Genomic DNA, 72,089 nt, shown 5'->3' with positions numbered 1-72,089 from the left:
TGAGCGAATTATTGACAGTCACTTTTTAACCATCACACATTCTCTTTGGCCAGAGGTTGAAAATACAGCTACAGTTGTAAAGTTCTTTTATTATCACACGACGGGTTTCGGCCTAAGCCCATCTTCAGGTGTCGTAACTTGGTGCTGTGACCCCCGAGCGCCACGGTTGACGTGTACAAGGCGCAGTGGGCTACCTACAGGCTTAAACATACCCGTAAGTTGTTGACAGTATACCATATAATTACTCATAAAGCAGCCTTGTCCATTCCCCCATTTTTGATCTGTAAAGTAGGAACATATGGCAACGGCCATGCAGCAATAGTAACACCGGTTCCCGTCAGTACAGCGGAGTTAAGCGTTGTCAGGCTTGTTTAACATTTGGATGGGTGACCGTCGGGTCTGCTGAGCAGTGTTCTCAAGCGTGGTGCACTCAGTCCTTGTGGGGAAAATTGATGAGCTACTTGACAGAGAAGTAGAGGCTCCTGTCACGAAAACTGACTACCGCCTAACGAGCGGTGTGCTGACCTCACTCCGCTCCATATCCACATCCAGTGACGCCTGTAGGCTGAGGATGACACAATGGTGGGCCAGTAACGTTGGGTAAGCCGAGACCTGTTCGGGCGGAGTTCAGTTCAAAGTAGGAAAATATCTTCTAACGTAACGCTGTGGCAAATTATAGCGATAGCACCTTTGGAGGTTCCTAGCTTCAAGTGCATTGCATTATCGTTGAGTAAAATTGATACTTGTAAATTTAAACATTACTGTGATTATGTAATTTCGCTCAACTGTTAATCATCATAAAAGAGCCACACAGAGCAAGTTTTCTTTCGGAAGGCTCCTGTATTCGATAAATTCACCAAAGCATAAAATCGTGAATATCATTTATGTGTTAAGAAACAGTTTTTGTTGGACACAGTCATCATCGGACACCTTGCAGCGAATCGCTGTTTCGTATGAACAGACTTGAATCGATTTGCAGACCGCGTTCTAACGAGCGGCGAAATGGATCCGTTTTGGGAGCGACGAGAACATGCACGAAACGCTCTCGTTCATGGAAATGCAATGTAGCGAGACGTAACCATAAAATCGTCTCTCTCAGAAATTGATTGAATGTAAATACGTGATACTTCACATTTTAGTACCCGGTGGCCATTAACAAACAGTTCTGGATTACTGACGGACAGCAACGAAATCGTTTCGCCAACATTTAAAACTACGCATTTGCAGAAAGAGAGTTGTTTTTTGCTCGAAGCTGCAGAAACAGTCTAAGGATTGACGGCGTTTGCCAATGAGGAAAGCTGACAGCCTAAACGTTCTCTCGAACAGCTGTAATAAATACATCGTCGTTTCAAGAAGACTGGCTGTAACTAAGAGGGGAAAAATTAGCGAACCAATTTTACGTTGTACGTTCTTCGGCTTTAAAGACTTATTTTACACAGCATTAAAGCACTTGCAAGGGAACACCTGAAAGGTATCGACTGCAAGACGGCGGAAAGTAAGGGTTCCTTTGTTATAAGGATTTCGCTCGGGGCTCTTTTCTTCCGATTTCAGAGGAAATTCAGTGGCTAGCTGGAACGAATATTTAAGTTTCATCTGACTAGTGACGTGCAAAAAGGTACCACTGAAGAGCGGATGATGCTTCTAGCAGACAGATTCGTGTACAAAGGACTGTGAACGATATGCAGTTACATTATTTGACTTAATACAAGGCATGGATGTGTGTGATGTCCTTAGGTTAGATAGGTTTAAGTGGCTCTAAGTTCTAAGGGACTGATGACCTCAGATGTTAAGTCCCATAGTGCTCAGAGCCATTTGAATTTAATATAAAATATCCATAGAAAGCCATTGTCGTAGCTGGGAAGAATGAAAATGTGCCATACAGATAAAATCGAGATAGAAAGGATGAAGATTACTGTACAACAGTAGGAAATTAGTCATGAGTGAGAATTTCAGTTCATAAAAAAGGGTGAATTAGTAGTGACTGAGATAAAAGCAGAGAAACTAATGTATTCCTTAAAACTGTACGACGAGTTGTACTGCCTGAAAAAAATCCGATTTACACACAGGACATGGTCGGATGTCAACGTAACTTCGCACGCATACAAACTGTAGGCCTGTATGTAAATGATTAGGTTTCCGGTTCTCCGTGGCAGACAGAACGGACAAATTTGTTGCTTAGTATTATCTGTGCTCAGTACTGTTACCCGGTGTGGTAGGGTCCTGAATAACATCAGAGGGGTCACTGAGGGGGACACAGACTGTATTATCAAGTACTGTCAGAGTTGAAAGGAGTCTCATTGCGGGTCTCCATACCGCCTGCTAGTAGATTCGTACCATATCCAGATTTTTGGGGTATTTGGATGTGGCATGAGCCGAGTGTTGGACAGCATGCGAACCTGATTGCAGGTGTCCAGAGATGTATTACCACTGATGACTATAGTCGACGAGATGCCGATCGGGAGGCACATTGGTGTCACTCGTCGGGTAATGGTGTGGGTGTGTCATCGATAAAGATTTCGGACAGAGAGGTATTTGATGGCACAATGGTACGTCACAGCTTCCTGCGTCATCGTAAGTCATGTGACAGTACTGTGGTATCATTTTTCAACAGGACAGTACTCGTCTATAAATGAAACCCGCCTACGTGAACTGTCCTAGTGATAATGAGGTACTCCCATGGTCAGGAAACTTCCCAGATCCGTCCCTGACAGAACACGTAAAGGACCAGCTCGGACGCCAATTCCTTGCTAGTAGGAGTATCAGGATATCAAATCCATTTACAACAGTTGTGGGACTACTTGAATCAAGAGCAGTTACAACGGCTTTAGACACCTCTCCCGACAAAATCAGAGCACTGATCTAAATCAGAGGGGGATGCAACGTCATACTGATAAGCTGGCTCATACAACCAAGTTCTTTGTTAGTTTGAATCGATTTTTTTTATCACTGAATCAACACCATAATTATTTTTCTGAGGCATCAGTTAACCTACGTCCTAAGTTATTTGTAGCATATATCCCAATCTCTGTCTTCCTCTACAGCTTTTGCCCTCCAGAGCTCCCTCTAGTACCATGAATGTTATTCCCTGATGTCCCAGAGTTGTGTCAGTGTTTTTCATATATTCTCGTCCTCGCCGATTCTGGGGCCACCTCCTCATTCCTCGCCTCATCAGTCCACCTAATTTTCAACATTCTCTTGTAGCGTCACATCTCAAACGCTTAGAGTCCCTTCTTTTCCGTTAAAACTCATGATGAAAAGTTCATCTGTCATTAATTTTGCACAGTTCGCTACTAGTTTCGGTCTACGACCATTATAAAGGTTAGTCTAATCGAATAATTCAAACCGTTAGAGATTCCGCAGTTTACAGGAAAATATGAAGTTAAATAGTATTTCACTCACTGGCATAATAGGCGGGAAAGTTATACCACAATTAGAAAAAAAGTAATTTGTTCTTCTAAGCCCACCATAGTACGTAACAAATTTCTCACAATAATAACTGTGTACGATAATTTTCGTCAGGAACGAAGTCCACATCGACGGTTAGTAACACACCAACAGATGTAACTGGGCGAAACAGTCAAGGATACAGTAAAAGACAATGCCATTTCAGAGACAAAACGGTAGTATATAGAAGCAATTCCAGTATCAGTTTACTAGGAAGTACTTTATAATCTTTGGTTCCAAGTAAACACTGTGCATTAGTGAGCTAGACTGCGAAATTCCATACTTGCAATCGTAATATATCAAGAAACGCCATACCTGCGACCTTTGCAATCTAAAATACGGTACATAGAAACTGCCGAAAATATATCAGTTTAAACCACAGAAAACAATTTAATGACATAAAGACACCAGATAAAGCCAAAATGGGGAAATATTGTATATTACAAACCATCGTAATTGCCGAAAAGTAATTCCGGTAGGACATATTCCTGGGATAGAATGTAAACAGAGACAAACCACCCAATAGCATATACTAGCAAGTAATCATCAGCTCAAAAAACAGCGCATTGAGAAAAAAGAAGCCAGTCTCACACAGTATCCTATACCAAAACATAACAGAAAAATGCATTTCTCTTGAACAGAGATTGAAACCTTATTATTTTATTACGCTTTTAAGTCCACAAACCCAATGGAAAATGTTGGGGGTAGGACTGTTTGAAAGGGGGGGGGGGTGAATTTTCTAAACAACCGACGGGGATGAACAGTCGAGTAAATCTACAGCTTAAATGTTGAAGACAATTATACCGACCCTCAACAGGAGTGAATAGAGGTGGATAGGCAATTCTTTTTATCAATATTACAGACAACCTCTAGGATCAGCCGGCTAAGACGTAACCAAATAAAACAATACAAGGCATGGGGACCCAGGGTGGTGTGCTCGGTCGGGAATGGATTTGAGAGCTCATGCCTAACCAAGAGGAAACCTGCATGTCAAGTAGAAAACAAAATCACACAGCCTAGTAGTGAATTGTGTAAAATATATGGCAGCTGAATGTTTCACCATGAATTTTAACAATTATTTGGCGGCTGAATATCGGCACCTGGAAACATACATAAATCTTATTTTCCGGTTTTCACAAGGTTCATGTCACAATGACATACAATGCTGCGTTCCAAAGGTACATTTTCAGATACTTCTTCATCAAATTAAGGCCTACATTTGATACCAGTAGACTTCCCTTAGCCAAAAATGACCTTCTTGCCAGTGCTAGTCTTCTCTGTATATCCTCCTTGCTTCATTCGTCATGGGTTATTTTGCTGCCTATTTAGCAGATTCCTTCACTTCATCTACGTCTTGATCACCAGTTATGATGTTAAGTTTGTCGCTTATCTCATTTCTGCCACTTCTTCAAATTTTCATCTTTCTTCGACTTACGCTTGATCCAAAATCTGTACTCAATTAAACAGATCCTCTAATTCTTCTTCACTTTCACTGAGGACAGCAATGTCATGAGCGATTCTCGACATTGATATCTTTCCAACCCCGAATTTTAATCCCACTCTTGAACCTTTCTTTTTTCCACCATTGCTTCTTCAACGCATAGTTTGAACAACAGGGGCGAAGAACTACATCCCTGTCTTACACCCATTTTAATCCGCGCACTTCGTTCTTACTCTTCCACTCTTTTTATTACCTCTTCGTTCTTGTACATAGTGTATATTACCCGTCTTTCCCAATTGCCGAGCTCTATTTTCCAATGGATTTCATACATCTTCAACCATTTTACATTATCGAAGGTTTTCTTCATGTCGAAAAATTCTATGAAAGTGTCTCGATTTTTCCGCACTCTTGTTTCCATTATCTGACACAACGTCAGAAAACCGTCTCTCGTGCCTTTCTCTTTCCTAAAGCCAGTCGTTTTCTAACAGATCCTCAGTTTACTTTTCCATTCTTCTGCGTATTGCCCCTGTCAGACTCTTGGATGCAAGATGATTGTGCTGTAATTCTCTCACTTGTCCATTCTTGAAACCTCTGGAATTCTATGGATGACGTTTTTCGGAAAGTCTGATGGTTAACCAGTCGTTTTGTGGCCCCTTACCCCAGTAATTTTAGAAGTTAAGTTGGAATCTTATGAAAAACTTAAGTCTTATTTGATTTAAAGTCTTCTAAAGCTCTTCTAAATTCCGATTCTAGTAACGAATGTCTTACCTCTTCCGCCTCAAATGGCTCAAATGGCTCTGAGCGCTATTGGACTTAACTTCTAAGGTCATCAGTCCCCTAGAAATTAGAACTACTTAAACCTAACTAACCTAAGGATATGACACACATCCATGCCCGAGGCAGGATTCGAACCTGCGACCGTAGCCGTCACGTGGTTCCAGACTGTAGCGCCTTTAACCGCTTGGCCACACCGGCCGGCTCTTCCGCCTCACAGAGGCCCTTGGTGTACTTTTCCCATGTATCCGTTTTCTCCTCTGATTTCAGCAGTGCGATACCCATTGAATTCTTAATGTTAACACCCTTGCTTTTGATTTCACCGAAGGTTGTTTTCACTTTTCTACGTGCTAATCAGTCCTTCCGACTATCATTTCTTTTACGATTTCTTGGCATTTTTCATGCAGTTATTTCGCCTCACTTCATATTTATTTCATTTCTAAGTAACTTGAGCTTCTGTCTTCCTTTCCTTTTCAACTTCTGATTGCCCTTTTTAGACATGTCCACTCCTCTTCAACGGAACTGTCGACTCAGCAATTGATTATCGCAATATATGTATCCTGAGATATCTTCAAACGTATCTCTTCATTCGTTAGTACGTCCATATCCCACTTTTTTGCGCATACATTCTTCAGTTTGTTGTTCATCATTACCAAATAGTGATCTGAATATATATCTACCCCTTACAGTCCAATATCTTATTTCGGAATTTCTGCCTGACCATTATATAATCTAGCTTAAATATTCCTCCCTCTCTCATCCATTTCCAGGTGTATCTGCTCTTCTTATGAGTCCGCAGCTCGTGGTCTCGCGGTCGCGTTCTCGCTTTCTGAGCACGGGGTCCCGGGTTCGATTCCCGGCGGCGTCAGGGATTTTCACCTGCCTCGAGATGACTGGGTATTTGTGTTGTCCTCATAATTTCATCATCATTCATGAAAATGGCGGGTTTGAACTGAGCAAAGGTTGGGAATTTGAATGGGCACTGATAACCGCGCAGTTGAACGCCCCACAAACCAAACATCATCGTCATCCTCTTTCGATTCTTGAACAGAGTATTGCTATTAAAAGCTGAAATTTATTACAGAACTCAATTAGCCTTTCTCCTTTCTGATTCTTACAACAAAGCTCATCTTCTCCAGTAACGCTTTCTTCTGCTCCTTCTGATTCAACCGCGTTCTAATCTCCCATGACTATTAGATTTATATCTCCTATTTTCGTTCTGAATTGCCCATTCAGTATCCTCGTATTCTTTCTCTGTCTCTTCATTTCTGCATGCCCCGTCGCCATGTGTATCTTTGTCGTCGGTGGTGGTTTGCTGTCGATTCTGATGAGACCAATTCTATCATCGAACTGTTCACTGTAAATCACGCTATGTCCTACCTTATATTCATAACGAACACTACTCTGGTTCGAGTGATGTTGCTCTATATTAGTATGGCCAGAATTCCCAGTCTTCTTTCCATTAACATAGTGTAACCTCTCAGTCCGTGAAGTTTCATGTCGTTTTCTCCTCTTGTTCTGCGTGCTTCACTTTTCTTTTTGTCAAGATTTTTATAATAGAGTGGTAATAGAACGAAGAATACATTTAGTATTTTTAAAACGATATACTCAAAATGTCTGTTTAAAATTAACTTCTGACTCTGGATTTATGGTATTGCAACGTTATTACCGATGCCCCGTAAATCATGTTGGTCCACATTGGAATGCTGTTATAGTTCGTTTATACGATATCACCAATCCTCATTGCTAAAAAAAATGCGGTGTACTACTGTAAACGCGTATTAGTAACGTGTGTGAAACTTCGCGACGTTGACACATCATGCGAAAAATTACTTCTGGAAAAGTGCGTTTTACTGTACTTCAGTCGTCTGGAAGATTCCCACACTGGAATCTAGTTACCGATGTCAGATTTATTATGACACAGTTTCTCCTTTAACTCTGAAAACAATTTTTCCATTCCATATTACACTTATCCTTAGTTCATCTGTTTTAACAGCACGAAGCTTTTGTAAACATTGCGTCCTTGTATGTGTTACTACGAAGAGAATCAAGTATATTATAAAAGTGATAGGGCTATTCCGAAGAGAAACATTTCTTGGAAGTATTACCAAGACGCAAGGTTTACATTACGATCACATGATGGCACTAGAGGAAAATCAGCAAATCCGGACGGCGAAGGGGAAAGGATTCGGCCGCGATCTTACCGAAGGAACAATTCCATAACTAACCTAAAGTGGTTTCTTACATTTACTGGACTGGTATTTGACCCCATCCCCTCAACAGTAGCAAAAGGAGTCGTAGTACTTAAGTGTAATGTTTACGTATCGTAAATAAAATTTCGAATGCTAAGAAGTGTAATTCCAATTTACACCTTCACTTCGTGTAAAATGTGACGTGTTATTTATTAAAAGATCTATCCGTGCCATTCATTCAGTGAGAAGCACGAGAAGAAACGATCAGAGCCCTTTTACTTTATAAGACATAGGAACAGTTCACAAGGGTGTTGCTAGATACGTTACCGCTCATTTAGTTGCGTACTAAAATTCTACGAGAGGAATCCGTGGAGAGAATAACTACCATTTGCGACAGACTGCACAGCGATTTTACTGTATGCAACGTCCGTTTCGCATTACAGCGGTTAGGGCAAAATATCGGAGAATAGGTCATAGCCAAGGCTCTGACGCAATAATTTTCGTCTCACCCAATTTGCTAGTGGAACATGAAGGGAATATCTAGCAATTATACAAAGTACTCCTTTCCATATAGTGTACAGTTGCTCGAACGTACATATTTAGGTCCAAAATATATGCTTTTGCACTCATTGTTTCGATTTTTGCTATGAATATGTGGTATCTATCTAAAGACACAGTGATGAAACAATTCTCTCCAGAGATAGCCAGTTTCCATATAAACTGCTTAAACAAACAACTGGCATGGTGCTATCCGATTCCTCAAAAAAAAAAAAAAAAAAAAAAAAAAAAAAAAAAAAAAAAAGGTTCAAATGGCTCTGAGCACTATGGGACTTAACTGCTGAGGTCATCAGTCCCCTAGAACTTAGAACTACTTAAACCTAACTAACCTAAGGACATCACACACATCCATGCCCGAGGCAGGATTCGAACCTGCGACCGTAGCGGTCGCGCGGTTCCAGAATGCAGCGCCTAGAACCACTCGGCCACGCCGACCGCCTCCGATTCCCCGTAATACGTTTTAATCTAGCTCTGTATTCTCACCCAGTAAAAGAAACAGATCGCAATTACAGTACGTCGCTGTTTTACTTCAAGAAAATTGTCATGTTAATTGAGTCTGGCAGCGGAGAGCTACGCAATTGTAGACCGCCGGATGATACGTTGCAATGCACAATGGTCATGTGACAAGTACCTAATGTCTTCTAGGAAAACATGCAAGGTGAACACAAGAAATTAATTTATTTCCTGAAGTCAACGAGTATGTTTGTTTTCGCAGTCGTCAGATTTTTTACTGGTTTCTTGATACTCTGCGCTAGTACCCGTCCTGTGCCAACTGTATTCTTTCTGTGGTTCACATTAATCCATATTCTGTGATCTTTAGCCTGTTCATTTCATTACTCGAGCGCTGTAGTTCGTCCTCACTTCAACAGAAGGTAAGATCGCCATTTATCATTGGTATCCTGTCCACCTTGAATTTTAATTCACCTTTTGTATCCTTTAATGCTTCTACCATTTGTAAACTGATCGGTATAGGAGTACGATGGAATCGCATTAAGCCTCTTTTAAGAGAGGAACTTCTCCTTCTTTAGTGAGTTGTTATTGTTGTCTCTTACTTTTTGTACTTTTGTATGTCACAGTAACAACTTATACCATCTTTTCTGAAAAGCTCAAATATATTGAACCATTTTACGCTGTCGAAAGGTTTTTATAGGTCCAAACAAATGTATGACGACGTCTTCTGTCGATAGGAGTCCACATTGTGGCGTTTTCGTGTCACGGGCGTCGGGAAGGAGGACGAAAAATGTGAGCCGGTCAGTGTGGCAGAGGCAGAATTACATAAAGCAGCCAAGGATACTGAGGAAATGGAAGTGCACTGTAGCCCAGAAAGGGTCAGTCCCAAGGGTAAAAAAATAAATAAATTGAAAACTCTTCTGCGTGAGAGGGTACGTTAGCGAAGTCGGCAATGTCTAAAGGGTGGTCAAAGAAGTAGCCCTGCAGGGCTGGATTCACAGCGAAGGACACAAACTTGTGGAAAAAGCCAGTAGAGCCTTTTGATATTTGCTCACTAAGAAAACTAGCTCTCAAGGGGAGTAGCTTGTGACGACGCATTTGAAAGCATACGGTGTCGGACTATCATGTTACATCTCTCTTTTAGCAGACTGGTGATTGAGAAAGGGTGACCTATTACTTTCAAACGGATTAACTCGTCTTTGTCTGTGCTGCCCATGTTCTTTTTCTAATACTCACTGACGAATTTTATTAGAATTGTAATGAAAAAATTGTGGTACTTAGTAGACGAAGCTGATAAAATACGCTCTGAAGACTCTCACACCAGCAGGCTAAGTCTTGGGTTCACACATAGTTTTTGTAAAAGCTCGGTTAGTAAAAGGTACACTACTGGCCATTAAAATTGCTACACCAAGAAGAAATGCAGATGATAAACGGGTATTCATTGGACAAATATATTATACTAGAACTGACATGTGATTACATTTTCACGCAATTTGGGTGCATAGATCCTGAAATCAGTACCCAGAACAACCACCTCTGGCCGTAATAACGGCCCAGATACGCTTGGAAATTGAGTCAAACAGAGCTTGGATGGCGTGTACAGGTACAGCTGCCCATGCAGCTTCAATACGATACCACAGTTCATCAAGAGTAGTGACTGGCGTATTGTGACGAGCCAGTGGCTCGGCCACCATTGACCAGACGTTTTCAATCGGTGAGAGATCCTGAGAATGTGCTGGCCAGGGAAGCAGTCGAACATTTTCTGTATCCAGAAAGGCCTGTACAAGACGTTCAACATGCGGTCGTGCATTATCCTGCTGAAATGTTGGGTTTCGCAGGGATCGAATGAAGGGTAGAGTCACAGGTCGTAGCACATCTCGTATGTAACTCCACTATTCAAAGTGCAGTCAGTGCGAACTAGAGGTCACCGAGACGTGTAACCAATTGCACCCCATACCATCACGCCTGGTCATACGCCAGTATGGCGATGACGAATACACGCGTTCACCGCGATGTCGCCAAACACGGATGCGACCATCATAATGCTGTAAACAGAACCTGGATTCATCCGAGAAAATTACGTTTTGCCATTCGTGCACCCATGTTCGTCGTTGAGTTTACCATCGCTGGCGCTCCTGTCTGTGATGCAGCGTCAAGGGTAACCGCAGCCATGGTCTCCGAGCTGATAGTCCATGCTACTGCAAACGTCGTCGAACTGTTCGTGCAGATGATTGTTGTCTTGTAAACGTCCCAATCTGCTGACTCAGGGATCGAGACGTGGCTGCGCGAACCGTTACAGCCATGCGGATAACATGCCTGTCATCTCGACTGCTAGTGATACGAGGCCGTTGGGATCCAGCACCGGCGTTCCGTATTACCCTCCTGAACCCACCGATTCCATATTCTGCTAACAGTCATTGGATCTCGACCAATGTGAGCAGCAATATCGAGATACGACAAACCGCAGTCGCGATAGGCCACAATCCGACCTTTATCAAAGTCGGAAACGTGATGGTACGCATTTCTCCTCCTTACACGAGGCATCAGAACAACATTTCACCAGCAACGTCGGTCAACAGCTGTTTGTGTATGAGCCAACATTGTGTGAATGCTCTGAAAAGCTAATCATTTGCATATCACATCATCCTCTTCCTGTCGGTTAAATTTCGCGCCTATAGCACGTCATCTTCGTGGTGTAGCAATTTTAATGGACAGTAGTGTGGCATCTTTTGAAGGTATTCGTATGGGTATAGCTCGGGAGAAGAGGCTCCTCCGTTGTTCCCCTAACCGTTCATGAATAGTAGCAGTGAAACTGCCGTCAAGAATAGTGCACTTTTGTGCAGGGTACCGTTTCGAAGAATTACGAATTGCAAATGGAGGAGTCGAAGCGATAACTGGAGAACACAATACTGTGTGTGCTCTCAGGCATACAAGCGTGTTATTCAATCATGAAGGGACGGAGGAATCAGTTACACTGGGCACAACAGATATGAAACAAACGTATCACAGTGACCTCGCTTGCCAAGAGCGAGTAATTTAGATTTTTTAAGTTACCGTTGTGGGATAACTGAATGTGCTCGGAGGAATCGATGTCTCCTTTAGCCCGATCTTATCAGATGCGTCCGTATTCCATGGAACCTTATCAGCATCACAGTGTTATTTCGGATAAAGGTTTTGTAGCTTCCATATTAAATAACGAAGGTAGTCTTTTTTACTTGCTTCAACAGTATTCAATCAGCAGACACACGCACGTGCACAGAGGGAATTTAAATGTTGGGCCATTGATGCAAATGGTACGTTCAGTTCCTGTGCCACTTGTATTATACGATGCTGGTACTACCTTGCTGAACGTTCTAAGCACACAGAACCTAGTGAGAATATTCTATGAATTATATGCTAAGGGTTGCAACGGCACAAATGCGCAATAAGTTATATGAAAGATAAATTTGTGATAGTGCAATAGAATCAACGAAACAGGTATCTTTGATGAATTCCACATACCACCAACTCATCGCAGCGCGCTGCGACACCCTACTAGCCGCAGCGGAATCCGATGCGTCGGCAGCGGCCACCAGCTGCCCCGCGCCCCACCGACGACATCAGCAGTAGCGGCCACCAGCTGTGCTCCCTGCTGTTGATAAACAACCGCCTGCCTACGCTCGGCCCTGGATTTCAGCCGACGAAGCAGCGACACCACCACCCCAGAGGCCGACGGAAGAAGAAGGAAAGCGTGGGGTAAGATGCTAGCTCGAGCCATCATCGTCATACCCGGAATGGAACACACGGAGGAAGAACTTGGGCCTATGTCCTCCAGTCAAAAGATAGCAGCCATAGACAAAATATTGAGAGAAATAGGAGTAGAGTTAAATGCTAAGCATGCTTCATCTGCCCTCTTAACCGTCATTAGAGACATGGTGTTTCCCTTAGCTTTCCAAATAACTAGCCTTGAAGCTAAATTACCCTGCCTAAACATTGAAAATAGCCGATTAAGACTTTAACTACAGAGTGCATCGAATCCAGTCAAAGACTTACAAATACAAACTTTCCAAGAGAAGGCTGAAAAATCACTGGACGAAAACAGGGAACTCAGTGTAGCGAACCAAGACTTGCAACAACAAATTATAGAATTAACTAATAAAGTCACACAACAAGCGCAAACACGAGCACAGACACTGACATATGCTGCCGCATTAACAATCACAAAACCGAAGAGTCTCGAAAAACAGAACAGGCTAAACCAAAACAGGCCACAACCCTATATATCAAATCGACAACAAATCAAGACGCCAAAGCTGTGCAACAGACAATCACCAAGAACATAAATCCCAGGAAAGAGAATATACATATCGAGTCAATCAGAGTCACACAGACTGCAGTTATAGTAGAAACGGAAACACAGGAGGATTGTCGAAAAACAATGAAAAAGACTGAAGACCTGCACACCATTGTCTGTGAAGGACCGCGAAAACGCAAGCCACTCGTGGCAGTATATCACGTGCCAGATACACTTACCGACGAGGATTGTCTAGAAAACCTCTACGAGCTGAATCTAAGCGGTGACACCAAGAAAAAAGACTTTGACAGAGAAGTCAAAAGAAGGTTTAAAACAGGCTCTAAGGTAAGGAGTTTCAGTCACCAGGTACTGGAGGTCAGCCCACACCTCTACACAGTACTTACACGAAGACAGAGAGTCTACATAGACGTCGAATCACTCTCTGTGAAAGACTATACAGTAGTAAACCACTGTTTTAAGTGTTGTGACTTAGCACACACGACTAATGATACAGAAAGTTTAAGTGTGCCAAGTGCGATAACTAAGGACACAAGCGTATTGAGTGCACGTCCGCGGTTTGCGTCTGCATCCCCTGCAAATACAGAGGCCGCGTCTACAATAAAACAAAAGGAGATGATTGTCAGACCTATAAACAATTTCAAGACCGGCTCCTGGACAGTATAGACTATGGAAGCTAAGACCAGCATACATACAAGGAACACGAACACACAAAGCCAATCACCCAAAACACATAAATACAAATCACCGTCATCATTACAGAGAAGCTAACCAAAGAGCAATTTCCTGGCGAAGACAAATGAATGATCTGCCGGAGAATTACGACGATAATGAACCCATCCCGCCCCTAATACACTCAACGGCGTTACAGGATAGCTGCATCAATACGATAGAATATATAATGACATGATAATCGATGGCTCCATCCACTACGAGGTGGCAAAGCAAATTAAAAGACAATTACAACACTGGATAAACTTCCAAACAAAATTATCGCCGAGGACAGATGAGTAGGAATATGAACTTACATACATTTTGCACAAGTAAATGTTAAAACGAAACCGACACATTCCTTCACAATTTCTCCCAAGCGATGTACATTACATTACACATACACAAGATGAACACAAACCAAAATCATCATCACATGGAAAACCCAAAGCCACACGTAAATGTGAACAATAAATCAAACCAGTCAGATTTGTCTCGGGGGGGGGGGGGGGGGGTCACTCTTCACCCCGGGCCAAAGGAGCAAGGAACAGACAGATACGTAGAACCTGAATCAATACACATCGAAACAATCAAGCCACAAACCAATACAAAACTCAGAACTACGGGACCCACACTTATAAAAGTAGACAAATTAGATGAGGACAAAACTGAGGGAGACACATGTGACATTTGCAACGATGTCAATGTGCATCTAGAAACAACCTTCACTCCAAACATCAACAAAGACAACATACCACATACAGTCAGTCCCACACAAACCATCACCAGCGCCGACACCACACCAGGGAGCACCACCAACATCAGTGAAAAACGTGTGAAGGCAGAAAGAAGAAGCGTCTGACAAAACGAAAAGTAACCGTGTGACATCCCAAACAGATCTTTAAATGTCTCCCAATGAGCATCCATCATCAAGCCTCAGAAACCGCAACATAAACCATCACCAACAGCAAGCCAGCTACAGTTAATTATGATATTTTAGAATTTAACTTACTTTTAAGTAGGCTAGAGAAAAAAAAAGATACTGCAGACAGCACAGCGGATGCTACTTAGATTGTATCATCCAAAGGGAGATTCTCTCTGTTTTCCAGTAACTGAGCAGACAGACAGAATTATCCTAAGGACAGAAATTATTCGTACGTCAAGCAGAGCCGCTGCTCGACCTCACGCTCCAGGTCTGCCTGCGCAGATCAGAATCATTCGACTTGGGCAAAGTACATACAGATCACGTAAGAGCACACGGACGAACATATTTCGATTACCCACAGACTGGCAGTATTTTTTTTTTTTTTGTACGCGTAAGGCACCCATAACACATACACAAAAAATGGATATCTGGCGACGTAATACATAAAACAGTACCACAGTCAGCGCGGAAATCCCTAAAGTAGCACAAGACTTGCAGGAAGACATCGCGTGCTTACAAGAACGTTATAATAGAAAAGAGCAACTGATATGTATACGAAAACATGCTACCACAAGAACAGGCAGCAATGACTGTAAGCTGCAATAGTAATTTTAAATAGAACTTATAACATAATTAAGGTAACACAGTTAAGCAGTCAACACTTAGTTACCGTAGAGATAACTAATGGGAACGTCACATGGGTTGTTCCATCCAAGTACGCCCTACAGCCATCAAATAGAGCTGTACGTAGACTACATCAGAGACTTAGTAATGTATGCCAGAGGAAAAAAAATTGTGATAAGTGTTGACACTAATTCCTGATCGACCCTCTGGAACTCAGACAGAACACATGACAGAGGACGCATAATCACCGACCTAATACAAGAAACACAATTACATATAATGAATACGGAACGACCTATAGCAATACATGCAGGGTTCCATGTTACGAGCAGTAATATCGACTTCACGCTAGCGAATAATGCAGCATTGGCATACGTAACAAAGCGGACTGTACACGACAACATAACCAGTAATGATCACAAAGTCATAACATACAGACTAACTCACACTCAGAACACAACGACCAAATCACACATCAGACACTTATTGTGACACAAAGTAGACTAGAACTAATTAACGGAAATCATCCAAGAACACGATCAAGGAAACATCAATGGAAGTACCGATTACAAAGCACACAAGTTAACACAGGTAATACAACATACACAAAACACATAAATATCGACAGCATAGAACTCAAAAAGCTCACTAGTACCAAGGACCAACGAACTCCCGAGACTTAAATATGATGCAAGACGCAAACGAAAATTATATATATATATAGCAGATAGGGACAGACGAATAAGACTTGAAACATATAGGCACGGACGAGGCTTATACAGACAGATCCTATGCAACACGTATAGACAACAATGGGAGCTATTTGTAACAACACACGCAGAGAAAAATGTATAGGTAGAACCATACAAAATACAGACGAAGAAGATAAAAACTCCACTAGATCTGGGAACGCTAAGGCAGGATGACGGCACGATGACGAGGGGATGGAGTAATACAGCGAAGATCCTGCTGTATAAACTGCTCCCTGACGACGTTATCGATACGGACACACAATATCATGCAACACTACGAGAAAACTTACACACACCATACAACACTGCAACTCTCGCCTGTTCTTTAGCGCAAGAAGAGGTTGCGCTAGCAATCTCAGAGCTCAAAAACTAGAAAGCACCTGGACCAGATGGTATCCACTTTGAAATACTGAAAAAACTAGCACTGCTGATCACCTTGTTCGTAACAACGTTACTGAACGATTGGATACGGCTGGGCAGGGTACCTACAGTATGGAAAACCTCCAAAGCAGTCATTATTAAGAAATCAGCGGACAGGGATCCTTCAGATCCAAAGACTTACAGGCCAATATGCCTAATAAACACCCTAGCAAAGATTCAGGAGAAGCTACTGTGTAAGCGCCTGCAAACACACAGAGCTTTCAGGGGTATGGGCCAACACCAATTTGGCTTCAGAACTGGCAGATGAATAGATGATGCGATCAACCACGCTCTACACATAATTAATACTACGAAACAGAAATACGCCATGGTAATAATGATTGACATTGCCAGGGCATTCGATAAACTCTGGTGGCCTGCACGGTTTCAAAGGTTAAAACGTCTGGAGGTACCACAGTCACTGTACAACAGCTTCCTAGACTACTGTAAGGACCGAGTAGTCGAATGGCAGATGGGCAGCCGGAAAGTAATTAAAAGAACTATCAAAGGCCGTCCTCAAGGGACGATCTGCGATCCCATCATGTGGGACATAACAATCGAACCCCTCATATAACTTCTGGACGGGGATGACTGGTCAGTCGGAATTGTCGCCTACGCAGATGACCTATTAGTTGTAGTCACTGCAAACAACAGAGCCCAGTTACAAGAGAAAGTCAGTGGAATACCACAAACAATTACACAATGGTGTCACGACAATAAACTCAGGATAGCCGAAAACAAAACAACACACACATAACTGAAAGCATCACTCCAAAGGAATCCTTCTGTTAAAATTGGGGGCACAAACATGAAACGAGCACACGTCACGCGCTATCTAGTGGTACACATAGATGCAAAACTGAATTTTCACGAACACATAAGGCTAACAACAGGCAAAGCAGAAAAAATGCTTCACAAACTGGTGAGGCTAAATTCAAAACAGTACAGATTACCTCTACCAGTCATACGGACATCCCACTGTGCGCTCTTCGAATCAGTACTCAACTTCGCAGCCAGCACTTGGGCACATAGACTGAACGTGCTCACCAACAAAGCATCGGTCAGAACAGGGCAGAATGTGTCCTACTTAAGCACTCTGGAGCCTTCGGCACCACCTTAGCGGATGCGCTGTGTGTGGGGCTCGGAATATGCCCCATAGATATCACGATCAAATACAGAACTGCAAAGTACTGGTTAAAGATGGAGAGACTAGATAAGGCACACGCAGTAACTGGTGTGCCGATAGAGACGATACGTCACCTTAAAAGTTGGCGTTTGGATACGTGGCGAGGTGGCTGGGATGTAAGTGATAAGGGACGTGGACTGCACGATTTCCTCCTTTACGTAAGGGAGCGGCCGATGATGAAACATCTCCATCCCAGCCGCGGTATTCCATCACTGCATCACCAGGAAAATTTAGATGAAAAACTTTTAATTACAAAGGGGTAAGGACAGTTAGCACTCCCAGTATTCTATTCTTTAACGAAACTAATCCTGTCAAATGATTTGAAAAACTCTTGCTTTAATATGAAACCAGAAAGCATTCTCAGACATTCTCCAAGTATTATTTGTGTACTCATAGCCTTGCTTTCTGCATATTAGGCAATTATTAGGTGAGAATTGAATGTCGTAACTTACTAATGTGAGTGTTGGAAACATACATCGCGTAATCTTTGCGACTGAAACTTATCTAAAGCAGAATTGCTTCGTGTTTCAGGCTAAAGACCATCTGGTAGCGTATCTGTGGGTTCCCTTCTTAGTTCTGTAGCACATAAAATCTGCACTGACTATTTCGAACAATTTCTTGCAGCCATTGATCCACCGAATTAAATCAAGTGAATGGTTTCCAGCAAAGAGGTACACTCGAAATGTATACACTTAAAAAAAAAAAAAAAAACTTTGAATACACAGCGAAGAGCCAAAGAAACTTGTACATCTGTCTAACATTGTGTAGACTCCCGTGACCACGCAAAAGTGCCGTGACACGACGTGACATGGACTCAATTAATGTCTGAAGCAGTGCTGGAGGTATTTGACACCATGAATCCTGCAGGGCTGTCAATAAATCCGTAAGTGTACGACAGGTGGAGATCTCTTCTGAGTAGCACATTGCAAGGCATCCCAGATATGATCAATAATGTTCATCTCTGGAGAATTTGGTGGCGACCGGGAGTGTTTAAACTCATAAGAGTGTTCCTGGAGCCACTCTGTAGTGTGGTGTCACACTGTCCTGCTGTAATTGACCAAGTCCGTCGGAATGTGCAATGGACGTGAGTGGGTGCTGGTGATAGGACAGGATGCTTACGTACGTGTCACCTGTCAGAGTCATATCTAGATGGTTCAGGGGTCCCGCATCACAACAACTGTACACGCCCCACGCCATTGCATTGCCTCCACCAGCTTGAGAGGTTGTCTCCACACCCGTACACATCCATCCGCTCGATCTATCAGGCATCAGGTTTTCAGTCATCAACAGTCCAATGTCGGTGCTAGCGGGCCGAGGCGAAGCTAAAGCTTCGTGTCGTGCAGTAATCAAGGGTACAGGAGTGGGCCTTCAGCTTCGAAAACCCATGTCGATGACGCTTCGTTGAAGGGTCGCACGCTGACACTTACTGATGTCGCAGCTTTGAAATCTGTAGCAACGCACGGAAGGGTTGCACTTGTGTCACGTTGAAAGATTCTCTTCAGTCGTCGTTGGTCCCGTCTTGCAGAACCTTTTTCTGGCCGCAGGAATATCGGAGATTTGACATTTCACTGGATTCCCGATATTCACGGTATACTCACGAAATGGTCGTACAAGATAATCCCCACTTAATCGCTACCTCAGCGATGCTGTGTTCCATCGCTCTTGCGCCGATTGTAACACCACGTTCAAACGAACTTAAATCTAGATAACCTGCCATTGCAACAGCAGTAACCGATCTAACAACTGCTCCAGATACTTGTCATATTTACGTGTTGCCAACCGCAGCGCCATATTCTGCCTGTTTACACATCTTTGTACACTCCTGGAAATGGAAAAAAGAACACATTGACACCGGTGTGTCAGACCCACCATACTTGCTCCGGACACTGCGAGAGGGCTGTACAAGCAATGATCACACGCACGGCACAGCGGACACACCAGGAGCCGCGGTGTTGGCCGTCGAATGGCGCTAGCTGCGCAGCATTTGTGCACCGCCGCCGTCAGTGTCAGCCAGTTTGCCGTGGCATACGGAGCTCCATCGCAGTCTTTAACACTGGTAGCATGCCGCGACAGCGTGGACGTGAACCGTATGTGCAGTTGGCGGACTTTGAGCGAGGGCGTATAGTGGGCATGCGGGAGGCCGGGTGGACGTACCGCCGAATTGCTCAACACGTGGGGCGTGAGGTCTCCACAGTACATCGATGTTGTCGCCAGTGGTCGGCGGAAGGTGCACGTGCCCGTCGACCTGTGACCGGACCGCAGCGACGCATGGATGCACGCCAAGACCGTAGGATCCTATGCAGTGCCGTAGGGGACCGCACCGCCACTTCCCAGGAAATTAGGGGCACTGTTGCTCCTGGGGTATCGGCGAGGACCATTCGCAACCGTCTCCATGAAGCTGGGCTACGGTCCCGCACACCGTTAGGCCGTCTTCCGCTCACGCCCCAACATCGTGCAGCCCGCCTCCAGTGGTGTCGCGACAGGCGTGAATGGAGGGACGAATGGAGACGTGTCGTCTTCAGCGATGAGAGTCGCCTCTGCCTTGGTGCCAATGATGGTCGTATCCGTGTTTGGCGCCGTGCAGATGAGCGCCACAATCAGGACTGCATACGACCGAGGCACACAGGGCCAACACCCGGCATCATGGTGTGGGGAGCGATCTCCTACACTGGCCGTACACCACTGGTGATCGTCGAGGGGACACTGAATAGTGCACGGTACATCCAAACCGTCATGGAACCCATCGTTCTACCATTCCTAGACCGGCAAGGGAACTTGCTGTTCCAACAGGACAATGCACGTCCGCATGTATCCCGTGCCACCCAACTTGCTCTAGAAGGTGTAAGTCAACTACCCTGGCCAGCAAGATCTCCGGATCTGTCCCCCATTGAGCATGTTTGGGACTGGATGAAGCGCCGTCTCATGCGGTCTGCACGTCCAGCACGAACGCTGGTCCAACTGAGGCGCCAGGTGGAAAAGGCATGGCAAGCCGTTCCACAGGACTACATCCAGCATCTCTACGATGGTCTCCATGGGAGAATAGCAGCCTGCATTGCTGCGAAAGGTGGATATACACTGTACTAGTGCCGACATTGTGCATGCTCTGTTGCCTGTGTCTATGTGCCTGTGGTTCTGTCAGTGTGATCATGTGATGTATCTGACCCCAGGAATGGGTCAATAAAGTTTCCCCTTCCTGGGACAATGAATTCACGGTGTTCTTATTTCAATTTCCAGGAGTGTATTTGAATACGGATGCCTATACGAGTTTCTTTGTTGTTTCAGTGTACAAAGGGAGATTAAAACGTCCCAGTTTGAGGGTGTGGCTGTAGCGCATATGCAATGCAGCGTGATTTCGACTCGGGCACATAAGCCCCAATATGTAGGCAATGGATTAGTGTGGCATTCGTATCTTTCCGATGTGACTGCAGTAAACAGGGAAAAGTGAACTATAGCGACTTTCTTACCAAGTGCATCCGTACAGGAACAGCATGTAATCCAGATCACAACAGATATATGATTCAGATAACGGAATGTTATTACTTAAATGCAGAACTGAACAAACGCTATTACACTACACTGGAGATTAATGTACAAGATGCACCAAAATAAAATCACCAATCTTCAATTTTTCTTGGAGGTTGTCCAGAGGAAGAAACTGGGGTAGGTATCCACATCCGGAAAAGACGTCCGAGCAGTATTTATGATTTTTAATTTCTATTTCTAGATTAGAGTTTCTACATTTTTCAAAGCCGCATATATGTTCTTTAGATCTGAAACAAATCGTTCTACATTCTTCACATTTATAAACTACATCACAAACTTATTGGTGAATGTTTAATAATTCTTGATTATAATGGGATCTATTACATTTTAACTATGTAGCTTATTTTCTACAACTCTGTGTTCTGTACGATTGAGTAACATACATAGTTTTTTTTCTGTGTTGCATTTATGTACCTCGTTGTTGTTATATGTTATGTTACATTTATCACAGAAATATGATGATCTTGAGGTGACCCAGCGGCGTAATCTGCCTCCCCTGTCCCTTCACGCCTTTCTCAGCCATGGACAATATCATCCTCCAGTGGAACTACAGCGGATTCTTCCACCATCCTGCTGAGCTCCGGCAACTTCTCAGCCTTCACCCTTTCCTCTCCATTGCTCTTCAAGAAACTTGGTTTCCGCCAATGCGAACCCCAGCCATCCATGGCTATCGGGGTTATTATAGGAACTGGACAGCTTATGAAAGGAAATCTTGTGGTGTCTGCATATACGTTCTTCACTCCCTTCACAGCGAGTCTGTCCCTCTACAATCACCTTTAGAGGCTGTCGCTGTTCGGGTGTGGACGCCACACGCTTTACTATTTGCAGTCTTTATCGTCCACCGGATGGTGATGTCCCACAGCATGTCCTGGCTGCGCTGATAGCTCAATTGCCGCCATCGTTCCTGTTACTGGGCGACTTCAATGCCCATAACCCTCTGTGAGGTGGTTCAGTGGCAACAGGTCGAGTTGCCACCGTTGAGCAAGTATTGACACAGCTCGACTTTTCCATTTGAAATGATGGTGCCTTCACACATTTCAGTGTGGCACATGGCACGTACTGAGCCATCGGCCTTTCGATCTGCAGCTCTAGCCTCTTACGGTCTGTCCAATGGAGTGTGCATGACGACCTGTGTGGCAGTGACCACTTTCTGATCTTTCTGTCACTGCCACAGCGTCACTCTTCTGGGCGCCCTTGCAGATGGGCTATGAATAAGGCTGAGTGGGACTTGTTCTCCTCCATGGCCGTTATTGCGCCTCTCTCTAATGAAGCCATTGATGCGGTGGTTCACTCGGTCACCACTGGCATCGTTACTGCCACAGAATCTGCCATTCACCGTTCTTCTGGGTCCCCTCGGCGGAGGACTGTGCCTTGGTGGTCGCCTGAGATCGCTAAGGCGATTAAAGATCACCGGCGGGTGCTCCAGCGCCACAAGCGACATCCCTCAATAGAATACCTCATCGCCTTTAAACGGCTGCGTGCGCGGTCCCGCCGCCTTATTCGCCACCATTGGGCTCCATATCTCTCCATCGCAGGTTTGGGCCAAGTTTAGGCACCTCTATGGTTATTAGACCCTTGTCAGCGTCCCTGCACTCTCACTGAATGGAGTAGTTTGTACTGAATCCGACGGAATTCCAAACCACTTGGCAGAGCATTCTGCTCTGACTTCCGCATCTGCGAATGGCCCACTGGCCATCCACTCCATTAAACAGCGGGTGGAACGTCGAAGCCTTTCATTTCACACCCGCCTGATCCTGTCTTTTTCGACATGCGGAAGGCGTACGAAACGACATGGCGCCATCACATCCTCTCTACGCTTCATGGTTGGGTCTTCGTGGTCTGCTGCCGATTTTCATACAAAATTTTCTGTCGCATCGTACCTTCCGCGTGCCAGTCACGACCTCCCTTAGTCCCTCCCAAGTTCAGGAAAACGGGGTACCACAGGGATCTGTCTTAAGTGTCTGCTGCGGTGGGAACGTCTGTCTCAGCGTCCTTGTATGCTGACGACTTTTGCCTCTACTATAGCTCCATTGGCATTGCAGCTGCTGAACGTCAGCTGCAGGGCGCTATTCGCAAGGCGCAGTCTTGGGCTGTAGCGCATGGCTTCCAGTTTTCGGCTGCCAAGACCTGCGTTATGTGGTGGAGACACATCGGTTTTTTGGTGTGGTTTTTTATGCCCAGTTGACTTGGCTCCCACATATTCGACAGCTTAAACAGATGTGTTGGTGGCATCTTAATGCTCTGCAATGCTTGAGCCACACCAGCTGGAGGGCCGACCGATATAACCTCTTACGGCTCTACTAGGCATTAATCCAGTCCCGTCTGTATTATGGGAGCATGGCTTATGGTTCAGCATCCCCATCTGCGTTGCAGGTGCTGGAGCCAATCCTTCACAGCGGGATCCGACTTGCCACTGGAGCTTTCCGGACCAGCCCTGTGGACAGCATACTTGTGGAGGTAGGTGACCCTCCACTGCGGTTACGGCATAAACGTTTACTGGCCTCTTATGCTACACATGTTTGTAGCTTGCCCAGGCATCTTAATTATCGTCTCCTGTTCCCTCAGTTGGTCGTCCATCTCCCGGATCATCGGCCCAAGTCGGGTTGTACGATTGCGGTCCACGTCAGAGAGCTTCTCTCTGGGCTTAGGGTTTTCCCTCTTCCACCTTCTTTCCGGGCTCCTCTGCGTACACCCCCATGGTGTGTACCCCGCGCTTGCCTTTGGGTCGAATTGGCACAGGTCCCGAAGGACTCAGTCCCTCCGGAGGCATTCCGCCGCCCCTTTCTTTCCATCCTTGCCACGTATCAGGGCTCTGGCGTTGTTTACACTGACGGTTCGTTGGTTGCTGGTCGTGTCAGTTATGCTCTCACTCTAGGGGACCATTACGAACAAAATTCATTGCCGGCTGGCTGCAGCGTTTTCACTCCTGAGCTGGTCGCCATCTTTCGTGCCCTAAAGCATATCCGCTCCTGCTCAAGTGTGTCCTTCATTATCTGTAGCGACTCCCTGAGCAGTTTACGAGCTATCGACCAGTGTTTCCCTCACTGTCGTCTGGTGCTAGCTATTCAGGAGTCCCTCCATACTCTTGCCCGTTGCGGCCACTCTGTGGTCTTTGTGTGGACCCCAGGCCATGAACATGTAGACCGTGTGGCCAAACAGGCCACCAGTAAACCATCTCTGGACTTTGGCCTCCCAGAGACTGATTTGCGAGCGATCTTACGCCGCAAAGTTTTCGAACTTTGTGACACTGAATGGCGAAACGTAACTACACCAAACAAACTCTGTCCTATCAAGGAGACGACGGATGTGTGGCGGTCATCCATTCGAGCCATTCGCATGGACTCAGTAGTCCTTTGTCGGCTCCGCATTGGCCACACCTGCTAGACACACCGCCATTTACTGCGCCTTGAGGACCCGCCTCTATGTCTCTGCGGGTTGGCTTTGACAGTGGTCCACATTTTGTTGGCCTGTCCCGTTTTATCTGTGCTCAGGCAGACGTTTGCGCTGCCTGATACGCTCCCTGCCCTTTTAAAAGATGACACTGCTATGGCAGGCTTAGTTTTGCGTTTTATTCGGGCAGGGGGCTTTTAGCACTTAATCTAAGTGTCTTTTTTTTTATTGATTCTGGCCTTTGGCCTACGATTTTCGACTGAGTTTTTAGTGTGTTTCTCGGTGGTTGGCTTTTCCTTTTTTGTCTCTATGGTCGGCCATCCACTTTCACACTCTGCGTGATTTTAATTCCTTTTGTCTGGTCTCAGTCTGCGTCTTGCTTGTCGTCTATTGTCATGTCCATTGTTCTTTTTTTTATTCTTTGTGGGTGTTTGAAGGTTTTTGAATAAGGGACCGATGACCGTAGCAGTTTGGTCTTTTCAATCCCATAAACCAACCAACCATTCTCTAGAAATTGGATAAAACATTTTTGGATGTACCGCTGTTATATTCACCATATCTCCTTTTCTAAAACTAGTTCTGTCTTCCTACTTATAACGTAGAATCAAGTGTTTTCGTTATATGTTTTCTCACTAGTGGTATCGAGTTTATTAATATTAGTATCGTTAAGCACAGTTTCATAGCTAACAGACCAGGCTTTACATTTACATTTATGTTTGGATTTGGTTTCTTTAATTTCAAATAAGTCGCATTTGACAGTTTGTTCTCATTTTGTAGCTCATATAGTTTACAACTGCATTGATAAATTTGATTTAGTCTTACTGTTTTCTCTTGTCTTGGTGGTTGAGTTTTTCCAATAACCTCATTGATGAAAGTGTAAAAATAATTTATGTTAGTTACACATTTTTAACTTGTTTTTGTCTTTTGGAATTGTTCTTGATGAAATTGAAAATTTTGTAAAATAATGCAATTAATAAACTCTGATTTTTTAAGCTTACTGTATCCTCTAATACCACGATTTTAAGTTCAAATTTTGAGTGGAGGTATTCCCATATTATTGAGAGTTCTTGTAGGAATAGGTAAATTAAGTAATATAATTAAATTAATTCATTCATTTTTTCTTAATCTGCTGTAATAGGTTATATTATTTTTTCTATAATAATCACAAAGTTGGTCAATCGTGAATTCCTCCATTTTCGTCTCTTATTTAATACAAACAAATTTATTATGGAATTTTTAAAAAAGATCATCCACATTTCTTATTTCTTTTTGTATTTTTCAGTATATTTCTTAAAGCTATTTTGGAGGTCTTGTTTACATTATAGCTCTGAGTAACAATATTCGATTTCTGTAAACTCTTGACAATCAACTCATTTTCTTGTGTTATCTGTCTCAGTCTGTTGTTCATCATTTTTCATTGACAAAAATATCTTCGCATGTCCTTCACTTGGAATTTGTTGTAAATAATTTTGATGATAATATAAACAAACATTTTTTCCACATACTAAAGGAATTTGTTTACTATTGTACACTCTTTTATCATAGTCATTTCTCTCCCATGAGGCACCACCTTATCGTAGCACTGTCCGTGTGGGCGGGAGAGTTTGTGTGCTCCAAGGAAGCTGAGAGCTATATCGGCGGTAGCGTAGCTACTGGCAGGTCCAACCTAGCCGGGCAGGTCTCAGCAGAGGAGCCAGACAAAGTGTGCCTCTCCACGAACCGTCTCATATCCTATATCCCATATATCTTATTCCCTACCCTCTCCTCAGTTACCATTCCTTTTCTTTCCCTAATTACCTTAACACACCACTGCCTTGTGGTTGGTCTCAGGAGGGATGAAGGCTAAGGGAGAAAACCCTGAAAGAAAATATGGAGTGGTTCCCCAAAGGCGGTTGGAAGGCGTACTACGTCCCCTTCTGGCAGCTCCTGCAACTGAAGTGATACCAGACGTATTGGCTTCCCTTTCCTCTGGATATTATCATTTAGGTCGAGAGGGAGACCGTGATGATTGGGCAACGCACGTGTCTTCATATTTATCGCTCAGGCTTGTAGCACACTGGAGAGGACACTTCAGCGACGTCCAAGGACTTCGGCACAACACGAGAAGAGGCAGTTACCGGTTATAAGCTCTGTCTGATTGGCGTAAGACTCGAGTGCCAGGAGCCACTTTCGACGGTGGGAGAGATCATTGCATCTCATTGGACAGCTACCGCCCGCCTCAAGCTGGGCAGCCCCCAGCCAATAAAGTGCTGTCCGCCACTATCCGCCTGCTTCACGGGATGTGTGGAGCTTGGAAGTAATCTTCGACAAGCGGGTTGATATAGTAGACTTACCAACAACAAAAATGAAATAATGAAGAAATCACTATTTCGTATTGCCACCTGGAATGTTAGGACCATGGGTCCAAGGTACATTGGCGATGCCCAAGAGGTTGATTTCATCCGTATGACTGCCATAATTGACAGAGAGCTCCATTGTTTGAATGTTGGCATCGTGGGACTGCAGGAGACTGAGCTTCCAGATGCGGGCTCTTTCAGGGAGGATAATTACACATTCTTCTGGCAGGGGAAGTCTCAAGACGAGACAAGACTTCATGGCGTAGGATTTTCTGTTAAAAACACCCTCCTGGACTGTACTGTGCCACCATCTGGTGGAACAGAGCGAATTATTGCTTTGAAAATATGCTCCTCAAGTGGCGCTGTCAACATACTAAATGTGTACGCTCCCACCTTATCATCCAGAATGGAAGCGAAGGATCTGTTTTATGATTTACTCAGTGACAGAATACCCAAGGTACCTAGCACTGAGACACTGTTTATTCTAGGGGACTTTAATGCTAGAGTTGGATCAGATAATGACATATGGCCGAATTGCCTGGGACATCATGGGGTGGGAAAAATTAATGAAAATGGCCATAGACTGCTTGAAGTTTGCTGCTTTCATAGACTCTGTATTACGAACACATATTTCCAGCTTGAGGATCAGAACAAGGTGTCTTGGAGACACCCGCACTCTCATCACTGGCATCAACTTCACTTGGTCATAGCTAGGCGTACTGGTCTCAAAAATGTGCTAATGTCACGAAGTTATCATAATGCTGATTGCAACACTGACCACGACCTGGTGGCGTGCACATTGAGGCTCACTCCTAAGAAATGTCACCACGCTAAATCGAGAGGTCAACCCCGTATCAAAACAGATCATGTTCATGACACACAAAGAAATCAGGATTTTGTCAGTAATTTTGAAAGTGCTTTCCCAGGAAACGCGCATGCAGAAAGGAATGTAGATAAGAAATGGGCAAAACTCTCGGGTGCAATCTACAACTCAGCAGTATTGGCCTATGGAATAAAAGGAATAAGAAATAAGGACTGGTACGAGCAACATTTGGGAGAAATGGAACCAGTCACTGAGGCTAAACGGAAAGCCCTGCTTGCTCACAAAAGAAACCCAAATGAAAGAACTCGAGATGATCTACGAAAAGCAAAGAACAAGGCACAACAAACATCCAGGAGATGCGCAAATAACTACAGGTACACAGAAAGCGGCCGATTCTGGGGATGATAAGGCAATGTACGATGGTATTAAGAAAGCAATTGGTCCAACTGTCAGAAAAACAGCTCCTCTGAAGTCCAAGACGGGTGAAGTCATTATTGATGAAGGCAAACAAATGGAACGCTGGGTTGATCACTACCTCGAATTGTATGCAACCGAGAATGAAGTTAGCAAGAATGCATGTGACGCCATCAGACAATTGGCAGTTATGGAAGAACTTGGTGTAATGCCTACTATGGAAAAACTTAGTAGAGAAATAGATTCTCTTGCTAACGGAAAGACCCCAGGTGAAGATGGGATCCCTGCAGAGGTTATTAAGTATAACAAGTCTGTTCTTCTCAAACATTTATATTCACTTATCACAACCAGCTGGGAAGAAGGTAATGTCCCGATGAGCATGCGGAATTCGAGGATAGTTACTTTATATAAACAGAAGGGGAAAGAAGTGACTGTAACAATTACCGACGCATTTCATTACTAAGTGTACCTGGGAAAGCTTATGCAAGAGTCATCTTAATGCGATTACAAATCAGAATCTACCCAGAATCTCAGTGTGGCCTCAGGCCCGGTCGATCAACCGTAGATATGATCTTCTCCTTAAGACAGCTACAAGAGAAATGTCGTGATCAGTAGAGGCCACTTTATATTGCTTTCATTGACCTTGTTAAAGCGCTTGATTTAGTGAGCAGAAATGGAGTTTTCAACCTGTTGCAGAAGATTGGATGCCCACCTAAACTACTACAGATAATTGTCTCTTTCCACGAGAAAACATAACCAACAATCTGCTTCACCGATAAAACATCAGAAGCATTCCTTGTTAATAGCAGTGTGAAACAGGGGTGTATATTAGCTCCTACATAATTTGGGATTTTCTTTTCCCTTCTGCTCAGATTTGCATTTGAAAACTGTGAGGAGGGAGTGCATCTACATACGAGGTCTGATGGAAATCTTTTCAACATTGCTCGCCTCAAGGCCAAGACCAAAGTAAAAACAGTTGTTATCCATGAGTTGTTATATGTGGACGATGCAGCTCTAGTAGCAAACACAGAAGATGAGCTGCAGTATATAATCAACAAATTATCAAATGCCTGTGAAAAATTTGGTCTACTCATCAGCCTTAAAAAGACTAAGATCATGGCGCAGAGCACTACCAACTTTCCATCCATCAGCATTGATGGCAATCCTCTCCAGGTAGTTGATGACTTTACCAACTTTGGATCCACAATATGAAGCAACTTGTCCATGGACACTGAAATTAATAACAGATTCACAAAGGCATCATCTGTCATGGCTAGATTGAAAAACAGAGTATGGAACAACGGACTGCTTACCACAAAAACTAAATTAAAAGTCAACAATGCTTGTGTTATAAGCACCCTTCTCTATAGCTGTGAGGCATGGACAACTATTTCTAAGCATGAATCTCGACTCAACAGCTTCCATCTCTGCTGTCTCTGGAAGATCATTCAGATCTCTTGGAGAGATAGAGTACCCAAAACCGAAGTCTTCCATCGTGCAAGCACAACCAGAATCTTTGCATTCCTGAGTCATCGACGTCTAAGATGGTTGGGATATGTCAGGTGCACGGATCCTGAACGGATACCGAAACAACAGCTGTACGGAGAACTTCAGGAGGGTGTGAGGCCAGTGGGACGACCGCATCTTCGTTTCAAGGATGTCTGCAAGAGAGACCTGACCAAGACCAGAATCAATCCAAGTCACTGGGAAAGCATTGTAGATGACCGTGTCAAGTGACAAGTAACTGTGCGCAGCGGCGTCAAGCTCTCAGAGGACGAACGCACACAGGAACAAATCAGGAAGAGGACAAAGCGAAGAGACAGAGCGGCTTCTGTTCGAAGTCCCTCAAATTTCACATGACCAAACTGCAGTCGGGACAGCCGCTCTCGACTGTGACTTTTTAGCCGCAGCAGATGGTGCAGACTCTGAACCAAGCATGTTACACCATCATCCCTCAAGGATGGACGGATGCCATTATATCATAGTCATTTATACTTTGTGTGCATACTATCCTGTAACCATGACTATGCATCCTGAGAAGCCAGCTGATACTTATACTTCAGAGAGTTCTAAAATATGTATGCACTTTAGATTGAACCTGCTCCAATTATAGACAAAAAATTATTAAGAAGAAATAAAAAGCTCTAATTTTGCTGTGTATTATTAGTATATTTACTATCTCAGGGAACAAATGCTGATATCTTATTGCAATCAATACCAAATATAGATAAATCAGCTGCACCAGTTCTAACTATCTTCTCTGTGAATCCATTACTTTCATAGATTGTAATAACCTTGAAAAAAATGTAGAATTTATTCCAGTTGGCTCTCCTGGAAACTTATAGTTGTAACACCTCGTCCTTCATATTTATCTATCACCATAAGGAAACGTTCACTAACAAATAAAAACGTTCCTCCTGAATATGGTGTTGGTACACCATTTATTTTAAAATCTTGGTGTAATCTCATACTAGATATTGGCTTACAATATCCTAGGATTAATTAGTAATGTACACCAATTAACCAAATATACTTATTGTCAACAAATAAAACTATTTGTGGGTCTTGTCTTTGATACGTTCTGTCTATTTTTTATACATCTCGTGATAAAAATTTTAACCAAGTAGATCTGACATAAAGGTTCTATTTGTTCAGATGAAACAACAGGAATTCCTTTCAGTACAGGTTGGTATAATGATGCTGATATTGTTTACCATACAAACATTGAATACCATAGATATCATCTAGAGATAATTCTAAATGTGAACCATTACAGTCTGGCTAAATTATTGCTCTATGAACATCTGTGTTATAAATGTAATGTATGACCGATCTGATGAACCAACTATTCAAATAAATTTATTTTAACTTTTGGTGTATTCCCATCTATTTCGAAATGGCACAATTGTTCATCATGCACATCTATGAGTAATTAATCACTGTTGAAACCATGAAATACCTAACACGACATCATTTCTAGTTAGATTCTTGGGACATCATCGACAATATATTTCGTAAATATGTGCATGTCTTTCACTTCTAACTGAAATATCTGAAATATGGATATCTTTATAAAACTGATTGGCAATAAACGTTTGCCATAAATGAGATGCTACATTTCTCACTTGTAATACTTTTCAGTTGCATCTTTATAATACTATCATACATTTTTCTTATTCCATTACACATAGCAGTTCTATAGCCAGTATTTATATCTTTTACAGTACATCTACTGTTACTCCAAAAAATTAGAGTTTCTTCACTTAACTCACCATTTATTTCAAGACCATGTATGTCCTGAAATATCACTATTGCTTCTCTATGATCCTGAATATATAAGTAATCATAGTCATTAAAATATTAATTGCTTTACTCTGTTCATGGGGAACTACTATTTTCAGAAACAGCAACTATAGAAATAACTTTATTTATATAGAGATAAAATATTATAAAATTAAAAAATATATATCTCTAACAAAAGTTATTGTTATTAAATGGAGTCAGTCATCCACCTCATCAACAACAAATTTTTATTCAAAGAGAAGTCAGCATTTATGATTATTGATGAAAGGAATAGTCCATGGTTTAAAATTAACGATTTGGCTGAAATAATGGAATACAGAAATATTCAAGAAGCTACAATAGAAATTACATGAAGAAGGTTGGAAAACTTTTAATGAACTGAAAAATATCTCATATATAGATAAATACATACATCCTCTCAGCATGCTCGTTAAAAAAAATGGCATAACTTCATTAGAACAAAAACAATGATGCTAAAAGGAAAGCAATAAAAAACTCATTAGTGTGTTTTATTTAAAGCTAAATTTAGTTTCATGAACAAAGGAAAAGGAATGTGTTAATACCATCATCAACTGATTTAAAACTGAAAACTTTGAGACACAATTCTGTATGGGGAAGTACAGAATTGATTTATACTTTACAGAATACGGAACAACAATTGAATGTGATCGAAATGGTCTAAATGATCGAAATATAATACATAAAAGAGCAAATATCTTGTGAATTCTTTCGCTTTAATCCTGATGAGCCAAATTTTGATATTTATGCTATCATCAATTTAATGCATAAAAATATTTTAAAAGAAATGAAGAGAAATAAATATAATGGAACTGCAGGCGACATTATGAATGAAAGATGTTTATAAAATAGTATATAAATAATATCTGTAAAAAAAACTATTAATTTGAGTGAAACAGACCGCATCAACAACAAGTTTACATATAACAGTAAGCAACTGCTTGTGACTACTGATTGAATAGAATAAACCTTAGTTAAAAGCTAAAGATGTGGCTAAGCTTCTAGAATTTACAAACACAAAAAAGGAAATATCAGATCATGTTAGGGAAAAATGCAAGAAATGTGTAAGTATTTGGTTTCACTTGCATTCAGACGAATATTATATTGATGAATCTGGCAAATATTTATTAATCATGAAATCAAAAATGTGATTAGCAGAATATTGTCAAGTTTGGAGTAATGAAGAAATATTACCACCAATTCATATACATGGAGGAAATAAAATTAAAGAGTTGTATTGAGTTCAAACAACTCACTTACAAACTAAATGAAGGATGAATGTATCGAAAATTTAAATGGTATTGTTGATAATATTATGGTAACAATAAAAGAGAGAAACAAAGAAACAGATAGCCTATTACTTCATGTTGTTTCTCAAACAATTGATCAGAACTTAAGAGCAACTTTTTCATCTAAAATTATTGGATACTAATTTTGAATATAATTATTATGTCATTAAAGCACAATGAACAAAATTTATGAAGGAAGTTATATGGAATTGAAGAGGGAATCCCTAATTTTGGAGAAATGATATGACTTCACTATAACCCTAAATCAGTAAATTCATACCAAAGAGTGAAAGAGACTTTAAGAACTGCTTCTTGGCTGAATTTATTTAATATTTTGGACAACTATACATAAGAAAACTTGTCAGTGACAAAGTACTTCTTCATCAGTTATAATTTTTAACGTCATTTCTACACATTGGACAAGCAGAATGATCAGGATCTGTTAACCATTTTAATACATTCTTTACGATAGGTGTGATTACATGTAGTTTGTGAGCTAACATCCCAAATATATTTGGGCTCACATGCAGTTCCCCTTCATCGAAATATCTTTGTTCAAACTCGTGTAGGGGTTGAACTCCACATGTCACATTACAAGCTCTAAATTAGACATGTGTTACCCTTTGGTTAAATTGTCTGGCTGATGGTAAGTTTGCGAAATTGTATGAAACAAAGATAATGTAACATATAATAACAGTAATAATAATCTCAGGAACTAAATTAATGACCCATAAATGACGTAGCCCACACAGTTGTAATAATGTTTATTCAGAAAGAAAAGTAATAGTGAAAGTGGTCGTACTTAGAATTACTGTTACCTTACACTATTACCATTTGACACAGTTCGGGCATTCACAATCTCATCGCAAAATACAAGTCCACACTCCACTTCGTTATCTGCATGAGTTCACACTAGGCGTGCGGCTGCTCACTGCTCAGAGATTAAGTCACACGATACCACACAACGCAAAATTTTCTAAGTCGTTTCACTTCATAGCTGCCTAAAGACCGAGTGCCCACTTTCTCATCTCAGTCCAAACTGTACCCTTTGGTGTCTCCAGCCCAAAAGTCCGCTTTCGAATCTACACCAGCACTGTCCCTCTGTGCGTCCTGACCGCTTTTCCCACGTACTGAATGTCGTCGCTCAACTGACTAGGGCAGTTCCCTTCCCTGAAGCTGTCCATCTGATTGCTTACAGGTTTCTCTTCATTATTTTACATTTTAACATATTTAATTAATCAAAGTTTGACTACTTTCATATTCTAAATAAGGTAACAGTAATATCAATTACATAATAAACAATTAATTCTGTTACATAAAACTAATATACCTTCCTGCTTAGCTTTGAAGACCACAGCCAGTAGCCTTCCACCTATGTGCTTTCTGATAATTAAATAAAGAACAAATGTAACTGTTATACACTAAACTTTCCAACAAATATTCTATGATTCAATAAGGTGTCATGGTGTCATTGTTAAATGTGTTTTGTGTGGAGGAAATGCTGATCTGATGCTTAACTCATAATACTGATAATTTAAATTTACTATGTCTTTTAAACCAATAAAGTTACAGCATTAATATTTACAACATTTGTAACTTAAAAGATGCACTTATGTATAAAATGTCTTTCGTTAAGATCAACCAAAAGGTTCAGATTTTGGCATTCAGTCTTTTTCTTAGAAAACATGTTAATTTCACTTTAACAGTAAATCCTAAACTATTATAGATATGAACAATATTAAAGTCCTACTGGAGTCACAATGAAAATTTAAAGAAGGTGGCACATTAAAATTGCTGTTGCTTCATTCCCTGAATTACTGCAGAATTAAATAGTTTCCACAAATGTTTCCCTTTATGGCCAATCTTATATCCGCCATATTTAACACTGCTTCATATCCCTGGTACAAACGCCTTATACAGGGTTTTGCTATGACTTAGGTTCTCATCTCTCTCACTCGCATGCTACAGCACTTAGACCTCAATAGACAATAGATGACTGTGAGTTTCCCCATCTCATGGTGAATCTCTTCCCTTTGTGGCACATGCAATAGATGACATGGTTCGTTTCACAATTCCTGTAGGCTGACTCTTTTGGCCATATATTTAAATGAGATCGCAGTGCTTGTTAACTCACAAGTTTTTTTAAACTGATAATCTTGACTTTAACAGTAGAACAATCTTCTTCTGTGTTAATAATATTTCATTTGATTTTATTACTCTTTGAATGAATGATTCAGACAACTTTTCACAAATTAATTTTTCCACTGAACTTTATCTTTAAATTCCATTATAAAATCTTCAGATAATTTTCGTGTATGTGATACACAATACTCATTTTATCTTGAAATTCTGTCAGAGGATCTTGAGATATTTTTCGATTCTATGCCATTCATCCGAATCTAATTTATCTTGGAATTCTCGTGTAAAGTTTGCAGATAATTCATAATCAACTAACAAATATTTTCAATTTGATTTATCTTGGATTTCTTATGGGAAGTCTTTGGATAATTCTTGATATGTCGATATGTTATTCCCATCTACTTTACTCTCAAATTCTGCTCTAAATTTTACATATAATAATCGGTTACTGAATATATAAGACATATCTAATTTATTCGGAAAATTTCTTAAGACATTTGTAGTCAGTCTGTGATGTGATATTTTATTCCAATTCATTCTACTTCGAAATCCTCTGTTTAGAACTACAGACAATTTTTTCTTTATTTGATGTACTATCCCATTCAGTTTTATCTTGAAATTGTCTCATAACATCTGCAGGTAATTTTTTTTAATTTGGTATGATACTCCAATCTTATTTATTTTTAATTTTCCGATTAATTTTTTAAAGTTTTGACATGACATAGGAGTACCATATAATCTGTCTTTAAATTCTGTCAAAATCTTGTGATAAATTTCGTGTCTGCAATAAAGTATACCAGTTAATTTTGTCTTAAATGTTTCTAACAAAATCTTCAGAAAATTTGGCATAGTATTAATAAAAATTCCCAATCAAATATATCTTCAAATTTGTCATGAAATCTTGAGTTGATGAGAGATGCCCTGACACATATTCTATGGGTTCTACATTATTTCATAGATGAATATTTCTTATACCATCACCAATTTTATTATTATATTTTTCAGCTTTTGTTGAATACAGTTTATATAATTCCTCCGAACACAAATTTTCAAAACTACAATTAGGCAATGGAGTAAGTGTTTCCTTTCCCAGTTTACAATATTGTTTAATTCCTAGCTCTTATGTTTCAGCTTTTAGTTGCTTTATATTGGGTTTAATTGTATGGGGTGAGTCAATAATTTTGCTACCTACAAGAACACCAAAAGTATGATAGGAGCTGAAAAGTTTGTGGAGCCAGTGTTGTATGGGACAAAGTAGGCTATAATATGATGTTAGTTTTTATATTGCTAGGTGTGGTCACATCAGAGATACGTATGTAAATTTTGTTTTTTAAATGGGATGCTATAGTGTGGTACCAATGATGTGTAACAGATAGGTATTTGAAGGTCAAGAAGGGTCACAAAGGTGGCTTGAATGTATATTTACAAAAGATGTCGAAGTGATGACTATGGATGTCAGTGCAATGCTGCAATCTTATTAACATAGACTGAGTGGTATTCTTTATCACATCGGCACTTATTGAAGCACATGCTCTGACAATTCTCTCTCGTCTATCATGCAAATAGTAAATTTGCGCCGAATATGGCCTATCCATTTAACGTGCTATTGACATGTAAACACCATTCGATAGTTTCTCAATACAACGCTAATAGGAATGGGAAGCCTAGTATGGTTGAATCAAGCGAATGTGAATGATGTATTCCTTTGAAGAACAAGTCAATATGCATCTCATTTATGGAAAATGCCAACGAAATTCAATGACAGCTATAGAATTATATGCTGAAAGTATCCTCAACATAGTCACCTTACATGTCATTCATTTACATATGTGTATGATAAATTGAGAATAATTGGATCTTAACACATTGGAAACATACCTGGCATAGCAAAGTTACTAACAAGGAAAAGGAAGTTGATACTCTTGCCATTGTGCTATAGTTCGCATCAAATAGCAAGGGCATCTGGTATGAACCAGAGTACTGTTGTTTGTCTTCTGCATCGCTATAAATATCCTTAGCGTATCAGTGCCGGCCGGTGTGGCCGTGCACTTCTAGGCGCTTCAGTCTGGAACCACGTGACTGCTACGGTCGCTGGTTCGAATCCTGTCTCGGGCATGGATGTGTGTGATGTCCTTAGGTTAGTTAGGTTTAAGTAGTTCTAAGTTCTAGGGGACTGATGACCACAGATGTTAAGTCCCATAGTGCTCAGAGCCATTTGAACCATTTTTTGCACCGTATCAGTCTCCACCCAGAATTAACAGGTACTGACTGTATGCATCACATTGAATTCTACTGATGGTTCAGATTCAGAGGTATGACACATTTATTAATCTGGACATTGAATTCTACTGACGGTTCAGATTCAGAGGTATGACACATTTATTAATCTGATTTTATTTACTGACAAGGCCACTTTCACAAACCATGGAAATGTTAATCTGCATAACATGCATTACTGTGCAACTGAAAATCCATGTTGGTAGCAGCATGTTGCACACTAGAAACAATGGTTAGTGAATGTATGGTGTGGGACTCTGGAGGACAGAATTATAGACCCCTATTTCGTCGAAGGACATCTTAATGATAGGAAGTACACCACATTCCTGATAGAAACATTAGGTTTGTTATTGGAGGAAATACCTTTAGGAACAGGGAATAGAATACAGTATCAACATGATGGGTGTATGGCACATTTTTAGGTGATGGCGAAATAAGTTGCAGAAACAATTCCCAAATCGTTGGATTGGAAGCAGTGAAGATATGTCGTGGCCAGCTCGTTCGCCTGACTTAACCCCTCTAGATTTTTTTCTTGTACGGATTCGTAACAGACATAGTTTATAAAGGTGTTCCAACTACACCTAAAGATATGTGAGAGAGAATAGTCAGAGCATGTGCTTCGATACTTGTCGATGTGATAAGGAATACTACTCAATCCTTAATAAGAAGATTGCAGCACTGCATTGACACCAATGGTCATCAATTCGAACACTTTCTTTAAATGGACGTTCATGCAACCATTGTGCCCTTCATTGACCTTCAAAGACCCCACTGTTAAACATCATTGGATTCTTTTCAACAGCCACTATCAGAAAATAAGTAACATAGTATAGCATCCCATTTAAATAAACAAATTTGACCTTCATATCCCTGAAGCGACCTCACCTAGCAACAAAAAACCAATGTCATTTTATGGCTTTCGCTGTCCCACGCAATTTTTGTGTGACAAACGTTTCAGCTCCTATCATACCTTTGGAGTTATTCTTGGTTTCAATAGTTAGTGACTCATCCGGCATAATACATCTGCACGATTTGATAAATGAACACCATCAAATTTTTCATCTATATCATCTCAAATAATGGGTTTTTCAGTTAACAGAACCTTTAGTAGGTCTGTACCTCCATATTCAGTTCCATTGATAACTCATCAAATTTTACTGGTCTATTGCCAATGTACTCAAAGGTAATTGATGAATCAGAGAGAACTCTTATGTAAGGCAAGAAAGTACAATAAACATGGAATCCAGTAGAAAAAAAGAGAAGTGGTTTGCCAATACTGTTGTTGTTGTTGTGGTCTTCAGTCCTGAGACTGGTTTGATGCAGCTCTCCATGCTACTCTATCCTGTGCAAGCTTCTTCATCTCCCAGTACCTACTGCAACCTACATCCTTCTGAATCTGCTTCGTGTATTGATTTCTTGGTCTCCCTCTACGATTTTTACCCTCCACACTGCCCTCCAATGCTAAATTTGTGATCCCTTGATGCCTCAAAACATGTCCTACCAACCGATCCCTTCTTCTAGTGAAGTTGTGCCACAAACTTCTCCCCAATCTTATTCAATACCTCCTCATTAGTTACGTGATCTACCCACAACAAATATTACACAAAAAACAAAAATTATTTCTGATGGACAAACGATTAAAAGTTCTGTTTTCCAATATAGTCTGAAAAGCTAGGAAAAAATTATTCATTTGAAAAAGCCAAATATTCGAATTAAACCAGATTTATTACTGAGAGTTATGTTAATTCATACATGCATGTAAAAGACAGTGTGCTTGGACTTCGTAACAAAGTTACTGAAGTTGATAAACACTGTTGCTGATGGTGCTCCGAAATTTATTCCATTCAAATTAATGAATGTAAAAATTAATCTAGCTGATAAAATGTTTATCAAAGATACTGATCATTTTTATCTAGACTGTAATATTACTGCTTAATTCAAGTGTAATTCCTGAACCACATTATCCTGCATATATTCCAATTGTTAATACTGTACAGGAATTTGAGGTAACTGTAACCGAATAAAATAATAATTTGACTGACTTCAGCTGCTACAGTTATTTTATTAATAGTTTAATACGTTTTTATATTTAATAAATAATGAAGATAATAGAGAGATATCAGTTTTGTTCATTGCCTGTGAATAAGAAATCAAAAAATAATCTAAATATTCCTAACAAGGATACAGAAATTAACATAAATATAGGAGATGGATGGCTTCATCCTAATCATGCTCAGTTGTACATGAGCTTCAGTTTTATTGAAGCTGATGGTAGAGATTATTGAACTTATGATGCAAAATCTAATAAATAATTAACAGATAATTATGTGTCAAAGCTATTGGATTTTATAACGATAAAGAAAGGTAACAATGTTATGTCTAGAATAGAGTATTCTTTCATTTCATCATTAGTTTTCTTGTATATGACTTCATCTCTTAAAGGTAAATAAATTTAGAAGGACATATACTTAATAATGGTACAGTAAAGGGTAAGAAAAGCGAAGTGTTCTGTCCATTGACTATGCTTGATTGTATTCTTAAGGTTTATAAACAAATTTAATGGGAAAGGTATCTTACTATAATTTTCATTTAGAATTCCAGCACTAGAGATGCTCTTCTTAGATGGCGTGACTACAACAGTGCTGGAGCTGAAGTGAAAGATACACTTCCAAAAGAAGGTGAAATTTTAGTAGTCTCTATGGAAATTCCTGTATCTATTGTTAAACATGAACCAAATTATATGCTTGAACAATGAGAAAATATACCGAAAAACCATAAAATGCTAACATCTTTCTATGAGCTGCAAAGAGCTGAGGTAGCAAGATTAAGTGTGAAGAAAAATTATGAGCTAAATATCACGAATTACTATAATTCAGTAGAGTTTGTGATGCCTTATTTTATTTTTGTTGTGTTTCAAACTAACAAAAAGAATAATGACTTGATTGATTCTTCATTATATGATGAACTTCAATATTTATATTTATATTAAAATGGAAGGAATGAAATTTTTACCCAAAAATACTACGTTTATATCCACCAAATAGTTATCTGGAGGCGTATGATGCATTTCATGATTTTAAATGAGTTACATGGTTGAAGGGCAATGTACATACAAGCCCATTAGTTATGCAATGAACTGTGCTATCTATGTGATTAACATGACTTTCAAAAGGAATACTATTACAGCTCAGAGAAATGCTGTGACACAATGTACAACATTCATCAATAAAATACTGAAGGACACAATCTTCTACATAATTATGTATGTAAAGGAGAATCTCACATATGATGCACAACACAGAATATTAACTACAATTTTTTGAACTGAATAAATGTGTATCTAATATTCTCTGATTCTATTTGCTATTTTCCTGATATAATTCATTTAATTAATTTGTAAAAAGGTTTTGTATTAAAAACATGCCAATAAAGCCCAGTTAACCACTTAGTATGCAATATTTAAATGTAATTAAAAGTTCATATCTCCTTAACAACCCAATTTCTCCATTGACAAATATATACTTGAAAAATGGTATCGAGTAAATAAAGTCTTGTTTTTAAGTATAGTTTCATGGGTAGCACTAAAATATGATTTGTTAATTAATGTTAACGCTACTCATGTGTTCATATCCTGTAAACTGACACATTCTACATCATTTTTATAAAACAGTAGTTCAAATTATCAAAGAAAAATGCTGCTAATTTTCTCACTAACTAAGATGAAAGCTTCGCCTTGTGATACTCTTTGCAGAAAGGTAAAACTATCCTTCTCCACTGTTAGATGTTGACAAAATGGAGCAGCGTTTTCAGTTTCAGGAAACATTCCCTAGGCCTAAACCATGAGTTGCTCAGATGCGTGCCATATGGTCTTCCTGATAATTTCTTCGGGTAAGCAAAGTAGCCACAGTGACTCGTCTATACTCCTTCGATAAAAACAAATTCCGTTCCTAAATAAGAAATATAGCATAAAGCTCACTTGACTTCCGTCTTTCCACTTGCTCTTTATTGCTAGATACGTCAGGTCCTTATCTTGCTCCTTGGCAATGTCTTTCAAAGATGTAGTGCTGAATGTTTTAAATGCCACCTTCTTGAGACAAAACAGATTGAACTGGTTTTCCTCAATATCTTCATTTACGCCTTTTGTTAACTCAATAGGAAGTCGTGACAACGCATCTGCCACAATATCCGGCGACCCAGGCTCGTAGATGGCCGCAAAATCGAACTCCTGTGTGTATCAGACCCATATTGCCAATCGTCACTGCTTTAGTTTAGTTATGAGTAGGATCTGCCAGTGTATATCATGGCCAGTGTATATCATCGTCTTTCCCCAAACATGAAGTAACGGAATTCCGAAAAGTCCAGACTACTACCAGTCGCCTTAACTGAGTTACTGAATAGTTCCTTTCACATTTCCACAGAACTTAGCTACGGAATGCTATCGTTCTTCTCAGTCTTCCCGTTCTCCCATATTCTTGAAAAATATCCACACCCAAATCATTTTGACACCGTCTGTGACCATGCCAAATTCAAGTGTTAGATCCTGGAATTGTAACTAATGCTATCTTTAGAGCCTGGAACTCCTTCTCTGTAGCTTGATTCCATGCAAGTGGTGTATTCCATCCTGTTTTCTCAAAGAGGAGTGGTGATGCTAACATTCCTACAAACACTTATCATTTCTAGAAGTTAATGAGACCTTGTAAGCTTCTCATTTCCTGCCGCTATCTTGGGTAGTGTTAGATGAGAAATAGCCCCAATTATATCATGGCCGCGCAGTATCCAATGAGTCGTAATAACGTACTCCTAGAATTTCACACGTGACGTTGCGATAAAAGATTTCTCGATGTTAAAGTCACACCATGATTTTTAACGTGGTGAGCAGCACCTTAAACACATGCTCAGTAGCATCAGCAGGTCATTGACTACTTGTCTCTTCAACTTGTCGAGCGTCCCACCAAAACTGTGAACAAATGGCCTATCAAGATGTTCAGGATAAGCGGTAAGCATCTAAGCTGATAAGGTCTGCCGAATCAGAGAAATTCTGTGTATTTGCGGCATGATGGATGCAACCTGATCTGCCAAAAGTTCAAACTCAGGTATTCTGAGGAAAAATTAACACACAATGACGCTTTCTCAGTTGGTCTTCGAGCGTTTCCAGCCTCTCTGTCTGGGGTGCAATTATAGCATTAATCTGATGGGACTCCAGTTCAAGGGGGATTTATTCATACTTCTTTATCAAAACATGCAGGGGCTGTTGTAGGGCGACATGGTGTGATCTAGTATTCTAGAACAACATCTTATGTAATTCCTGGCAAAGCTTCAGCCTGTGTGCCAGTGAAATCAAATACGATGGTACTACAAATTTCCAAAGCAGTTTCAATTTGAAGTTAAACTGTAAGTTTTTAATAGCCTCCAGCTCTTGTGGAAATGTTGCTTCATTATTGTGTAGTATGGTGTTCCGTTCCCCATCGGTGTGGGTCTCTATGTCATGTTCTGCCGACACCTTCTCCTACATTTCGTGCCTTATTTAAAACCACAACAGCATCCCCTCTTGCTCAAATTGCCTTTTCTGGCCGCTATACGTCCCTTCTTGTTGGTGTACGTACTGTATGCTTCCTTCTCTGAACATAAATTTAAGGAACTAGCTGGAATCTGTACCCTGTCTGCTTACTCTTCAAGATGTATAAGCTCTGCCATCCCCGTCTGCAACATGACAATCCCCCATACCACACTGAGTATTTTCAGGCTTCATTCTCTCTGATGAAATACATGCCGATGATTAAGTCTGTGGTGAGATTCGGTACCACGGAGAAGTTTTCCTCTAGTGCATGTCCTTGCCACATAAACTGTAACCTCGTCTCCCTGATCACCTTTTTCGAAAAACTAAGCCTTTAATTTGCGTATTCCATAACGGCAATACTGGCCACCAATACTTTTCCTCAGCCGGCCGTTGTGGCCGTGCGGTTCTAGGCGCTTCAGTCTGGAACCGCGTGACCGCTACGGTCGCAGGTTCGAATCCTGCCTCGGGCATGGATATGTGTGATGTCCTTAGGTTAGTTAGGTTTAATTAGTTCTAAGTTCCAGGCGACTGATGACCTCAGAAGTTAAGTCGCATAGTGCTCAGAGCCATTTGAACCAACTTTTCCTCACGTCTTTTAAATGCTGTATCGTAAATCATGAAGAACTGGCTATCACTGTTCCAAATACTTTTCAGTCACGCTTTTGTGTCACTTTGATTACAGGCTACAGATCTTGTCTGGTCGACGCCTTCTTTCTCTCTAACGAGACTTCTGTCATGTCTTCATATTTAATCAAGTTCAATTGGCTTAATTCACCCTCTTCCGTCTCATGTACATCCGAAGTCTCAGTAGCTGATTCCTGACCTGCTTCTTCTACCGAGGAGTCTCTTGTGCTGCTGTGCAGGTTTGCTCTAATTTCTCGTGCAGTGCGGTGCTCAGAACACAATTCATCAGCCTCTTACGTAAGTCTAAAATAACCTAAGATGTATCCTGCCTTTTCTTCATTCTTTGCATGCAGAATGGATTCCCGGTCTCGTCCACATCTTGACCTTCTACCTCATCTTCTTGACAGTCCTCTGTCTCCTATGCTATGTGATCTAGCACGCAATTAATTAATAATCTTTCTCATATTCTCTGAACTGTTCGTCTTCCACATTATTACTATTAACATTGCGCGCCTCAGTGTTCATCTTCCTTCTCCACATATTGCAAGGTTTCCTTTTGTTTATGTAAGCTATTACGTCAGTTATTACGTCCAGTCTCTTCTGCAGGTGCTCTTGAAGCTGTGCTTGTATCCGTAACCAGTTACTGCTATGATTGATGCCCGAAGTGATTGCTATCCCTTGGATTCAGCGGTCCGATTTTTACCGTCTCCACCTTATTTCTGCTTGTCTCTTGCCAGCTGGCTACGAAAGATGATTCATTACTTAGTTGATAGTAATTCCCCACTTCCGTTTTTGCTGGGTAAAGGTTGAATGCTATGCCTCATCCAGTTGTTCTATTCCTACTGTTCCTCCTATCGCTATTCCGTGACGGCACCGCACGAAAGCTTTTGTGTCTTTAATTGTTCTCTTTCTCTCTGCTTATCTTCTTAAATTCCCATCAAATAAGAAATCTAATTCACGCAACACATTCTTGAGAAGTTCAGTTTCGTTGTCACGTCCACCCGCCAGTACATAGTGGTATCTAATAGGCAGTTCCATGTAGCAATATTTGATTATTTCACTAGTGCTACAGGGCACAATTAGGGACTGATTCTTTCCTAGCAATGTATAAAAAAATTTCTCTGTGTTTCTCTGCTCTGACGTTTCCAGATCTTTACGCATTGCTGTCTCTTGCGTAATTCGAATCTGTGTTCCATTTGATCAACAAATCACATGGAATGCCCCCATGAACACACTGTATTTCATGCAAGTTACAGCGATTGTCCTCGTCGTTTTAGCCATTTCCCTCATAAATATGCACATACGTAGATAGTCTAATTTATAATGTAGTGGCTGCAATGGTGGAAATGACAAATCAACTGAAGATACCCACGCCATAGGGTGGAGGGCACTACCACCATCTTTGTACTTCCGAAATCTGTCTCTGGAGAGCAAGTGCTTAGAATCAAATGCCCCTTCCTCCCTGTCGTATTATAGCTGCCACTAGCGACTCTCAGTTCTCTTCCTCATACTTTGCATATGCTGCACGCTCACCATTGCATCTTGCCCTTGCGTTGATCACATTCATTTCTCCCGTGTAGCTCCTCCTCAGTGGTACACAACCGTGTACTTTTCTAGTGATAGTTTCTTACACAAGCACTTGCGTTACTTGTATTCAGAGTCTATCAACACTTTGGTTTCTTCACTGTTGTGCCTTTTTGAACTGGAATAAAGATTTGACTTCTGATTCTACAGCCAAAGCTGTGTTTTAGCTGTTTGATCCCTTTCCTCCATTGCGCAATTCTCATTCCATAGTTTCTTGATTAGGAGACTCCAACTGTACTGCAACTAAGGACACTTTTGTGACGATTCTTTCTTCGCTGTTATCTGTCCGCTCTTCTGTCCTGCTTACACGTTCCTCCTGTTCTTCCTGCTTCTCCCCAATGTTTACAAGGTCTCACACTATGACTGGAAGTTGTTCTAATCGTACATTAGTTTCTTCCTGATCCTTTTTTGTCTCCATAGCCATAATTTTGACCACTTGCGTCTCTTTCCTAGCTTCTGCAGCTTCCTCTTTCGCTTCTTTCGCTACTTTTCTGACATTTCTCGGTTTGTAGTGGCTAGTACCGATTTTCCATAACTTTTATTTCTAGTCGCTTTTGCTTCATCTCTGGCTTGTTTTTTTATTCCAATAGAGCCTCTATTGTTCTCTTCATTTTTGTTTCTTTTCTCGTCCCACTAGACTTTTCCCTTGCCTTTTTTGCTACTTTCCTAGTTTCTTTCGCTTCTCTGCTGGTCTTGTCTTCTTTTGCCTTTACTTCTTCCTGTGCTAATTGTACCTGTTACTGAATATTATTCCCAAATTCTTCTGATTTTTGTGCCATCTTCGCGAAATCTTCTTTCCAAAACCTATTGTATCTGACCATTTTCCTAAAAAATTCTAATGTAGTAAAATATGTGCCTCCCAGCAAGCCTGTTCTACTTGCAGTTGGTGCCTGCAAACAACGTCTCTCGAGGAGTATTCTCCCTATCATTGTCCCCTACCTCATAGTTTCTAATTTTCACTATAGCGTCTACAAGTCGTGAAGCAACTGTAATAAATTCCTCGCTCTCATAACCCACAGTGCCAGCTAACTCCGTGTTTTATTTTGCCCGTTTCATATTTCGACGAAATGTGAGTTGCCTGTTCCTTTGGAAAAGTTATGTACTCCTTTTCCATTTCCTGACTTTGTTCCATGTTTCAAAAAATGGTTCAAATGGCTCTGAGCACTATGGGACTTAACATCTGTGGTCATCAGTCCCCTAGAACTTAGAACTACTTAAACCTAACCAACCTAAGGACATCACACACATCCATGCCCGAGGCAGGATTCGAACCTGCGACCGTAGTAGTCGCGCGGTTCCGGACTGAGCGCCTGAACCGCTAGACCACCGCGGCCGGCCGTTCCATGTTTGTCAGTTGAGTAAATTTAGCCTGAGCCCTCGCTAACATCGACTAGCTTCTTGTTCTCATTCAGACCACTAAGTGATCAAATATGTTTGGGAAAACCTACCACAACAAAGTTGTAAATTATAAAAAAATGCCTAGCACGCATACGAATATGTATAAAAGCGATCAAAAGTTACAGCGTTGTTATCGAGGCCAATATGAAACGGTATGTGGAAGAGTATCCCACAAAGCAAGAGAACGTATCTAAGACAAAATATATATATATATATATATATATATATATATATATATATATATATATATATATATATATATAATGTTTTTCCCATCACCGTAATCTTAGATTGTAATATCGAGGTTCTAATGTTTCCCAGTCAGTTTGTAATGGAAAAACAAAAATGTTCAATTGGCTACGATCAAACTATTTATCCTCGATCGAATGTTTGAAGCCATTTTGACTGTTTTTCGACCGTGACTGTCTAAAGAAATACGTAAAGGTTTTTTTAAAAAAATACCGCCACCATTGGCATGGTCCGCTCGTTAACGCAAAACTACTGCTCTGATACAAAGTTAATTACTCTATCCTGTGAAACATTGCTAATTAAACTTGAACTAATTATAGAGAAGGATGACTAACTGTGAAATAAAATTCAGAGGTATAATATTTCCCTTAGTTTGTGAAAAACAATTTATTTCCATACATCAGCGAATTCTTCTGTAGAAACTCACTCCTGATATGACAAACGTTAATAATGAAATCTGATTGTGGTAAGTATAGGGTACCGAAGTATATGATGGTTAATTCAGCTTCCTAAAACATTGAAACTGAGTAACCATACTCTGCTGCTGAACGGAAGTGATTGCTTATGATTCTCGAATGAGAAGTGAACTTATTGTGCAACTGTACCTGCCCCAGGGGTCCGGTCGAATCTAAAAGTGATTTTATGGAAGATTATTAAATTCATCGTGACTGATTCTGCCAGTGCTGCATGTCAATCTCACCATCACTGAAGAGTAATGTGATGACTGGGCATGGGACAACTTCTGAACCACTAGCCTGCTAGTGAAGTCCCCGCCCAAAGCGTCCTGATTGAAGTGTCCCAACTGAGAACAGAATCGGATGGGTGGAAGGTGTGCGCATTCCCTCATTCTATATCAGTTTTTTCGCACCTCGTGTAGCAGTTGTCAATCAAAAACATACACTTAATGTCCCGCGAATGAAACAATTAAGCTCGCACCACTGTACTTCCAAAAGAGCAGAGAAAATGAAGCTGTCCCAAACGTGCGCTCAAAAAAATTTACGCCACGAAGTTGCAGACAAGTGCTATGCCTCATTTTTTGGTGCGTTTGCGATGCTGTTCTCTAGCATGGGAACACTAAGGGAAGTAAAAAAATGTTGGTCTAGTGTGCTAAACTGGCAGCCAAATATAGTAGTCATTATTTTGAGACAATGGATGTGTCTAAAGATACTTCGGCACAGTGACTGGCACCGAGCCCAGTGGTCTGGCGCTTGGCCCAGCTCCTAAGCTCGGCGGGGGTATAGGATGGTCCCTGCAGAGGGATGCCCTGTCTACTTTCTGGCGTATACAGCAAGCCGAAGTCATCTTAAGCTGTGCCCAGTAATCTGCAATGTCTGACTACATATGAAGAAATGAAAGAAGAGGAAAGAAATCGCCTACCTTATTACTGTAATTACACTCCTGGAAATTGAAATAAGAACGTGAATTCATTGTCCCAGGAAGGGGAAACTTTATTGACACATTCCTGGGGTCAGATACATCACATGATCACACTGACAGAACCACAGGCACATAGACACAGGCAACAGAGCATGCACAATGTCGGCACTAGTACAGTGTATATCCACCTTTCGCAGCAATGCAGGCTGCTATTCTCCCATCGAGACGATCGTAGAGATGCTGGATGTAGTCCTGTGGAACGGCTTGCCATGCCATTTCCACCTGGCGCCTCAGTTGGACCAGCGTTCGTGCTGGACGTGCAGACCGCGTGAGACGACGCTTCATCCAGTCCCAAACATGCTCAATGGGGGACAGATCCGCAGATTTTGCTGGCCAGGTTAGTTGACTTACACCTTCTAGAGCACGTTGGGTGGCACGGGATACATGCGGACGTGCATTGTCCTGTTGGAACAGCAAGTTCCCTTGCCGGTCTAGGAATGGTAGAACGATGGGTTCGTTGACGGTTTGGATGTACCGTGCACTATTCAGTGTCCCCTCGACGATCACCAGTGGTGTACGGCCAGTGTAGGAGATCGCTCCCCACACCATGATGCCGGGTGTTGGCCCTGTGTGCCTCGGTCGTATGCAGTCCTGATTGTGGCGCTCACCTGCACGGCGCCAAACACGCATACGACCATCATTGGCACCAAGGCAGAAGCGACTCTCATCGCTGAAGACGACACGTCTCCATTCGTCCCTCCATTCACGCCTGTCGCGACACCACTGAGGGCGGGCTGCACGATGTTGGGGCGTGAGCGGAAGACGGCCTAACGGTGTGCGGGACCGTAGCCCAGCTTCATGGAGACGGTTGCGAATGGTCCTCGCCGATACCCCAGGAGCAACAGTGTCCCTAATTTGCTGGGAAGTGGCGGTGCGGTCCCCTACGGCACTGCGTAGGATCCTACGGTCTTGGCGTGCATCCGTGCGTCGCTGCAGTCCGGTCACAGGTCGACGGGCACGTGCACCTTCCGCCGACCACTGGCGACAACGTCGATGTACTGTGGAGACCTCACGCGCCACGTGTTGAGCAATTCGGCGGTACGTCCACCCGGTCTCCCACATGTCCACTATACGCCCTCGCTCAAAGTCCGTCAACTGCACATGCGGTTCACGTCCACGCTGTCGCGGCATGCTACCAGTGTTAAAGACTGCGATGGAGCTCCGTATGCCACGGCAAACTGGCTGACACTGACGGCGGCGGTGCACAAATGCTGCGCAGCTAGCGCCATTCGACGGCCAACACCGCGGTTCCTGGTGTGTCCGCTGTGCCGTGCGTGTGATCATTGCTTGTACAGCCCTCTCGCAGTGTCCGGAGCAAGTATGGTGGGTCTGACACACCGGTGTCAATGTGTTCTTTTTTCCATTTCCAGGAGTGTATCTTGTTAATAGAAATAAACATAGGTTTATGCAATCTCCCTTATTTCGGTTTGATGCAATTGCATTCTTAATAATTTACATATCAAACTCTCTCTAATTTGCATATCAAAAATCTTCTGAACTATCTGTCGTATTATTATATAATTCTGCAGATATATTAAATTATGTATTTTTATACTGTCTGGTCAGGTCTCATGTTGAAGTTTTATTGCATGAGCAGTGAAAATGCAATAAGCGATAAACTTTTATTTCCCTTCTTCATTTTGTGGAAGTTGTCAGCAAGAAATAGTTTCGTGAAGGATCCAAATTATGTTCAACATACGCTGGAAGTTATTAAGTGCTCTCATTCTCAAATACTGGATAAATATACGTTGCATAATTTGCTTTCTGTGAGGTACACTGCCTGAGTAATTACACGGAGTTTCTAAAAGCAATGATTGACTTATTGTGTAGAACCTTTAAGGTAACATTATACTTCTTAATGAGTAGATTATGAGAACATTTTAAATTGGCTATTATTAAAAATTAATTTTTTTTACCTCAAAAAACCGTTACGTGGGCAACCTCCAACTAGGATCCTGCCCTGCTTATTCATTTAATATCACATTCGCTTCATTGTTCACAATAATGACAGTGCACTGTTTTGTAAGAAAACAATGGAAATACATTTCAATTCGCACGCAGGAACTCTTGACAATGGGAACGTCTTCAACAAGAGCATTTGTCAGCACAGGTACCTACAGCGAATTAAGCAAAAGCAACTTAAATGGTGCTCTCACAACGACGGAAGATGAAAATGGAGTCACTTAGTTCAGCCGGGATGCAACAGACACCCAGAGTAGAAGGCAGCATACTGTGGTGAAGGAAGCGTCATTTATGTAGAACGGCAGGCTATTAAAGAACCATTACGAAGTATAAAAGACAAGTCGTGGCTGAGACCTAAGAACATCTGTGCAATGGTAGCAGCATTCAGCGTAAACGAAAGTGAAACAACAGCAAATACGACGCAGCACTTAGTTCGAAGTCACACTGAGAGCGTCATTATATTACCTGAATATCTGATAATCTTTGTCGGAGAGCGTGTTAGGAAAGACGGTTTATACACTCTACAGGGGCATAAAAAATCGGAGCAAACAAAAATGACAATCTGGAGGAAGATATCACACGTACTGTAAATGTCTGACAAATCATCGATGTGTGAGAATAAGATAATAAATGAAGCGACTATCGATGGCGAATCTTCATCGAAAGGTGTTTTGGTTTTAAACTAGAAGAATTAGTGTTTTCTCAAGGCAAAACAGAGGTTACATAATTACATAACGTCCTTATTTACGACTGGGTCGTATGGAGTGTGAAAGCTTCATTAAAATATGAGGTTTCATACGTTACAGTTTATTACATATACATTAGAAACGTTTTTGGAAAAGGTTTTGCACAGTATTACAAACGTCAGTGCCTCAGCTCGCCCCACAGTAAGCCTAGGAGTAAACATCTCACAACTGTAAGAGAAATATAAATGTGCCGTAAGTTTTACGGGGAGAAATGAGTTTCACTATCAGTGATAGTCGCTAAGAAGTGATACTGCTTCGTATAGAGAACGTATCTTCAACCTATGAAGACCATATACGAAGTGAATGCCAACAAATCTCTTCTAGATTTAGGTTCACCATGTCTCCATTGGAAAGAGAGAGAGCTTCATGGGCAGATGACCCTTTCTCTTAGACTTATCTCGTGAAAAGGTCATTAAGGTAAAATTAGAGGCCTACCAACAGTCGTTCCTTCCGCGCAACACTCGTCTAGAGCAGGAAATGAAAGAAACTTTCAGTCGTGTACAACGGATCCTAGGCCACATGCCATAAGGTTTCTTGCAGAGTACTCATGTAGATTTAGAGGTGAAGCAAGCAGTCCTACAGAGGCACCAGCCAATTACAGGGCACGCCACATTCCTTGGCTACTGTTTAGTGTTTATTCTTTTAAATTCCTTTTATCTTTGGTCAGCTAAAGTTTCTCTAAGCTACTGCGTCCAAGTGTGCTAATTTCAATTGTCGACGTATATAATTGACTATTTTCTAATATGCTGTGACGGCATTTGGTGCACAGTCTTTTACCAGCCATCTCTGGGAGGAGAGTTTGGTTTTGTTTGTGCTCCCGGAGCTCCACCTGCCCCATGTCCTGGTTGGTAATTCTTGAAAATGTGTTGTCTATTTGATCTGCAAACGATACCACGAGCTGGTCCCAGCTCCGAACCTGCCCAGGACACATCACTCAATCAGTGTGTCCAGCATCGTTGTTTTAAGTAGTATCTTCGTAATGTAAGTTACATACGGCGGGCGTGCCTTCGTCAGACCATTGCGCGACTAGAGGGGCACATTTTCACAACAGAGTATGTGTTACGTTTTCCTGCAAACACACTTCTACAGTACTACGCATAGGAGCAGTGTGGGAGTGAAATGGCGTGGCAACTGCGAACGTATTCCAAAGCACGCGGGATATATGATTCCTGTTGGCAGAACGCCTACATTACACACAGATTCACCGAGATATTCCCCCGATCTATGGATGAAATGCAGAGTGGCGTCTGGCCAAAGTCGAACAGTGCTAACAATTTGACCAAAGCCACACTTGTACTCACATCGTTATAGACCACAGAGGACTATTAAAATGAACATAAACAGTCTCGACCGTAAGAAATCATTTTTGTGGTTACCTACCAGGCTGTTGACGTTCATGGAGTTGGTAACACCGGCTCCGTTCACAGCCACCGCCCACCAACATGGTATGAAGTCTGAGGGTGGTCGGTAAATGACAGAAACCGATAACTACAAAATAATGATTTCTTGCGAACAAGGTTGTTTACGTTCATTTTAAAGGATAAAGATAAATCGCTGTTTCCCATGAGAAATGTTCTCTAAAATTACAGAGGACAACGTTCAGGCAGTCGAGGGGGAACATCTGCTGACAAAGAGATTATGTAACAATGATGACATTTACGGAGCGGTTCTCGAATGGCTCCGTGACTAAAGAGCGCATTTCTATCGCCGAGGAATTGTTATAAAAACCCGACTGTTATTTACCGAGACTTGGTGACTATGTAGAAAGATAGTGTCATGTTACTATGAAATGCAGTGAGGCATCCCATAAAAGTCATTCGTTAGCCTGTCATAATAATGTGCAACTCACCTTTCGAAATCCCCTCCTACTTTTATAGCTGCGCGGGAGGAATGCGTCGCTGCAGGGAGTGCTAGCATAAAGCATAATTTGAGATAAAATTCTGGAAGGCGAGTAGGAAGAACACCAGCATCCGTCTGCTTACCTGCTCTCCAAGCGGATTTCAGTACAAACTCAGTGGTGCACAGATGTTGAGTGTGACAACTTGACTGCACCCTCTAACGCATGTGCAGGCAAGCATTTATTTTACAGTTCGCTTCACTTTACTGTGTGATTAAATATAGGAACTGATTACTTGAGTAATACATAGTCATAAATTAATAGGAGCGTAAAAGTAGGTTTTCATCTCAATTACTTACACATTCAGAATGTAACAGGCTACAGTGTTAAACAAACAGCAGTACACGAGTTGCTAGAGAACATTCAACATCGCAAAGAAGTACGAAGAAGTACTCTGACTGCACAACGGATGGGACAACGTCACTTCCCACATGAGGCAAGAACCAACGTATTCGAATAAGGGAGAGAGCAGTGCTAGTCATTCAGACTATTATGCTGCCCGTCCATACAGCGTTCAGTATGTTGCCAGCGCCTCTGAAATAAATTTTCACTCACAATCGTTTAACACAATCTGAGAGAACTAGATTCGTGAAACCTGGTAGTCAAGGGAAGGCAGGATTCGGTTGCGATTGTGGATGGGGCCGTAATTAGTTACTATCGGTTGTCTTTTACAGTTACACACAATTAATTTTAAACCAGTAATTCCAGACTCAACAATAAATAAAAATACCACACGTTATTAATGAAGGAATAAACAACTGTGCAAATAGAAGTGTTTTCAGCGAGTTACAATTAAGCAATTCACCATTAAATACAGATAGAGCAGATAATGTTTTAAATTCAAGCCACTGTGATCTTGTTAGAAGATCTTACACGACAGGAATGGCAATAAATTAAGAATTTTCTAAGACTCACTGCAACTTACAAATTACAGCTATTGAAATATTAAAGGCAAGTCACCATAAACACAGCAGAAGGCATCAGAGGTCAGGAATGGCAGAAAATAAGGGTTTAAAGCTTACTACTAAAATTCAAATACGAAATTAGAATTTTAAAGTAAGTGATCACAATCACGGCTGAAGGCCGTACACGCCTACAACGGCAATAATATAAATAAAATATAGAATCCTGTTGTAAAACAGCAAATACAGTGGCAAAGGTTAATTAAAAAACAAGTCACTGTCCTTTTAGAATACACATGTCTTATAAGAACCAATGGACCACAGACGGTGCTCCCAGAATCGACCTTTGAGAAGGCCCGGCAACAAACACTTTCGCGAGCGATGAGACAGGCAGCCAAGAGTTGCATTCGCATCACAAGATGGTAACTCAAACTAGTGGCAGTCTAACGAATGGCTAATCTTGCTGACGCTATCCGACGTCCGATAAACCAAATGCGACGATGGAACAATACGCCAAAGCCGCACCCGGCGGTCTGCACTACGTCCCCAGAATACTGTACATAGTGCCTGGAACGAGAAAGGAAGCACTACTACGAGAGTAGAAGAATCACCAACCAGCCCCCAAAGCAGGTAACTAGAGCGTTAGCGGCAACCAGGCGAGAAAAATTAGCGTTGGTTGAACTTAGCAAATTGCAACAAGTTGAACGCAGTAAATACACTCCTGGAAATGGAAAAAAGAACACATTGACACCGGTGTGTCAGACCCACCATACTTGCTCCGGACACTGCGAGAGGGCTGTACAAGCAATGATCACACGCACTGCACAGCGGACACACCAGGAACCGCGGTGTTGGCCGTCGAATGGCGCTAGCTGCGCAGCATTTGTGCACCGCCGCCGTCAGTGTCAGCCAGTTTGCCGTGGCATACGGAGCTCCATCGCAGTCTTTAACACTGGTAGCATGCCGCGACAGCGTGGAGGTGAACCGTATGTGCAGTTGACGGACTTTGAGCGAGGGCGTATAGTGGGCATGCGGGAGGCCGGGTGGACGTACCGCCGAATTGCTCAACACGTGGGGCGTGAGGTCTCCACAGTACATCGATGTTGTCGCCAGTGGTCGGCGGAAGGTGCACGTGCCCGTCGACCTGGGACCGGACCGCAGCGACGCACGGATGCACGCCAAGACCGTAGGATCCTACACAGTGCTGTAGGGGACCGCACCGCCACTTCCCAGCAAATTAGGGACACTGTTGCTCCTGGGGTATCGGCGAGGACCATTCGCAACCGTCTCCATGACGCTGGGCTACGGTCCCGCACACCGTTAGGCCGTCTTCCGCTCACGCCCCAACATCGTGCAGCCCGCCTCCAGTGGTGTCGCGACAGGCGTGAATGAAGGGACGAATGGAGACGTGTCGTCTTCAGCGATGAGAGTCGCTTCTGCCTTGGTGCCAATGATGGTCGTATGCGTGTTTGGCGCCGTGCAGGTGAGCGCCACAATCAGGACTGCATACGACCGAGGCACACAGGGCCAACACCCGGCATCATGGTGTGGGGAGCGATCTCCTACACTGGCCGTACACCACTGGTGATCGTCGAGGGGACACTGAATAGTGCACGGTACATCCAAACCGTCATCGAACCCATCGTTCTACCATTCCTAGACCGGCAAGGGAACTTGCTGTTCCAACAGGACAATGCACGTCCGCATGTATCCCGTGCCACCCAACGTGCTCTAGAAGTTGTAAGTCAACTACCCTGGCCAGCAAGATCTCCGGATCTGTCCCCCATTGAGCATGTTTGGGACTGGATGAAGCGTCGTCTCACGCGGTCTGCACGTCCGGCACGAACGCTGGTCCAACTGAGGCGCCAGGTGGAAATGGCATGGCAAGCCGTTCCACAGGACTACATCCAGCATCTCTACGATCGTCTCGATGGGAGAATAGCAGCCTGCATTGCTGCGAAAGGTGGATATACACTGTACTAGTGCCGACATTGTGCATGCTCTGTTGCCTGTGTCTATGTGCCTGTGGTTCTGTCAGTGTGATCATGTGATGTATCTGACCCCAGGAATGTGTCAACAAAGTTTCCCCTTCCTGGGACAATGAATTCAATGTGTTCTTATTTCAATTTCCAGGAGTGTAGTAATAAGAAGTCGAAGAAAGCTAATTAGATTCGCCTTTCCCAAGCACTCCACTCGCTGTACTTCGCCTCGGCGACACTACGAGCAGCAACACGAACCCAAGTCACTGGATAATCGCGAGATATCACAATGGTGGAGGTATCTCTACTTGGATTGAAATGCACTACAACATGTCAGTCAACGATTTTTGCACGCTCCTTAATGGAAAGCGACCTAGTAGAGCGTCTATCGTTTCCAAAACAACATGCTGCTGTTCACGGTACGTCGTCTGACATGAAAGTGTTTGCCTATCGATATTACAAAAACCTCGTTGAATAGTAGTCTGGTGCCACATCTTTGGAATGGGGTCTATACTTACCATGGCAAGCAGTAGCTTCTAAATGGTCTTCCAACAGGCCCAGAGAGGGCAACCCATATACTGTCGAAATGATTTTTATTTATCTCATATGTTTAATATTTTTACATACTTCATCTGGCAACAGCTGTTGAACCCGCTAGGTTCCATATACTTTTATTTTTCATTCAAGTCATTGTTCTTTTAATTACGAAATTTTACGTTCTTATTTGAATTTTAACCCAGTGGTTGGCGATGACATCATTCTCTCAAAAGTGGGCCGAACCTGCAGTATATAAGTAAGACGTGAACTGCTCTATCTAGGAGTATTTTCCCACCAGAAGGAGGCACCTGCTCATACAGCATTTTGGTAATTCATCGTTTTATAGCTTGGTAGTTTTATATAATTTTCTTTAATGTGTGTAGCCAACTGATCAGACTTTGTATTTGACATGTAGGGCTGAAGATGACCACAGGCGTGGTCGAAACCAGTTACCAGTATAAATAAATTTGTGAAGAAGACTGGTTTTAATAGTAACCTCTAGTAATAACTTTGATCACTGTCTGCTCCCACGATGTATTCAAAAGTAATGGGAGGCACTCATCTTAAAGCTTGCTGGATCCGGTTTACGACGAGGTCGTGCACCCTCGTGACCACAGCCCTGCCGTCCGGCAGTCCATGCCTGCCACCAGCGGTCCCGACGTGTTCTGGCACTGCGCGGACCTAGCTCCTCCTGAGTCCCCAACTGAACTGGCCCAATCACACGACCCGGAAAAAAAACGACGTCGCCCCAAAGATAGGGCAACAGTTACTACATATCAACGGACAGGCGACGCTTGCGAAACCGAGTGGCGCCAGTCAACACGAGAAGAAGACAAACAACAGCAACCATGCCAACTAAACGACACCGTCTGGCCTCCAACAGACGGCAGAAACCTACAAACAGCACCAACGCGAGCCGCAGCACGGCTCAACCTCCCCCTCTCAAGGACAAAATCAACTTGCTGCCTAACCCAACTTAATTTGATTAAGTAGGACCTGGTATTGGTAACCGGGACAGTTGTCCTTAACAAGAAGATTAACTGGGACTAAAATCGGCGTAATTGTACACGGAAACAGAAAACGGAGAGTATATTTATCAAGGTAGCCAACACACACCTCCCTCCCGGGAAAATTACGGACATACATCTGATCTCCCTGTTTACCCCTGAAGGCTCGTCGATTACGGTTATAACGACCAGCTTGCCTGTTCCCTGAGAATATTGCGCCTGGCAGGATTCCAGTTTTCTTTGACCACCTGAGGGGTGATCTCCTCAGGAATTAGATATTGAATCCCCTGTTAGAACGATAGGGGGGTATTAACAGGGGAAGCAAACATCAAGAAAGCCGGAGTAGCCTTCTAAGCCTCATGGCTGGAGGTATTGAAGGCAAATCTAAGCCAAGGCAGACTAGAACCCCACTTAATTGGAGACCTCTGATGGATAATCAATGCGGATTTAAGATTACGATTGACACTTTCCGCAAAGGACCCTTGTGGATAATACGGAGTGGTAGTTACACGCTTAACACCGCTTTGAAAACAGAAGGCCTTGAAGGAAGCCGAAAGAAAGGCTGGAGCATTATCACGAACGATTTGCTTAGGAGGTCCGAAAGCACTACATACGTTTTGAAATGCGCAATGGTGGTGGCAGCAGTCACATTACGGCTTGGAAGAAGCCAGGTAAACCTCGAAAACGCGTCAATAATAACTAATACATAACAATAGCCTTTTTTGGTGCGAGGTAAGGTCCCCACATAACCGATACAGAGTTTGTCCGTGGGGAAGATTCACGCTCAGAACTAAGGAACCCTTGTTGAGGAGCGTTTTTAGGTTTGGCCACAAGACACAACTGAGACCGAGAAACCATTTCTCTAATGTCTCAGTCAATAGACGGCCAAGTCAGATGCTCCTTAATCTTCTGCAAGGTCTTACAGGATCCTAAATGCCCGCCAGTCAACGAGTTGTGAAAATTATGGAAAACAGGGCATACTTGTGTGCCTGGTAGGCAGATTTTAATCTCCTTGGTACGTCCCAACCTTCTACACAAAATGCCTTTCCTGATAATGTATTCATCCAAACGCTCCCCGGCCGAAAGCCGTTTATTAACGGGTCCCCAAGTGGGGTCCTGAGCCTGATGGTCGGCAATGTCACTAAACAAATGAGGAATAGCGCCCTACACGACACAACTAACATTCTCTTCCGAAGCTTCTTTGGCGCCCTCGCTAGATGGTTGTTCAGTAAACATACGGCTGAGGATGTCCGCGAGCACATTCTCATTGCCTCTAATGTGCTTAACCTCGAACTAAAATGCCGAAATGCATACCGCCCACCTCGCGATTCGGAAAGTTTTACGCGGCCTGGCTAGCAACCAGCTTAAGGCTTGATTCTCAGTCTCTAGCTGAAATATCCTATGTTCGAGATAAAACCGACCAATACGGCCAAAGTCACACATTCGTAAACAGAATAAACTCGGCGCTGCTAACCGACGAGACGCATATGATAATGGGTGCCTTTAGCCATTCAACTCCTGGAGGAGGACTGCCGAAATTCCCGCATTAGATGCGTCGGTTTGGACAATAAATTTCTTATTAAAATCAGGCATTCCGAGAACCGGAGGACTGGCTACAGCCGCATTAATGTGCTCAAACGCGGCCTCTTGAGCAGGTCAACACTCAAAACGCACCCCTTTTTCGGCGTAGTTCATTTAAAGGAGCCACCAGCTACCAAAATTAGGGACAAAACGCCTAAAATGATTCGCCATCCCTATGAACTTGGCAATTCCTCTCTTATCAGTGCGCAGCGGAAGGGCTCTCAAGGCCTTAGTCCACTCCCGATCAATGCGAATAGTCTCGCCTGGTACTAGGTGACCTAAGAAGGGTACTTTCTGCCTGGCTAATGTCACCTTATTGCGTTTAACAGTAAAACTGGCGCCCTACAACCTAGCAAAATCTTCCTGGATTTGTTCCAAATGCTCTTGAAACGAACGACTATAGATTACCAAATCGTCCGGGTTGAAACACCCCCTTACAAAAATTAATGAATTACTGTGCTGGTAAACCCCTTACGTTATTTGATTTTCAAACAGCTGAGCAAAACTGAACGTACTCAGACATTTCTCTCTTTACTTATTCTGATCATCACTAAACTGACACACAATATTTTTAGCGCAACGCAATCTGACTTTCAATAATCTCTACAAAAGAATGGCCCTGACTAACAACAACCTATACCTTTCATGAATCACATACCTCACAAAAATCTTCGTTACTCCAACTACTGCAATACAGCAAGTGCCAATACTGCCAGCTAAATAAAAGATTCTAACTATTGAAGGCACTAACTACTGATAGGCATAGTTGGCAAATGAAAGATTTTGATAGAGAACATGTATTTACCTTAATAGCCTTCAAAAGTCATTATATATATATATCAGTTCATGATATCCAGTCTTACAAATCTACTCTCTCTAATGGACACACGTCCAGATCATCCGCTCTCAAAACTCCGCCATCTCACTCCCCACATCCAGCACTGCTGGCGGCTCACCTCCAACTGCGCAACGCTACGCGCTGTTCATATCCAACTGCCCAACACTACAATAGCGAATATTCCAACAATGCCAACCAGACACAGACTGCACACAGTTCAACCTGTGATTTTCATACAGAGCGCTACGTGACGTTACCAACATAAAAACCTGAACAGCCTGCTTACATAGCCCCCATGCTCCCCACAAAAAATTTTACAAATTGTTTTGGGCAGTGGCCAATACAGATTCGAAGAAATTTTTCATAATTACAATAACAAAGAAATCAAATGCACACACTTATTGATAGAATGTTGGCCAAAAGCAAAAATTTTCTCGCAGTCCATTAAGACAGTCCTGATCATTCATCACAGTAAAATTGCAGTGATTTTTTTTTTCTCAAATTCTGAGCAGTAAAAGTAAATGCACACGGATGTAGTGGATTTCCATGCAGTCTTGACGAAGTAGTGTTGTTCTTCCAACAGAAAGACAATGCTGACTCTTGACATGCAGACAGGTAATGGGTCACAACAGAGCAAACCTACAGCAGAGTCAGTTGAAGTTTTGAAGAACATTGGTAGGTAGGTCATCACAGAGCAGACCACTGTAGTCCTGTTAGAGATTACCGTATTGGTGGGTGTAGCATCATAGATTAAGGTCCGACCGGCGACAACAATCGCACGACTTGCGTACGGGCCGCTAGACGCCACCGCGAGCGCTAAGAATGCATTGCGAATGCAGGCGCTCGAGTTGCGTACGGGCCGCGAGGTGCCGCCAAGAGCGCAACCGTAGGAGAAGTGCCGACGGAGTTCGGCCACCTCTCATTTTGTTGGCATCTCCTTTTTGCCTATTCTCTTATTTACTTAGTTGCTTAACTCTTATTCGTTTATGGCTCATGTTATTGTGCTCTCTTTCAGCCATTCTGTTTCGATTTACTCCCAAATGAGAAGTGCTCGTTTTGCTGTTTTACGTTTGCATATTTCTCACTTTGCTAATAATATGCTCCTTAGCTTTTTACATTTGATTAACACAGTCTGATGTACAGTTTGTTCATTTCAGCCTGTTCATATTTTGATGTTCTTTAAATACTGTAATAATTAACGGAAGCATTTCTTCCCTTAAACTTGTGTAAAGTATTCTAGATGTAGAATTGTTCTGTGACACAGGTTTAAGATTTTGAACATAAATTATATACGAAACAGTGCATTAAAAGGAATTTATTTTTTCAGTTTGTACTACATCAGAGGACAATTTTGTGATATGAGGGACAAATTTGAGGGGCGAACCCATGGAAATAGTCTTAAGTGATCCCCTTTAAAAACAAAAATTTGTGTGATACTGAAAGATGTGACACTTTAGGCACCTAAAATTTTTACGTCACATGGGCCACCAGAGGTGGAGACCCACTGCAGTCCTTGTAGAAATAATGGTATTGGTGGGCCATCAAAGATGCAGACCCACTGTATTCCTTGTAAGTAGGCTGTTTAGGTTTTTATGTTGGTAACGTCAAGTAGCGCTCTGTATGAAAATCACTGGCTGTGCTGTGTGCAGTCTGTGGCTGGTTGGCGTTGTTGGAATATTCGCTATTGTAGTGTTGGGCAGTTGGATGTGAACAGCGCGTAGCGTTGCGCAGTTGGAGGTGAGCCGCCAGCAGTGGTGGATGTGGGGAGTGAGATGGCAGAGTTTTGAGAGCGGATGATCTGGACGTGTGTCCATTAGTGAGAGTAAATTTGTAAGACTGGATATCATGAACTGATATATATATATATATATATATATATATATATATATATATATATATATATATATATATATATATATATATAATGACTTTTGAAGGCTATTAAGGTAAATACATGTTCTCTATCAAAATCTTTCATTTGCCAACTATGCCTGTCAGTAGTTAGTGCCTTCAGTAGTTTGAATCTTTTATTTAGCTGGCAGTAGTGGCGCTCGCTGTATTGCAGTAGTTGGAGTAACGAAGATTTTTGTGAGGTAAGTGATTCATGAAAGGTATAGGTTATCGTTAGTCAGGGCTATTCTTTGGTAGAGATTATTGAAAGTCAGATTGCGTTGCACTAAAAACATTGTGTGTCAGTTTAGTGATGATCAGAATAAGTAAAGAGAGAAAAGTCTGAGTACGTTCAGTTTTGCTCAGCTGTTTGAAAATCAAATAACGTTAGGGGTTTACCAGCACTGTAATTCATTAATTTTTCTAAGGGGACGTTCCATATGTCGACCCTTATTCGAGGATACCTCACTGGAATCTTCTGATTTTTTCTTGTAGTTTGTGTAATTAGTGTAGCTATTGTTTATTGTCAGCGCGTAATTGTAGAGGTAATTTCCTTTGTAGTTGTAGTTTTTAATTTTTGTGCAGTAAAACAGATGTAGCAGGCACGTAGATTTGCGCCAAGTATCTCGCAGCTGTGATTGAATTTAATTAGATATTATTTTCAATGCTGTGTTAATGTGTTTTCTTATTTTGATCTTCAAATTGTGCTTTTCTGCATTATCGTGTGAAATATTGTGACAATAATGGCGTGTGAAAAACGTAATACTAGGCTCCAAAGTAAACTGAGAAATGACAGCGAAGACGAAAACAGTGTGTTAGAGCGACCATGTAATGAATCAACTAATGTCCAACATAGTAATTTGGTAATTGTGCATAGGGGAATGTATCAGGCAATAAATAACCGTGTAGGCAGTGAAACAGCTAGTGGAGAGAGTAGTATTGTCGATCGGTTGATCGGCAACAGCTCGCTACAGGGATCCGAAACGACAGGACACAATTTTGCAAATACCGTAGATTAAGGTTTTGCGTCAATTCCCGTTTCTCAATAAAGTCAAGACACATTTTCTGCTTTTCAAAATGCAAATATTGGCTTTTCAAATGCACTGCAGAACAGCACTGAGGAACATGTTTCAGACACCAGTGCATTGTTATTACAATTAATGCAACAAATGGGACAAAAGCTTCAAAAGTTAGACACAATGGAACAAAATCTTCAAAAGTTAGACACAACAATGGAACAAAATCAGAGACAAACACAGCAACAGCTTCAAAAGTTAGACTCAATGGAACAAACACTTGAAGAAACAATGTATTTACCTTAATAGTGTTCAAAAGTCATAATATGTATATCAGTTCATGACATCCGGTCTTACAAATTTACTCTCTCTAATAGACACAACGTTCAGATCATCCGCTCTCAAAACTCCGCCATCTCACTCCCCACATCCACCACTGCTGGCGGCTCACCTCCAACTGCGCAACGCTACCCGCTGTTCACATCCAACTGCCCTACAATAGCGAATATTCCAACAATGCCAACCAGCCACAGACTGAACACAGCACAGCCAGTGATTTTCATACAGAGCGCTACGCGACGTTACCAACATAAAAACCTAAACAGCCTACTTACAAGGTAATTGTAAACACAGACTAATTTCAAGTTCCAAGAATATTATCCAGAAAACTAGTAAGGGCGGCTGTGCCAGAAGCCAAATCAAAGCAAACCCTCTTAAACACAAACAGATTCCAATCAGTACAAACTGCTGTAGGGTGTTAACATTCTTCAGCTAAGGGAATCTGACCACAGGCTCGATTCAGGTCGACCACAGTAAACCAGTTAGCCCTGGCAAACCAAGTAAAACAGTTTTGAAGATCAAGTAAAGGAACATATTTGAGGAGAACCTCTTTATTTAGGAGACGGTAGTAAACAACAGGCCGAAAGTCTCACCCCTGATCCTTAGGGATCAGGAATATAGGGGAGGTATAAGCGGATGTAGAAGACCTAATGACTCCCTGCTCAAGCATTTTGGAGATCTTTCCCCCTAGTATCTTCATCTTAGGCGGTATGGGGACTGCCTGACGGAAATATGGTCAGACTGTCGAATATGGTAGTCAGGAACTTTAGTACCCCCAGTCTATCACAGAGAAGCTCTGGGAATCACTCCAACAAACCCCTAGTTCAGAGGCCTGCTGAGAAGAAAGATGGGTGAGATCAAACTCACTAACCGTAGCATCAACAGCCAGTATTCCCGCATCTCGATGCACCTTACGTTTGTACACTGACAGAACCCAAATTTATGGCCAGAAGCGAACTTAAAGAAAATGGTGTACCCCAAATAATCCAAGAAAAGACCAGTTATACCGATAAAATAAGGTCCCAAAATCAAATCGACTGGCAACACTTTAATCAAGGCCACAGACAAAGGCCACGAGAAATCCCCAACTGAGATACTCCCTCGGACCCTACGATGCTGAGGCAACATCTGCCCGTTGGCAACCCGACATCTTTGCACTGAAGAAGGGACCGACCTAAGTCTCGCAACATGACCAAATTCGAAAAACCATTCCAAGCTCAACAATGAAAAGGAACTACCAGAATCGAAAAGGGCACAAATAGCTTCGCCACCTAATCGACAAACACATATAAGGAAGTGGCGGTGATGATCGAGCAGCGACACGGGCACACCAGGGTTTAAAGGCTCGACCCCAGGGTCGCTGCCCAGCTGAGCATCGTTTTTTGACTCTTGGTGTCCGCAGCTGAACGCAAGTGCGAACTAAATGTCCTGTTCGACCACACCTGAAACCACACCGGGATTACCCTTTAGCAGACTCAGCTGTTGTTGGTAATCCGGAGTTCCCCTCAGTAACGCCCACTAGCTGAACTTTAACTTGACGGTGCCTATAGTCCGAGAGCGGCAACACGGATACCGCTATAACGGCGGCACGAACGGCGGCGCCCTTCCCAAGTGGAGGGCGGAACACGAACAACAAAATGTGACTTATCCGCCGCTCGCATTCCCCTCAGGACAACTGAAACTAACTCCCATTCCGGCAAGTCAACTAACAAGGCCAAACAGGCCATCGTAACTCTCTCCACGTATTGACGCAACTACTCCCTATCTTGCTGCATCTGCCAAATACAGCGACACTCGAGCTGTTTACTCACTTCCGTGGTCAATCTTTCGCTTATTATAAGCTCCCTCAACTGCTGCAATGAAAACCCTTCTGCCATGTCCCCTGATACCAGAGTCCTCAATTCGCCTTTAGTTAAAAGATACAATAGAGACAAAATTGCCTGATGCGAAACACCAAACACATCAGCGTGTTGCTCAGAGTGAACGAAAAATCATAACAACCTTTCAATTTGCTCGAGTCGCTCTATAGCGAATTCTGTGATGTCTCGAAACAGATGCACCAGGGGAATAGGCAATTTAGCAAAAGCCCCGGATAACCCCCTGGAGGACATAAGGGCATTATTCCCGGGCTCGCTAGCACATCACCTGGATGATAAAAATACTCCCCCGTCCTCTTTCCATCAAGCTCTAAATATGTGACCTTAAACTGCAATTTATTAAACAAGGACCCCAATTCAGCTGTCGATTTCTTATCATGATCCTCTAATGCCCTTAAATCAGATATCCAGTTGGTTAAATGCATTAACTGTGCAACGCACCCTGTCTAACTGACTGTCGCTAGGTTTAGTGCCCCCTACAAAGCCGATGTTGTCCTCAAGATTCCTAACAGCCTCATACAAAAGCTCAATGGCTGCCTTTGTTTCACCCAAAACATCCAGCATGACGTCAACCGGCTGAAGAACAGTAGCATTCAAGCGGGCTGCTACCCTCAATAGGCTGGCTTCTTATCCCCAGCTCATAAGTGAGGTCGTCCTTCCTCAATAAGCCGATCCCGGGGCACTGCCTGACCACCATTACAGAGTCGATCACCTAAAACTGAACACAATACCAAAGGCAGGAATCATAAAACACTAATAGTGATTAACAAATCAAACCAACAGTAACTGAAATAGCGATATTACAATTGCAACCACGCTCTGCTACCAATTGATACCTGGTAGTCAAGGGAGACAGGATTCGGTTACGATTGTGGATGGGGCCTTAATCAGTTACTACTGGTTTCCTTTTACAGTTACACGCAATTCATTTTAAACCAGTAATTCCAGACTCAACAATAAATAAAAATACCAAACGTTATTAATGAAGGTATAAACAACTGTGTGAACAATAAAATTTTCAGTGAGTTACAATTTAGCAAATCACAATTAAATACAGATATAGCAGATAATGTTTTAAAAGCAAGCCACTGTGATGGGGGCAGAAGGCCTTACACGACAGGAATGGCAATAATTTAGGAACTGTCTAAAACACGCTGCAACTTTTGAAATATTAAAGGCAAGTCGCCACAAACACAGCAGAAGGCATCAGACGCCAGGAATGGCAGTAAACAAGGTTTTAAGGCTTACTGCTAAAACTCAAATATCAAATTAGAATCTTAAGGCAAAGAACCACAATCACAGCTGAAGGCCTTACACGCCTAGAACGGCAATAATATAAATAAAATTTAGAATCCTGTTGTAAAACAGCAAATACAACAGCAAAGGTTAATTAAAAAAACAAGCCACTGTCCTTTTAGAACACACATGTCTTACAAGAACCAATGGACCACAGGAGGTGTTCCAGGAATCCTCCTTTGAGGAGGTCCAGCTACAAACACTTTCGCGAGCAATGAGACAGGCAGCCAAGAGTTGTATTCACTTCACAAGATGGTAACTCAGACTACTGGCAGTCTAACGAATGGCTAATGATAATCTTGCTGACGCTACCTGACGTCCGATAAATCAAATGCATCGATGGAACAATACGCCAAAGCCGAAACCGGCGGTCTGCACCACAACCCTAGAATACTGTACTTAGAGTGCCTGGAACGAGAAAGGAAGCACTACTACGAGGGCAGAAGAATCACCAACCAGCTCCCAAGGCAGGTTACTGGAGCGTTAGCGGCCACCAGGCGAGAAAAATTAGCGTTGGTTGAACTTAGCAAATTGTAACAAGTTGAACGCAATAAATAGTAATAAGAAGTCGAGAAAAGCTAATCAGATCCGCCTTCCCCAAGCACTCCACTCGCTGTTCTTCGCCTCGGCGACACTACGAGCAGCAACATGAACCCAAGTCACTGGAGAATCGCGAGATATCACAATGGTGGAGGTTTCTCTACTTGGATTGAAATGCACTAATCTTAAAGGTTGCTGGATCCGGTTTACGATGAGGTCGTGCAACCTCGTGACCACAGCCCTTCCATCCGGCATTCCATGCGTGCCACCAGCTGCCCCGACGTGTTCTGGCACTGCGCGGACCTAGCTCCTCCTGAGTACCCATCCGAACTGCCGCACTCATGCGACACGGAAAAACAACGACGTCGCCCTGAAGATAGGGCAGCCGTTACTACATATCGATAACCGACGCTGCCGCCTCTAGCGGACAGGCAACGCTTGCGAAACCGAGTGGCGCCAGTCAACACGAGAAGAAGACAAACAACAGCAACCTTGCCAACTAATACCGTCTGGCCTCCAACAGAGGGCGGAAACCTACAAACAGCACCAACGCGAGCGGCAGCATGGCTCAGTTGTACTATGTGATATTATTAGATGTAGTTCCCTAAAGGAATGAGATAACAAAACATGACATCCCACCTGGGACAAGAACCAAGGTATTCGAGTATGAGAGCAAATAGTATTAGCCAACGGGAGTAACGTTTTGCCCGTTCATGGAACTTGAAGTATTTTGCCAGAGGCTTTAAGGCATTAAAATAAGTCTTCACTCACAGCTGCTTAACTCAATTCAGATGGTAGTATATCATCGTATCCTCGTATTACACACATCAAAAAAAGTTTTGCATCACCCCAGTTACCAGAACTCCTGAAGATATACGTAGACTGTGGATATTGTATCAAAGACACAGTCCCTTGGACTGTTCAGAGATGTCATTAAAACCGCCCAAAGATGTAAACAACGATGTATGAGCAGCGCCTATTAGACGGAGGGGGTCTGACAGCCTATCAGGTCCAGTTATTCCACCAGGATTCAGGTACACGGCTCACGTTGTCTGTAGTTCAATCATGCCTAGGTGATGAATACCGCTGTTCGATCGAGTCTGCACTGTCACTTTGTGCCAGGTAGGGCTCTCAACAAGGGAAGTGTCCAGGCGTTTCGGATTGAACCTCAGTGACATTATTCGGACATGTAGGACATAAAGAGAGACAGGAACTGTTGATGACATACCTCACTCAGTTCGCCAAAGGGCTACTACTGCAGTGGATGACCGCTACCTACGGATTATGGCTCGGAAAAGCCCTACCAGCAACACCACCACGTTGAATAGTGCTTTTCGTGCAGCCACAGGACGTCGTGTTACGACTCAAACTGTGCGCAACAGCCAACATGATCCAGCTTCACACCCGACGTCCATGGCGAGGTCCATCTTTGCAACCATTGAAACTTCTTTGTTAAATTTTCACTTAAATTTAAATAACTGAGAAGGTGAAACTTCTTTATTAAGATTTTACTTAAACTGCAATAACTGAGAGGATGGAACTTCTTAATTTAATTCTGAAACTGCTGAGTGAAATTAAATGCAAGTGAACCTGCTTAAACTGCTGAGTGACTGTGAACGTACTGTCTTTTTGCTATTCTTTATCATTTCAACACTGACCTACAGAATTTGCCCTGAAAAACATAACTCAAACTTTTCCTATTCATTAATTACCCACTATATTCAAGGATAACGCGATCCGACTGCTTTAAAATTGATAACCTCATTTCAAATAATTAATACAATAGAATGGCCCTGAATTAGTAGAAATCCTAACTATAACCTATACATTTCATAAGTGACCTACCTCACAAAAATCTTCATTACACGAACTTCAGCAGTGCCGCAAGCACCAATACTGCTAGCTAAATAAAAGATTCAAACCACTGAAGGCTCTAACTACTGACGGGCATGTCGTTAGCAAAGGAAAGATCTTGTTGCATTCCAAACAATGTACTTTTACCTTAATAGTGTGAAATCCAGTTCAAGAAAATTTATAATCGTCTGTGACATACTGTACAGTTCCAAAAATTCTATGATCATGAATAGTATTCAATCTCCACGTCGGACACGTCCAGAACGTCCGCTCGCGCTAATACTGCAAACCTCCAACAATGCTAGTTATTAACCTGTAACCTCCATCACTACTGACTACCCACTCCCAACTCTCATCACTGCTGGCCGCTCACCTCCAGCTTCCATCACCACTGACTGTTAACTTCCAACTGCGAGTCCGACCAGCCACAGAGTCTCATACAGAGTGCGCACAGCGCTGTCAGATTTATTACTGTAGAGCGCTACATAGCGCTGCCAACATACAAACACATAAACAGGCTACTTACACCACAACACCATGAAGCGCGGTGAAAAATGGGCCCCAACAAAATGCCGAATGGACTGCTCAGGGTTGGCATCACGTTCTCTTCACCGATGAGTGCCGCATGTGCCTTCAACCAGACAATCTGATTGTATACTGATTCAGATTTACTTGATTTATTTGCCAACAACATTGTTTACGAGACAGTTTACTCAGGTTATAACCAGATAATGATTTATAGCAGTGCAACTGAGCACTATCCATTCTTTTCAGTCTAATGATGTTACAGAATTAGATAAATTTACCACATATTTGTTGTACAAGGTACTTCCAAATTTATTAAACCCCGCTGGAAGTTTGTGAAAGGAGTATACTGGGACTGACTTGTATGAGGCACCAAAATGAGATAAGAATGTTCATAAATTTAAATGAAAATAGTGTACAATAAAGAATGAATGTCTCTGATAGGTTCGATAATGTGGATCGATGACTGTGGTCGACCACAGAGCCAAAGGTACTGTACTGTTTTGTTGGAGCAAGGGAGCGCTGGGCGCTCAGTCGTAGGTAGCTTTCTGTGAGGGAAAGACGATGGAGTAGGAAGTTTCTGTGGTGTGCTGTGTGAAGCCGCCAAGAGTTAGATTAATTTAGGTATGTCAATATTGTTGAACATGGAAGCAGGAGGCTTCATGGAAATAATGTAGGGATTTGAATAACTATGATTTGTGTTTTTGCCAACACGTTAGTACAGATGAGTTGACTGATAATTTATAATTGTTGAGTAACCCCAGAATGTACGTAAACGATGTTGAGAAAGAGGGTAGTTAAATATTTCATTTTTGTAGTGCTTTTATGATTTGTTAACAGAGCTATGTGTAATTTGATGATTTTCATTTATGTCGGATTAATGAAGTTAGACAATACTTGCCGTTTAAATCTCATTGTTTGTGAATCAGTTGTGACTAATGTAATTTCAATTGTCAGACATTTTTGAAAAGACAAACTTAACTTGCAATACAATTTTGCTAAAAAAAACTGAGTGTTAGTAATTCACCATAATCAGTACTGCCTCCCAGTCCAGGTCATATATTTTTGAAGAAGTTGAATTTTCTTAAATGTTCTCATTTGTCAGCGAAACGAATTTCATGTGCATTTCAGGTATTATGGCACGCATTGCACGCTGCTGAGCCTGTAGCTAGCATTCATATTAATTGTGAGAGACCAGAATATATCGCGTTACTCCGTTGCTGCTCTAGAGGTAAGATAATTTAATTTATTTGTTATGTGCACAGGGACCAAAGTTATCGGTTTTGAACAGGGCCAGAGGTTTCAGTGCCTAAAGGGCCTAATGTATATTGCAGTGACTATATTTCTTTATTGGTATTGGGAGTTGCATTGCCCACTCGATTCGTGTAAAGTTCTGCTAACAGTAACACAGAGTAAGCACACCACTTGCACTTACAACACGCAACACGTCAATTCGAGTTCTGTATCCATTCCACAGATCAGATTTTATTCAACGTTATCATAAAGTTTATTATTTCTTTTTTTTTTTTTTTAAGAATGTTACAGGACGGCACACCGCACTCCCATCGTGCACATCTTGTGAATGACTTCCTTCAGGATAACGACATCGCTCGCCTAGAGCGAGTAGCATGTTCTCCAGATATGAACCCTATCGAACATATCGGTGATACATTGAAAAGGGCTGTTTATGGACGACGTGATCCACCAACCACTCTGAGGGATCTACGCCGAATCGCCGTTGAGGAGTGGGACAATCTGGACCAACAGTACCTTAATGAACTTGTGGATAGTATGTCTCGACGAATACAGGCATGCATCAATCCAAGATGACGTGCTACTGGGTGTCAGAGGTACCGGTGTGTACAGCAATCCGGACCACCACCTCCGGTGCAACATGCAATGTGTGGTTTTCATGAGCAATAAAAATGGCGAAAATGATGTTTATGTTGATCCCTATTCCAATTTTCTGTACATGTTCCGGAACTCCCGAAACCGAGGTGATGCAAAACTTTCTTTGATGTGTGCAAATGCAGTTGCGTGACACTATTATTGAGCAGTCATGGAGCAAGAAAACTCTGCCACGAAGTCCTTTAGTAAGACCAACTTGTTGATAGTCTCTGTTAAGGAGAAGAACATACTGCGCTCACATTTCGTAGCTGGGTCATTAGTGTCCCACGAAACATAAGACTAACTTGTTCCTACATTTTCTACTGACGTTGCTGATCTTGATTATGTGGGGAAGAAACTGTCTTGTCCACCGGAAAACGAAAGGGTGATGGGTCCAATTAAGTTATCTCCTCCGCTTCTTCTCAGCCACCCTAATTTCTATCTGGTCTGCCATTGTCAGGCGTCAACGGCCACCGGGTCGCAAAGAAAAGGAACTCCAAACTGCCTTTTTCCACCCATCACTGTAATTAGTTTAATAATTTCAGTTACCCGGTGCCATTCGCGTTAAGTAAAAGGAGAGTAAAGTTTCCAAAACGTTCAGAAACATAATTAGCTTTTCGCCCTCTATCTCTCTATCTCTCTCTCTCTCTCTCTTTCTCTCTCTCTCTCTCTCTCTCTCTCTGTCTCTCCGTCTGTCTTCTCAACCCTCTTCTTAGCTATAGTTATGACTAGCGCTTATATGAACTTTAGGAACTCGAGATAATTCGCGATTTAATTTGAAAACGTCAAACGTCATCTGCTATTTGCTTACTCTTAGGTGGGTATTACAGGACGATCGGTAAACTTGTTACAAGCGGAAATGTATGTACCCTGGTGAACTGGAACTGTGTGGAGGGAAACATGCTGCATCGTGGAGTTTGTAATCCGCTTGTCACGTGGCTTGGATGTCGACAGACACTGTAGCGGTTTTGGGTGTGACTGGCGAGAAATGACGAAAAAATTTGCACGGTACCGACGCATCTGACTGAAGTCAAATCGCGACAATTCTACGTTTGGGACCCACTGTTTCTGAGACAGAGAAGATATTGACATTTTTCTCGTGCTTTCACGCCAAAGACATGGTCTAAGTGAACCAAATAAAGTTTTGCATTGTGTTGAGCCATAGTTATGCAATAATTTTTGCAAGGGTAAATCGCCATCTAAATATGTATTATTATATTTATCTTTTGTACTACAAAAATTCGGCGTATATGCCATTATCAGATAC

The sequence above is a fragment of the Schistocerca nitens genome, chromosome 4, assembly GCF_023898315.1.
Source record: "Schistocerca nitens isolate TAMUIC-IGC-003100 chromosome 4, iqSchNite1.1, whole genome shotgun sequence".
Lineage (NCBI taxonomy): Eukaryota > Metazoa > Arthropoda > Insecta > Orthoptera > Acrididae > Schistocerca > Schistocerca nitens.
This window is presented reverse-complemented; position numbering follows the sequence as displayed.